Source organism: Oreochromis niloticus, linkage group LG18 (genome assembly GCF_001858045.2).
Source record: "Oreochromis niloticus isolate F11D_XX linkage group LG18, O_niloticus_UMD_NMBU, whole genome shotgun sequence".
NCBI lineage: Eukaryota > Metazoa > Chordata > Actinopteri > Cichliformes > Cichlidae > Oreochromis > Oreochromis niloticus.
In genome coordinates, this window is record NC_031982.2 from 31,896,554 (window position 1) to 31,957,501 (window position 60,948).

The 60,948-nt window shown below is 40.0% G+C and overlaps 2 protein-coding genes, 1 long non-coding RNA gene and 1 pseudogene across 3 annotated transcripts; 2 read left to right on the forward strand and 2 right to left on the reverse strand.

Annotated features, from left to right (window-relative positions):
- Positions 1–2,887: 2,887 nt before the first annotated feature.
- Positions 2,888–3,486, reverse strand: LOC109195620 (uncharacterized). Its single transcript, XR_002057174.2, has 2 exons — positions 3,325–3,486; positions 2,888–2,963 (listed from the first exon to the last, which is right to left on the reverse strand). It is a non-coding gene; the product is annotated as an uncharacterized LOC109195620 (long non-coding RNA).
- Positions 3,487–5,464: 1,978 nt separating this feature from the next.
- Positions 5,465–11,156, reverse strand: LOC100703636 (protein NLRC3). Its single transcript, XM_025900322.1, has 7 exons — positions 11,087–11,156; positions 9,813–9,842; positions 9,415–9,540; positions 9,020–9,130; positions 7,753–7,819; positions 7,361–7,580; positions 5,465–7,263 (listed from the first exon to the last, which is right to left on the reverse strand). The coding sequence occupies exons 2-7, from the start codon at positions 9,824–9,826 to the stop codon at positions 5,465–5,467; spliced, it is 2,337 nt and encodes a 778-aa protein (XP_025756107.1). The 5' UTR covers positions 9,827–9,842; positions 11,087–11,156.
- Positions 11,157–22,366: 11,210 nt separating this feature from the next.
- Positions 22,367–24,725, forward strand: LOC106098663 (piggyBac transposable element-derived protein 4-like; annotated as a pseudogene).
- Positions 24,726–31,015: 6,290 nt separating this feature from the next.
- LOC100703091 (NACHT, LRR and PYD domains-containing protein 3) lies at positions 31,016–54,171 on the forward strand. The gene is made up of 11 exons (XM_013274930.3): positions 31,016–31,245; positions 39,624–39,650; positions 39,854–39,961; positions 40,295–40,420; positions 44,667–44,730; positions 46,193–46,412; positions 46,510–48,304; positions 48,395–48,568; positions 48,904–49,077; positions 52,774–52,820; positions 53,124–54,171. The coding sequence occupies exons 2-11, from the start codon at positions 39,643–39,645 to the stop codon at positions 53,666–53,668; spliced, it is 3,261 nt and encodes a 1,086-aa protein (XP_013130384.2). The 5' UTR covers positions 31,016–31,245; positions 39,624–39,642; the 3' UTR covers positions 53,669–54,171.
- The last annotated feature ends 6,777 nt before the right edge of the window (positions 54,172–60,948 follow it).

Here is a 60,948-nt window from a genome sequence, read left to right on the forward strand (position 1 = left end):
CAATGTCAACACCATGTTGAGTATGAAAAGTTCCAGCTAGATGCATCTCCATTATTGAGGATGGAGAACCGTGCTGTTCCTGTAAAATGCCAAGTCCCTAATGGAGTGGTTGGTTTTCCTAACTAGTCTACATCAGATTCTACCAGGGCTTTCCTCTTCATTAAATCTATTCATTAAAATAGAGTCGATGAAATCCATGGCAATAAGGTTTGTGGATTATGTCTCATTTAATGTATGATGTGGTCATGTGATAAATTCCAGTTTGTAAACAGTCAGTTTGCAGTCAAGTGTGAAGATGACTGAAGTGAGGATGTGTGAACCTCCAAGTCTGAGGCCGTGGCTCTAAGCTGCAAATTATTTACACACTTTCAGTGCCAAATGAAAAATTTTAAGTATCTCTGGAACTTGTTGGGGAAGATTGGAGGAGACTGTTAGTCAGTTGTCTGTGTATCTTCACCAGGGATGCAGACACTCTACTGGCCCTGGATTTTATATCACTTCATGAAGAACAACATCCAGCCAAATCTTTATGGAACTGATTGTTTGTATACCTTTGCTGTGGTTATATTTTTTTTAAACGTGTTTTTTCAAATATACATACATAAAGAGGATAAATAAAGTGCAGCGTTATACTGCACAATAAAAAGCTTTTAAATGCAAGCTGTCAGTGATTTAATGCCTGGCTTTAAAAACACACTTACATTTCCTTAAACCTGGTTTCAACCATTGTACTCCACAAGGCTCCATCCTGAAATTCAAAAAAGATTCAAAATAAATAAGGACAGTGTCAGACTAGCTCATTCTTATTCAGCAATCAAAAGCAAATATTTCATGTTTCCATCCCTCGCTTGAACAAGGTATCATACTTTTGTTTTATTCTGTACTGTTATTACTTTTGTTCTCTTGCCTACTATCAAACACTATCATGTGGACTTACAGAATGACAGAGGAAGGTTTGTAGCCCTACCTCAACTTCTCCTTACCTGAGGGTTTCCAGTTTCCACTGTGGATCCTGCAGTCGAGTCAACAGCAGCTTCATTCCTGAGCCCCCTAGATGATTGTAGCTCAGGTCCAGCTGTCTCAGATGGGAGGGGTTAGAGCTCAGAGCTGAATTGAGGAAAGCACAGCCTTTCTCTGTGATCAGACAGCCTGAAAGCCTGCAAATATAACACACAGTGTTGGGGGGTAACGGAATACATGTCCCACCGTTACGTATTTAAAATACAAAATATGAGTAACTGTATTCCGTTACAGTTACCGTTCAAAAAGGTGATATTCAGAATACAGTTACTTTGTTGAAATAAATGGATTACACGGCGGTCTTTTCCTGTTTCATATGTTAGGCTATGCCCTCTCTATTTTTGGTAATTCCACGCCGCTGGAAACCCAAACAAAACATGCATTAAGAGGCTCTAATGCCTGTGTCTCAATCTTAGGGCCCGTGTCACCCTTTAATTGCAAAATGACATGAAGAAATATTTTTTAATATTATTGTTCAAAAATTATTTAATATGAGGGCAATAGGCCAAGTGTTACAGGCATCACCCTAAAGAATGTAGCCTCATGGGCAATGTAGTCCATGCTGCAGGGAGAACTGACTGCCATACCTGTTATGTGTCTGTGAGGGAGAAAAAGGAGAGTCGAAAAGTACGAGTTGTCATCGAACAGAAACGGGAGCTGGAAGCATGTAAATATAATAATAACCACTGTAGCCAAAAAAAAGTGTCTGACAAGCCCAGCTGTAAGTAAGCTATTAAGACTCGACTGTACACTGTGTTCGTGTTTTCCTCTGAAACAATAAGTTCCGTTGGAGCAGCCTTTCAACGCCTCTCTCTGTCTCTTGCTAGCAAAGTTGAAACAGACAACAAAGTAAAGCTAGTTTTCGTCTACGAGCCCGACACGAACCCGACGTATTAGCCACAGGTCCCTTTACTACGGTTCGGAGCCTCGGACCTGTTTTATATACGCGCGGAATAGTTTTCTATACGAAATCCCTGCAAAAAGTGCAGCCTTACCTAATGCCCACCCTACTGTTACTCATTTTATATTAAAATTCAAAAATCTAGTTGGTATTGGTATGGCGAGTAACCTTCAGTAATAGTAATAAATCACACAGCAATAGTACATTTATGTACTTGTAAAAAAGCATGATAATATATTGAGTAATCCAAAGTATTCAGAATATATGAGGGGCCGTACAAGCCAAAATTCATTCTTTCACTCTCACACACATACATTCTTCTTTCACATACATATATTTTCACTCTCACATACACATATTCTTCTGTCAGACACACGTATTGTCACTCTCACATACATATATTCTTCTTTCACATACATATACTTTCACTCTCATATAGTTTTATTTTAATTTTTATATTTAGATATTTTTATTCTCATGTTTACACATATTTAATACACACATTACAATATTGTGCTCTCTTATACATGTATTTTAATGTACATATTTGCCAATTTTCACTCTAACATACATGATTTTCATTTATGCATTCCTACATTTTGCTCTCATTTACATGCATTCAATATGCATTTAATCTCACAAATAATATATGTATGTAAGAAGAGAATGTATACATGTCTGAAGAAAATATATGTATGCAAGAGAATAATGTATGTGAATGAAAGAGTATAGTGGAAACGGAAGGAGTTTAATGGAAACGGAAGGCTGGGTGTCTGTACCGCTGTGATTGGCTGAGAAGCACGCGCGGGTCACTTTCAAGTGTCTGACAGCATGGAGGGGGGAGAAGAGACTCGAGTTCTTCAGCAAGCTATCGGGGTGTTAAGAAATATTTTATCATCTCCTGAAACGGTCACATGTTGTCCTCGTCACTTGATCGAGATGGGACGGGCTCAACTTTTTTTTTTACGTGCGCTCAGAATAGTGGCACAAAAATAACGCCATAGTGACCCACCAGCTGACCGGGTGGTCACTCGGGTTAACCCTAGAACACTATCGCTGGGCGATTTACACCCGAGCAAATACATTTACATGATTTCTCTCTCCTGCAGCTGTTTGCGTGTCGGGGAGCCTGTGCCTTCACCAGGGAAGTCTCAAATTTCCCAGGAATGGGTGGACCAAAGACCAGCTTTCCAGGGTCATTATTTTGTTTTAGGAGGGTTTTTTTTTTTCATTTTGTTAGACATGGCACAGTTGAAAGTAAAAGAAGACCACTGTAATTTGTCATGTGTTGTCATATTTTGATATATTTGATTACTTTTTATTGGTTATATTATATCGGGTAAAAATCACCCGGCTTTAGTGATTGTGTTACTATTTATAGCGATAGTGTTCTAGGGTTAAACATAATATATAAAGCTCAACTGACAAAAAATCACCGACTACACCACCAGGTATTATAGGAAAAACCATAAAGCCTTTGAACTAAAACAAACGCTGTTGTGACAGTGATGTACACTGTCTTGTTGGTATATATGCATGATTTGTATCACCTTCATGTTTCCAAACCGATACCATGACCAGCAGCTTTTACAGCTGTGGCTCCAGCAAACCTCAGCTGATACTAGAAAGTAATATTAAATAAATTCTAACAACAGCTGATCAAGCTTAAACGTGCTGCTGTTGTTTAGCGCAACATCCGCTGGTTTCCTCTTTCTGGCGCAAAGTGGGAGATAAACAAACAAGAGAGACGATCAGCTGATCATTGATCGGTTTCATGATTGAAGTAGCAACAGGAGAGGGAGGGAGGGAGAGAGAATGAGAGGAGAAGAGGCAGCTGTGCAACGTAAAGACAGAATAACTCCAGCTTTGTCTTTTTTTCATTCTAGCTGAAGTACGGGACTAATCGCGTTCTTTTTCCTCTCAATACGGATGTATTGTAATTGGTCCAGCCCAGAGTTGATCATGACCAATTAGCTAATCCACCACCTTTAATTGTTTATACCATTACAAAAACAAACAAACATAAAAATGAAAAATCACCATCGGCCGATGGCCAGTCCAGCTATGCGGTCAGCTGGTGGGTAACAGGCATCTCGGAAAACATTAGAGCACTTATGGAAATATGTGATGTCTTGATGAATCAAGCAGATATTTGAAGTTTACACAGCACCATTCTCGCATGAAAAAATCTTAAAAGTTTATTTTGTGACCTATGGTGTTATTTTTGTGCCACAAAACCAGCCAATCACAGACTTGGATGCAAAAATATCTCATTGGCTGTTTTGGTCTCCAATCAGCTCAAAATGACGAAATGCAATATCCCAGAATCCATTTCGTCCAAAACTCAAACGAGGCAGTGGCGGAGGAGCACAGAGTGGCGGAGTTTGAAATATTACTCTTTCTGGGTCACTATGGCGTTATTTTTGTGCCACTATTCTGAGCGCACGTAAAAAAAAAGTTGAGCCCGTCCCATCTCGATCAAGTGACGAGGACAACATGTGACCGTTTCAGGAGATGATAAAATATTTCTTAACACCCCGATAGCTTGCTGAAGAACTCGAGTCTCTTCTCCCCCCTCCATGCTGTCAGACACTTGAAAGTGACCCGCGCGTGCTTCTCAGCCAATCACAGCGGTACAGACACCCAGCCTTCCGTTTCCATTAAACTCCTTCCGTTTCCACTATACTCTTTCATTCACATACATTATTCTCTTGCATACATATATTTTCTTCAGACATGTATACATTCTCTCCTTACATACATGTATTATTTGTGAGATTAAATACATACTGAATGCATGTAAATGAGAGCAAAATGTAGGAATGCATAAATGAAAATGCATGTATGTTAGAGTGAAAATTTGTAAATATGTGCATTAAAATACATGTATAAGAGAGCACAATATTGCAATGTGTGTGTTAAATATGTGTAAACATGAGAATAAAAATATCTAAATATAAAAATTAAAATAAAACTATATGAGAGTGAAAGTATATGTATGTGAAAGAAGAATGTATGTATGTGAGAGTGAAAGAATGAATTTTGGCTTGTACGGCCCCTCATACATTACAAAATACATTGTGGGGCATGCATTCTATAATCTGTAGTGGAATACATTTTAAAAGTAACCTTCCAAACACTGATAATAGAACACATGGCACACAGTCTGAGTGAACTACATTTAATTTGTTTCTTTGTCATTTAAAACAAAGATCATTTTCATTATTGGAATGTAAAAATCTTAAACAAAGAGTAAGTTGATCTAACCTGAGGGTTTGAAGTGTGCAGTGTGGACTTTGAAGGCCAACACACAACAACTCCACTCCTGAGTCCTGAATGTTGTTGTTACTCATGTCCAGCTCTCTCAGTCTAGAGGACTGGGATCTGAGAACTGATGATAGAGCTTCACAGCTTTTCTTTGTGAGGTTACATCCGCTAAGCCTGAAAATATATCAGTGAAAAATTTAGAAAACATCTGTGATTTTCCTACAGAGGAGCACAGATGTGAAACATGCTCCAACCTGTTTCACACTGGTTACACACTTACAGAACTTTTTTGGAGTCTTTGATCACTGGCAACAGCCTCAAAAAAGCCTCCTCTGAAGCTGAGTATTCCTTCAGATCAAATTCCTCCAGCTCTTCTTCTGATGACAGCAGGACAAAGACCAGAGCTGACCACTGGGCAGGAGAAAGATCAACTATGGACAGGCTACCTGAACTCAGATGACGTTGGATCTCCTTCACTAGAGAGTCATCCTTCAGTTCATTCAGACAGTGGAACAGATTGATGCTTTTTTCAGGAGAGAGATTCTCATTCAGTTTATTTTTTATGTACTGGACTGTTTCATGATTGGTCTGTGAGATGTTTCTTTTTGGTATCAACAGGCCTTGTAAAAGAGTCTGATTGGTCTGCAGTGAAAGACCCAGGAGGAAGCGAAGAAACAAGTCCAAGTGTCCATTTGGACTCTGTAAGGCCTTGTCCACAGCACTCTGGTAGAACTGTCTTACTGAAGACTCGTCAGTCTGCGCTGAGGCTGTTTCTTCTTCTTTCAGCAGGTTGATACCAGAGTTGGTGAAGGTCAGATGGACATGAAGAGCTGCCAGAAACTCCTGAACACTCAGATGGACAAAACAGAACACCCTATCCTGGTACAGTCCTCTCTCTTCTTTAAAGATCTGTGTGAACACTCCTGAGTACACTGAGGCATCTCTGTGATTAATGCCACACTCTGTCAGGTCTGATTCATAGAAGATCAGGTTTCCTTTCTGCAGCTGCTCAAAAGCCAGTTTCCCCACTGCTTTAATCATCTTCCTGCTCTCTGGACTCCAGAGAGGATCTGTCTCAGCTCTTCCATCATATTTGATGTTCTTCACTTTGGTCTGAACCACCAGGAAGTGAATGTACATCTCAGTCAGTGTCTTGGGCAGCTTTCCTCCAGCCTGTTTGGTTTTTAACAGACTGTCTAGAACTGTAGCAGTGATCCAGCAGAAGATTGGGATGTGACACATGATGTGGAGGCTTCGTGATGTCTTGATGTGAGAGATTATGCTGTTGGCCTCTTCCTTGTCTCTGAGTCTCTTCCTGAAATACTCTTCCTTCTTTGGGTCAGTGAACCCTCTGACCTCTGTAACCATGTCTATATACTCAGCAGGGATCTGATTGGCTGCTGCAGGTCGTGTGGTTATCCAGATGTGAGCAGAAGGAAGCAACTTTCCCCTGATGAGGTTTGTCAGCAGCACATCCACTGATGTGGACTCTGTAACATCAGTGAGGATCTCAGTGATGTGGAAGTTCAGAGGAAGTCGACACTCATCCAGACCATCAAAGATGAACACAACTTTGAACTTTTTAAAGTTACAGATTCCTGCTTCTTTGATTTCAGTAAAGAAGTGATGAATAAATCCCACTAAGCTGAACTTTTTATCCTTCAGTAAATTCAGCTCTCTGAATGTGAATGGAAAAATGAACTGGATGTCCTGGTTGGTCTTGTCTTCAGCCCAGTCCAGAGTGAACTTTTGTGTCAGGAGTGTTTTCCCGATGCCAGCCACTCCTTTGGTCAGAACTGTTCTGATTGGTTTGTCTCTTTCAGTCGAAGCTTTAAAGATGTCTTCACACCTGATTGTTGTTTCTGGTCTGTTTGGTTTCCAAGAAAACATTTCAATCTGTCTGACCTCATGTTCAGTGTTGACCTCTCCGGTCCCTCCCTCTGTGATGCAGAGCTCTGTGTAGATCTCATTTAGAGTGATTCGGGTTCCTGGTTTAGCGATCCCCTCAAACACACACTGGAACTTCTTCTTTAGGTTACATTTAAATGTATTCTCACAAAGTGGATCAGGACTTTCTACAGGAAAGCACCAGAAACATGAGTGTTATGATTATAGAAAATATGACAATTTCATTGCTGTAAAGACTGAATTTATGAAGAGAAATCCTCTCACTGCTCTGCAGACAGTCAGCCAGCTCCTCCTGTTTCATTATTCTCAGGAAGTTAACTGCAAGTTTCAGAAATGCCTCTCTGCTGCTCCTTCTCTGCTTCTCTTCCTCACTGTCCAACACCTCCTCTTCATCCCTCTGACACTCTGAATAATCTGGATTCAGATCATTCTGCAGCTTCTTTAGTTCATTCTTCACAAACATGATAATGTTTTCCTCCAGCATCTGGAAAATAAATGACACAATCTAAATTCATGAGCACTTTGAAACTTTGATTTGAAAAGTTCTTTATAAATAAAAATATAGTGAAACATGAAAGTACTGCTTTTGCCGGCAGACATTTAAATATTTTGATATGAAAATAATTACAAACAGAGTTTTGTGTACATGTACAAACCTTAAATACTGAGTCCAGATCAGTTTGATGCTGAAGACTTGAAACATCTGAACTCTCCAGATCAGCTCTGTGGAGACATCATGAAGAAACTGTAACCATTTTGTACATAAATACAAGATGGTTTTTTTTCTTTGAATATTTTATTACTAAATTCATTTAGATTGATTCCTTTAAATTCATTACATTGATTAGGCTACTAAATTAAGAGCCTTGGTGTACGAGACCACGGCAGTATTATTAAATAAGGAAAGATGAAAGAAAAGTTGGCACAGCCTATAATTTATTCTTAAGGAGTAAATAAAGAAACTGTTGCCAAAATAATTAATTTTGTACTTTCATGCTGTCAGTGAACAGTAAGTAATACCAAAGCAGTTGCTGCAGAAAGTAAAACATACTGGTTGAATGAATGAACAAAATGTCCAACTTTGTCCAAGAGTCAAATCTCTGGACTCAACATCCAACTACATATTGAGTACCCCGTTAATTGAATGGTGTGTAGCGGTCAAAGCAGCCAATGTGCCCAAAATCCCTGCTTTTCTTAATGTTTTTATTTTTATTTTTTATATACTTTCAGGTCACTTCACCTTCCTAAGCAAACCTGACACCCACAGCATCGGACTCTCATTTATCAGGGCAAAGGGAACTACTCGTCAAACTGACTAGCTGCTGACTGCATTGCTGTTGATTAAATAAATTATAATCAGTGTGGCACCCAGTGTAAGGAAGGCATGGGCTGTGTGAGATTATTATATTATCTTATGCCACGTCATACCCTTAATTAAAGATTGTGAAATCATTATGTAGTATTAGTTTGCATTATTCTCCTGACTTAGAAAAAGGTGATAACTATTAGATTTATTAGACTGATTTGTATTACATTAGACTGCTGAGTTATAAGAAATACTGTTTTCAGAGAGTCATGGCCTTATTTGTCTGATTAGAAAAGAACAGAACATACTGCACAGGAAGCCAAGGTCATAACTTAGGCTCACTGAGAGAGAGAAAGAATGTGGATGCTTAGGTATTATGACTTTGGAGGGGGCTGAAGCTATAAGAATGTGAGAAACACTCAGACACGTCGAGATCAGGCGGACACCCTCCCGCGCTCATCTCCCCTCCAGGTGGTTTATGCTCTGATAATACACTGATTGCTGTCCTTCCTTCAGCCCAAAGATCAAAGAACTGAGAACTTAACAGCTGTTATGATAGACCTACCTCATGGAGCTCTTAAACTTCAGGACTATAAGGAACATTTGAAATATCTTACGTCTCAGCAGCAGCAGACTTTGGTTCTTTAAAGTTGATGCTGCAATTCTTTGACCGATCACTCTTCAAAGACACACAGCATGGTCCAGGTTTAGAAGCATCTGGTGTCTCTCTGATCCCGGTGAACAAAGAAAAAGATCACGAGAGAGAAAAATTGAGTTTTTAGCTATCAGATACAAAAATTGCTGCATAGACTAAGGAATAAAGAATAACATCACAGTAAGTCTATAACCGCTAAAGCTCTTCTCTCATTAGGCTGTTTATTCAGCTGCCTTTTGTTCTTTTTATTCCCACATGAATTGAAATAATAATAATATTAGGTCAATGAATGCAGTAAATCATGTCTTCTCACTAATTACTCATGGAAGGAACCTTTTGATATTCAGCAACTCTTACTTCTCATCAGGAGACAGTTTCCTGTTTTTAAAGTCAGGGCGGTCTCCCTGTGGACTGGATCTCTCCCTCATAGTCACAGAGCTGAGTCCAGGCTCAGGCTCAGGCTCAGGTTTGGGAGAGTCGTGTCTGCGGAATGAGGAAAAACATCACTGTAGTCACTGTAGTACAACAATTTATCATTACAGCTGCAGTTTTCTTAATTATGTTTGTGTTAAATGAAATAAACAAAAAGTGTTCAGTGTTTGTTAACAGTGCTGCGTTAAAATAAATTGTTAACATAAAAAAGAACAGATGATTATCTGGTAGACAGATGTGTTGTATAGTTACTGCATGTATGAAATATTTTAAGTATTTGTTCTTGTAGCAGTGAATCTAATGTGAGGTGTTAAGTGTGATACCTTTCAATGTTCATCAAAACCTGCAGTCACCTGATAAAAGAGAAAAGTGAGAATAATTTAGCTTTATTTCTGTTTATTGAGATTTTTGATTGATATGAAGGTAGTGACCTGTTAAATTTTCTTGCATGATATGATATGATATGATATGATATGATATGATATGATATGATATACAGTGTTGGGAAGGTTACTTTTAAAATGTATTCCACTACAGATTACAGAATACATGCCCCAAAATGATGTATTTTGTTTGAGGAAAACACGAACACAGTGTACAGTCGAGTCTTAATAGCTTACTTACAACTGGGCTCGTCAGGCACTCTTTTTGGCTGCAGTGGTTATTATTATATTTACATGCTTCATACATGCTATGCCAGTAACAGACTGCCTATTTCCTTCATAACATAATATAATATATCTGGAATAATGCGTTCAAAAACCTGAACAGATCCAAAGGGCCTTTTTCCCAGGACACTGAACTGAACCTGTTCAAATTATCATTATTTCCTGTTGGGTAACACCCACAGAATCAGAGACTCCGACCTTTTCAACTGAGCTGTGGTCCAGACTTCCTGTATTGGGGTAAAGCTCCTGAACACCATCACTGTGCAGCTCTGTGCTGTCTGCACCAGGATATGACCTGTTCCTGCCTTCTTGTTGTTTTTCTATTAAGGTCTCTCTTTTTTCCACTCAATGTTTGAAGAGTTTAAGACTATGTTTAAAATGTTTTTCTTTCATTCATTTATTATTCATCATTTCACTTTGATCTCATTATCACACTAACATTAGGAATCATCCACTACTTTAACTATTTCATCTTTTCTTTCAAATCTTTAATTTACACAACAGGATTTAAACAAACAACTTCAAATAATAATTTAATGAAAAACTTGTCCTACTCAAAAAAAAAAATAAGAAATCCGTTTCATCTGCACATTCTTAGCAGAAACATTAAGCTTAAATAACTCATGTCTCAATATACAAAAGACCAAATTCATGGTTCAGTCCAACCGACAGACACAGAGACAGTCCACAGGATGTGGTCTCCCTCAGTCTTCTCTGTCCAGAGCAAAGGTTCTCAAATGTTCTGTGTCAGGGCCCCGTTACAGAGGAGAACATTATCCTGTATAATCAATCGGTTTGGTCTTAATAATATGTAGTAACTCAAAAATTGAACTAATTTCAACAGGACGCAAGCTGACCCATCACCCACATTGCAAAATGAAAGAAGACACAGAATTAAAATAAAATCAATGAAAAGAGTAAATACATACGTCTGCTGTATCTTCTTCTTTCACTCAGTACCTGTCTGTTTCATCAGTACCTGCAGTTCACTGGCACAAGTGTAGTTTCACTATAAATGCAGGCACAGCTGCCACACCTGGCTTCCTGGGGTCAGTTTGTTCCTCTTTCTGTGTTCACTTCAACTTCAGTTCATTTCTCTTTTTGTTTTTGTTTTCAGTACGTTTGTAGAAACACAAAGTTATTCGTTTGGGGCAGTTTTATGAGTGATGTTTGAAGGCAGCAGTAAAAATACTTCTCATTACATGTTTAAGGCACCTTTGCATCAGTGGAGATTGGTGAAGCATTTGTGACACATAGAGGACAAACTTATAGCAAAAGTGCTTCTGTGTGTATTTTGATCTGAAAGCAGAAAATGTGGTTCTCTGTAACACTGTAGCTAAGATGATTTCATTTTTTATTTCAGCTGCTAGTTTCAGGTCTAAAGCATAACATCATCATTTTGTGTAGAAGCACAGTAGAGACAGGCATTTCATAAAGGTGGTATGTTCAGTGTGTGCTATATAAATGTATGGTTTAGTTCAATATACACAAAATACAAGCAAAAAACCCCAAAAAACTTTTTCACATATTTTTTCATTCGTGGCTAATGGACGTCTCTTGATTCCAAAATGTAGGTATTAGTCTTGAAAGTGTGATGTAGGACAACATATGAGGGTGTTTTTTTAAAGCAGGACAGTCTGCCTTTAACACTTCATTTTTTAAGTGCAATTAAAAGTTCCTTCAAAAAGCTTGGTACACTTTATAAAAAGTCACATAATAGAAAGTGACTTTTACAGAAAATAAAAACTGTGCAACTTCCTCCAGGCTCTAATTCCATTTACCTGTTTACTTCCTTTCAGAGGCTACGTTATATTAACCAGTTAAAGCTTCATTAACATTTACAACCTTTTCCCAGAACGACAACTTCGTAGTACAAAACAAATAAAACACAACAAATATCACACAGCAATCTCACTTATAGATTAAGCCCCTTTTTTAGTTTTAGAAAGAATTTTTCCCTGCATACAATCATTTGTTATTGATGTCAAAACTGATAAAACAGAAAGTGGAACAGAAAGTTTTAATTAAAAACAATGCAAAAAGCAAGTGAAATGTGAGGGGAAGCATAGAGTCCTGCAGTATTAAAGAAGAAATTATGCTAATAACTGGCTAAGTTACATCTCAGAGCCCTGCTCTCAAAAACTGACATAGATGTAACTCAGTCTGTGAAACTAGATTTAAGAAATACATGTTTAAAGTTTTAAAAATGTGTTTAGTACCATCTTCTGTCAGTACAGAGTGTGATGTAAGTGGGTTGGTTGGTAATAATCAGTTTAAGGGCAGAGGGAGAGAGGCAGTAAAGTTCATCAGTCTGTCACAGGGCTAACAGAGAGATAAACAACCATTCACACTCACATTCACACCTTTGGACAATTTAGAATCACCAATTAATCTAACTCCACATGTAAAGCTTCGGACTGTGGGAGGAAGCTGGGGAGAACCCAACCACCATTTAGCTAGCCATTTATTTATTTTTTATTATTATTATCTTAGTGTTGCAGTAGATTCATGTCAGACTGAAAATAAACAACCAAATTAAACACATGGTTTGTCACCTTCCTTTGGAAAATAAAGGAAGCAGAGTGATGACTTCATGGGCTCAGCTGCTAGTTTCAGGTCTAAAGCATAACATTATTATTTTGTGTAAAGGCACAGTAGAGACAGTCATTTCATAAAGCTGGGATGCTCAGTGTGTGCTATATATTATGTATGGTTTAGTGCAATATACACAAAACCTTATTCATAGGTTCTTCAAGTGGAGGTCTCTTGATTTCAAAATGTAGGTATTAGTCTTAAAAGTGTGATGCAGACAGTCTGCCTTTAACACTTTATATTTAAGTGCAATTAAAACACAGAAACACACAATGGGTGAAAAACTCTGCAGCTTCCTCCAGGCTCTAAGTCCCTTACTTCCTTTCAGAGGCTACGTTATATTAACCAGTTAAAGCTTTGTAACATTCTGTGCATAAAAACACTTTTATTGATGTCTAAATTGATAAAACAGAAAGTGGAACAGAAAGTTTTAACTGAAAAAAAAATCCAAAAAGGAAGTGAAATGTGAGGGGAAGCATAGAGTCCTGTGGTATTAAAGAAGAAATTGTGCTAATGACTGACTAATTTACACATCAGAGCCCTGCTCTAAGAAACTGACATAGATGTAACTCAGTCTGTGAAACTAGATTTAAGAAATAAGTGTTTAAAGTTTTTAAAACATGTTTAGAACCATCTTCTGTTGGTTGGTAATAATCAGTTTAAAGGTATATCCTCGGTTTTAACATAAAACTTACTGGCTGCAACAATAAGTTTGGCTAGCTGCACTGAAACAAGAAAATCAACCTGTTAGCTATAAAGTTCAAGCTTTTAAAGCACTTTATAAAAAGGACTGTGTGGAGGGGATTGTTTGTTTTTGTTTGTTTGTTTGTTTTTTGTTTTTTTTGTCTTTCTATAAAAGTGTCCTGGCCAAGAATGACCATCAATAAAGTTGCATAAAATAGTAGTACACACATACACACTCACACACACACACACACACACACACACACACACACACACACACACACACACACACACACACATGCATGTAGAAAGAAGACAATGGAGCAATTAAGCAGTTTATTTAGAGACAGAATGAGTAGAAATACAGTAAGTACAGATAGGCAGAGACATAAAATGTAAAAGTCATATAAAGTAATGATTAACTGAATATTTGAAAAATGAAAACTTAAAGACTGAATGAACGGAATAAAATGAATATTCAATATTCATATACAGGCAGCATTTCCTCACAGTTAGATCCTGTTTGCTGGTCTTCTTCCTCTATGAGGAGAGCCTGATTTTTTTGCTCACACTAATCATCATAAAGCACACTCAGAGTAAAGCTTTCCAACCTCACACTTTGATGATTTTAGACACTGAAATGAGAACTATATGTAACGGGCAGCAGCGACAGATGGGTTGAAGAGAGGGAGAAGGAAGGTCCTTGACACTGCATCACTTGTGGATGTTGTGCAGCACTGGATCCACATGATGCACTGATTTCAGCACTGAGTCCACAAGGCAGATGATACTAAGTTCCTCTTCTGTAAAGTTGACAGCAGCTCAGGCCTGGTGACAGAATTTCAGGGTGGACTGCAGCGAACATGAAACATAAATGAGAAATGTGGTTTACCTACTGAACAAAGTGGAAAGTGTGGTGTTCACCTTTTCTTTTGCAAAAGGTAGTGATGCATACCGACAGAGGTGGCGGTCTTACAGTCAGGTTCACAACAGCCTCATGACAGTCTTTACCGTTGATGTAACAAAAGTAAAATCCCTGATCTTCAATCTTAGCCTGCTGCAGATTCAAGGAGAAGCTTCCGCTTGAGCATCTGTCAGGTGATACAGAGAGTCGGCCATCAGGGATCTCGTTGCTGTCGTCAGTGCAGGATTTCTGCTCAAGCACAACCTTCCCATTTTTCTCCCACCGTACAGATACAGACGTGTTGATGTCAGATGGACGAGATGATGGATAGCAGCAGGGGAGCGTCGCAGGCCCCCCCTCATCAAAAGTTACATTAAATTGCCTTCCTGAAACTAATGGCACACATTTTCCAGCACAGAGACTGAAAACACCCAAAACAGAGGTCACAATCAAGAGCAGCTGAAGACGTGCCATACTGACCCTCTGTGTCACGCTGAGTCCAGTGTAGAGGAACGTCTGTATTAATATAACCTCAAGAAGATGAAAACCACACCCTCCAAGCAGTTTCCTATCCTTGATGATGCCTGATTGGCCAAAACATTTGACATCAGATTCTGTTTGTAGGAAAATTAAAGGATGTGCATTATTTTTAATAGGAATGAAAACACTGAACCAGGGGTCGGCATGCTTATTGCGGCTCCCTGTGGCTTTGGAATATAAGTAAATTTAAGTGTATTATATTTTTATTATTTGCTGTTTTTTTGTAGTTCAAAATTTGAAGATTATTGTGATCTTGTAATATTAAATTTTTGTTGCTCAAAATACACATCACAAACGCCAGTATATGCCCGACAAACCGCGGCACATTTATCAAGCTTTACGACCCCAGGTAGGCTAAACATGGATAAATATAAGAAAAAAAAATATCTGAAGAAAATAGAAGGAGAAATATAATGATGCCTGGGTGGACTCATTTGCTTTTATCTCTGACGGGAGTGGCTGTAAGTGGTTGTAAGACATTTCCAGAACAAACAGCAACCTTTGCTGAAAAATATTTGGAGGGAGGTGAGAGGAGGGGGAACCAGTTTCAGAACTGATGCCGAAGGCTGATCTAAAATCAGTGCTCAAAGAGGATGAGGTCTGCAAATTCAACTACATATGCTAGTTTTGTGACCGCTCAAGAAATAGTCAGACAAGAGAAACAAATATGTATTTTACATTTGTCTTTGAAACAGCGTTTCCTGGGAGTTCACATCACAAAGGATCTATCCTGGGGTCTGAACACAGCGTAGCTGTCAAAGAAAGCTCAGCAGTGACTTTACTTCCTAAGAATCCTCAGGAAAAATAACATTCCTCGAAAGCTGCTGCTGTCCTATCGATGTTCTGCTGCCTCTGTGTGTGGTTTTCCAGCTGCACAGCAGCACAGAGGAAAACACTTCAGGGGATTGTAAAGCCCAGGACATCATCTTACCCTCTCTGGATGAACTGCACAGCTCTCGCTTCCCAGGGAAGCAGGAAATATCATAAAAGACTCCTCACAGCCCTCATAATCAGTTCCAACTGCTGCCATCAGGCAAAAGATACAGGAGCATCAGACAAAGACTATTAGACTAAATATCAGTTTCTACCCTGTAGCGGTTAGGACCTTGAATTACAAGTAATCACCCACAATTCAACCTGATAAATACTGAGCAATGGATGATATTCTGCACAATAGTGTTTATGTGCAATAAGGTTCTATTTATTATTACTGAATGACTGTGTTCTACCTCTTTTTTATACTTTTTGAATTATAGTTAAACTTTCTTCTCTTGACACCGCAGGGACTGCTCTTAATTTCACTGTACTTGTTTCAGTGACAATAAAGATATTCTGATTCTATGCTAACGCCTCTCATGACCCATTAGGAACGTGAATGTCATCCTTTTTACACCTCATCCACAGAGCTTACGCTAAGTGAGGTTATATAACAGACAGAGCTCTTGGGTCAGAAGTATCTCTCAACCAAATGTGCCAGCATGAAATCCACCCTTAAAACAAGAAAAACAGACAAATATGACCAACCTCCGTTGGCCATGATGTGTCTGAGTGTGCCGTTTATAGGTATGCACATCAAACTTTAAACACAAATATCTTTGGGCTGTTTTTTGGCTGTCCTTTGTGACTCATTACTGTGTAGCACTTTTGCATGCAAAGGTTTTTTAACCTCGTGGTTTGTGGTTTGCGTTCAGTTGGGCATGTACCTGTTTGTTTAAGAGTAGACACCCGAAGGAGAAGTTAGACAGACTGTCTAGCACTTAGACAGAAGGGCTCAGTGTGTTGTATGTGTGTGGGTTAAAGAAATTTTACTGTTAGTGAGGAATTTATGAGACGGACAGAAAAAAAAGTTTTGTCTGCACCATAAGATGTGCTACAGTAAATGGACTTGTAACTGAGTAGGCAATGTGTGTGTGTGTTCTTTTTTACCACAGTCCTCTTTAACAGATCAACGCCAACACAGGTCATGGATGCAGGATCTTACCCAAAGATAACTCAAAGTGGAGACTGGAGGGGTCAGGAAAAAATGATCACCAATTTTTGGACCCGCAGATGACCCACTCTCTGCTTCTTGAACCACAGTGTTAGAAAAACTCCCTTATGAAGTGAGACATTCATAAGAGCAAGTTTTAACATGTTTATATTCATGCAAGGAAGCCAAAGCATACACAGTATTTCCCTTCAAGCCTCTTTTATGCATTTCTCCCGACCCTGTCCTGGGAGCAGACGTCTGTGTCACGTTCTTTCAAGAAAAACAATTCAGCAACGTGATGTGTCACTACATCATGCTAATAGTGCTTGGATAACAGATAGCAGAGGAGCTACAACAAGGCCTGGGAGAAACAGACAGATAGACAAAGAGAGAGAGACAGATTCCGTCAGCTTACTGAAAAGAGTGTTGGATAGTTTTAATTTTAGAGCGTTGCACAACTTTATTAGATTTTTCTATCACACAGCCACTTCAAGATTTAGATGATGCATGAGAAGATGACCTCATGTTTAGTATGGTCGCTGAATAAACAGCCCCAACTAACACACAGTATATTAACAAAATAAATAAAATAAAACATGGGTTTATCTGGGAGTTGAACTAGGAATTCTCATACCCAAAGCAAGAAAAACCTGACACTAAATATAAACTCCAGATTATTGTTTACCAGAGCCTTATCCAGCTCCTTCCAGTTCTCCACCTAAAATACACTGTCCTTTTAGATCAATCATTTTGAGAATGATTTTCTGTATTGAGGGGGGTTGTTTGTTTTCTCCAGGTTCGTATCTGACCGTAATGCACACAGCAGGAAAACTTCATCCTCAAACATTCGTCCACAGCTGGCAGAGACGCAGCAGAAAGACACAGATTCATCATAAAAATCAACAAAGCACCAGAGAAACATGAAAAACAGTCCATCATTCAAAAATAAACCAAAACATAAGGAACTCAAAATGCTGGGTCAAAATGACCCAGAACTGTGACAGTGTGGGGAAATCACACACTAGTTTGGAGTCAACTCAAAGATTAATGCAAGACACAGTCTGAATTTTATTTTTTGTTAAGATGTGATTAGGATCCTTCTGTCTTTCAGCCTGAACTTTGTGAGTTTCCAAATAAAAAATGTGACTTTTGGTGAACATTTGGTGGGCATTAAGGCGTCTGGGAAGGGATCTCAAAACTGGATTATAGATGGCAGACAGTTGGTGTCGTAAGCTACCGCAACTGTTCAAACAGAGCCTTAACGCCCACTCACACCCTGGGCCATCTGACCTCAGGAAATCACATGATAGGGTGGGGCCAGGTTTCACAATGAGCTCACTCGAAACCCTGGCTGATTGTGACCCACACCCGTTTTCACACCTTGGCTCATGTGATTAGGTAGAGGATCATCAGGGGGTCCTTTGTCCCTCTTTGGGGGGAAACTCCCACTGGGTTTAAATCTGGGACTCACCGCCATTTGACCCTAGAACTGAAGAAGCTTCTCGGATGAGAGGTGAAACGTCTTTAAGCAACTTAAAGAAGTCCAGACGCTTTTCTTTCCAACCTCCTTAGACTACGATGACCTGGATGACTGAGAACCTTCACAGACACTGAATTGTTGCCACACCATCCTTTTCTCTCAGCCTCAGTGATGCCAGGCCTTTATTGTGAGCCCTTTTGTAAAACTGACCTCAGAGTCCTCCCATCTTACCATGTGAGCGTTATCCTCCTGGCTGTCCTCATGGACACTGAGCAGGTGGTGTTTCCATTTATTCGTCCTTCAGTGTTTCTGTATCCAGTTTATAATCTCTCTTGGAAACAGTTTGCAGCAGAAGCAGTGTAAGCTGTTCTCATAAGAACATTAAGTACATAAACCAGATTCTCATTTTTTAAGAGTCTGTTAAAATACTCATGTTGGCTCCTTCATCCATCTTTTTGTGCTGACTCTCTTTGTACCTTATCACTCAGATGAGTCAGCAGGGTCTGTTGGTGCTGCATCACTGGGCTCTTCTGAGGTGGAGGTGGCCCAGGAATTGGATTTAAATATCTGAAGAGAGGAGGATGAGTCCTAGAATATAAATGTAAAACCTAAGAGATACATGATGTTTGTTATATTTTACTGAACATGTATAATGTGCATGCAATTTTTCCGATATTCAAATTAGATTCAATGGTAACTTTATTGTCCCCAATGGGAAATAGATTTGCAGTATGTCCATACAGAGATATAAAAACAAACAAACACAACACATACCCACAAATATAAGCCCAGAGGAAACAGCCTAAATTTTATCATCAAAAAAGTGCAGTGTGCAGTGGCAAAACACTTATGGTTTAGTGTTATTAACCATGATAATAGCACTAGGTACAAAAGACAATCTATATCTCTTTGTCTTCGCAGCATTAGATTAGATTTATTTTATTTTTGGTCCAGTCAAGTACTGATGCAAAGAATCAGTAAACTACAGTATAATACAGAATATGATGCACTTTAGCACTGATTTAATGTTTACAACAACAACTAGGCTCACAACTATAACATGTATTCAGTTATAATTACAGGAAGTGATGCTTTGCTTTCACTTGACATGAACTTCGAGTGTGAAGGACACAAAGATGAGCTGCTGTCTGGTTACCTGCTGGACTTTATTCTGCTTCCAGAACAGGATCATCACAGGAACCTCAGCTCTTCTACATGGAGACCAAACAAGGTCCCAGTGGACTGAAAACATTCACTGAGTGACTGATTCCATCATTCAAACATTCACATGTTGGATTCATGGAATGAAAGATCTATATAAACCAAACAGCAGCATCTGGAACACATCTGGAAAACACAATCCCTCCATGCTCCAACAGTCAGGACAAACTCTGATTTTCTGCATGTAAATAAAGATTTATTCAAGTTTAACACTGTAGGAAATAATAGAGTCACATTTGTGTTTACAGAGTTAGAAAGTGTTTTATTGAGTTTAGTTTGAATCATTTTCTATCACAAAAAAGTTCATAGAAAATATAAATCATTTGATAACAGCTTCTCATCACAGGAATCATCTGTGTGAACAGATGCTGCTCATCTACAATCACAATGAACACCGGGGTACCACAAGGCTGTGTGATGAGCCCTTTCCTCTACTCCCTCTTCACCCACGACTGCAGACCTGCTGATGGTTCTAACACCATCATTAAGTTTGCAGATGACACCACGGTGATTGGCCTCATCAGCGACAACGATGAGACCGTCTACAGGGAGGAGGTGGATCATCTGGCTGAGTGGTGCGACACAAACAACCTGCTGCTTAACACCGAGAAGACCAAGGAGCTCATCGTGGACTACAGGAGGAATGCTGACCCACATCCACCCATCCACATTAAGGGGACGGCTGTGGAGCGTGTGAGCAGCTTCAAGTTCCTGGGAGTCCACATCTCCGAGGATCTCACCTGGACAACCAACTGCTCCAAGCTGGTCAAGAAGGCTCACCAGCGCCTCTTCTTCTTGAGGACTCTGAGGAAGAACCACCTGTCCTCAGACATCCTGGTGAACTTCTATCGCTGCACCATCGAGAGCATCCTGACCAACTGTATAACAGTCTGGTACGGGAACTGCTCCGCCTCGGACCGGAAGGCGTTGCAGAGGGTCGTGAAAACTGCCCAGCGCATCGCCGGAGCACCACTTCCTGCCATAAAGGACATCTACAGGAAGCGGTGTCTGAAAAGGGCTGGGAAAATCATCAGAGACCCCAGTCACCCATCACACAGACTCTTCACCCTCCTGCCCTCTGGGAGGCGCTACAGGAGCCTCCGGACTAAGACCACCAGGTACCGGAACAGCTTCTTCCCCACAGCTGTCAGACTCCTGAACTCTGCCTCCTGACATCTGACCCACGTTAAACTCATGGACTGAACACACACACACCCACAACCACCTACACACACACAATGGACAACTGTACCCTCATACACACAGTAATAACATGGACTGAACCACCACTCACAACCACTAGCACTTTATACAGCCTCTGTAGAAATTATCCACATATCTCACTTATCTTAACTGCACTACTGTATAGTTCTGTGTAAATAATCATTCTGTACATACGATAATTTTTAATCCTACAACTGTTTATAACTTGCATAGTTCACATTTCTGTATAACTGTATATCTCAGATTTCTGTAAAGTTATTTATTTCATATTCTGTATAGTTTTTCATATTTATATCCTGTACATAGCTTGTACTCACTACAGCCTGTACATACTTATAGTTATAGAATATTCATAACATACCTTCACACCGTGTACATTATAACATACCATAATAGACCCATTTCTGTAATATACTTACACATCTCTATTATTGCTAATATATATTGTAATATATCTATATCGCGGCTAAAGCACTTTCTGGATGGATGCAAACTGCATTTCGTTGCCCTGTACCTGTGACATGACAATAAAGTTGAATTGTATTCTATTCTAAATATTCACTGTGTTATGGAACTGAAACTAAATGAAATCATCGACCTCAGAGCAACGTGAAGCTGATTTGAGATGTTTAGTTTTATTTCATTTCCTGTGATTCAGTTTTTTACTGAATGGCTGTTTGTAATGAAGTATTCACATTGATTTTATAATGATGATTATGTATGATAAGCTCTGATTAAGCTGTAGCGTAGAACAGGAAGTGATGCTTTTCTTTTCTTACAGAATCAGTGGTGTTTGTGTTCTTCGATCGATGTAGCTGTGAGTTCAGACCCTCAGGATTCATTTAGAGACTTAAACTTTGTACTTGATGCTTTAATGTTTTTATTGATAAGTTTAAATTGTGTTATGAAAAAATAATATTTTTATCTTTTTATCTTTTTTTTATAAAAATTGTTAATTAACCCTCATGCATTCCTCATAAAAAAAAGTTACCCTTTTGGGTAACTTTGGATTTTTGATTTTCAATATATGAGTCATTTTAAAGACTAGTTGCATGAAACTTGGCCAGGATGTGTATTTTAGGATTATTTTTAAAATTCAATGATCCCCTCTATGGTGTGGTGTATAGTAAAGGAGATTCACATATGTACTACCTTTCATATCCCTCGTACCATTTTGGGCCCCATTGACTCCCATTATAATCACATATTTTCAACATACTGTAATCCTGACATGTGATAATGCTTTTCTCGTGAATACCTAATGGATCTAAGCATCTGCCTTCAAAATAAAGGAAAAATAGGTTTTGGATCAAATGACCACAATATTAGGCATAGCACCACCATAGACATTTTCAGTGGTTTTGAATGCAGGACATGGTTATCTTACCTTGCAAAATGCATGACAATAAAACAGCTGACCACCATAAAATGGTATTGTGTATGTGTATGTGGGTGTGTGTGTGTGTGTGTGTGTGTGTGAGAGAGAGAGAGAGAGAGAGAGAGAGGGAGGGAGAGAGCTCAAAGGCCAAAGGTGGTGCGTTTATGTTTTTTTTTTTTATCAGGGAGAGCCTCCTCTCTCTTATTGGATGCATGGTATAGCATGTTTATTCAGGTGCACCTTTGAAGTCTATGAGAATACTTTGCAGCCTGGTCTTAGTGGTCATTTCTGCACAGACACAATGAAGCGTACACTCAGTGTAGAGGAGGCTGTTGCTGCAGTTTTGCACTCTTCAGAAAGTGAAAAAGATACCACAAGCAGTGGAGATACTTCTGACAGCGAAGAAGAATTTTTGCCAGGCACCGAGGAGCTTTGCAGCTCGTCGGAGGAGGAGGAGGAGGAGGAGGAGGAGGAGGAAGAAGAGCAGGAGGAAGAGACAAGACTGGAGGATGACCAGTGGAGATCTAAAAATGGAGAAATCATGTGGCAACCCACACATGAAGAGGTCCTGCCATTTTTTCCTCCTCCCATTTTAACCCCAGGACCAACCCATTATGCAATTCGTAGGATCAGCAGCCCTGTGAGCACTTTCAATCTTTTTTTTGCTGAGGACATTATGCAGCTAATCCTGCATTTCACCAACCTGCAAGGCAACAGGTTAGTAAAAGACTGGAAGGACATAGATGAGGAGGAGCTGCGCGCCTACATGGGGCTTTTGATCCTGGCTGGCCTGTACAGGTCTCAACATGAAACAACGACAAGCCTGTGGGATGTGGGATGGGGATGGGCGTCTTCTGTTTCCTGCCACCATGTCAAAAAAAAGATTTGAGCAAATTAACCGGGCAGTAAGATTTGATGATCGTCTCTCCCGTCCAGGTCGCTACAGGGGGGACAAGCTGACTCCAATAAAAGATTTATGGAGCAAATGGAGCGACCGCCTGCCCAAATTTTTCAACCCAGGGAGGGATATCTGTGTAGATGAACAGCTGGTCCCTTTTAAGGGCCGCTGTTCATTCAAGCAGTACATGCCCTCCAAACCGGCTAAATATGGGCTGAAGATCTGGGCCCTATGCGACGTGCAGACCTCCTATGCCTGGAGGCTTCAAGTGTATACAGGAAAGTCTGCATCAGCAAATAGAGAGGTCAACCAAGGCATGCGGGTGGTGCTGGAGTTAACAGAGGGGCTGCAGGGCCACACAGTCACAACCGACAATTTTTTTGCATCATTTCCTCTTGCAGAGGAATTAAGGAAGAGGAGGATGGCCCTGGTGGGCACTCTGCGGTTGAATAAACCTGAGCTGCCCCCACAGCTGCTAAACATTCGAGACAGAGAAGTTCTGTCCTCCATCTTTGCCTTTAGCCACAACAGGGCTGTGGTTTCCTACATCCCCAAGCAAAGAAAAAATGTTGTCGTATTGAGCACCAGGCACCGGGAGCCAAAAGTCCAGGACTCTGGCAAAAGAAAGCCCCACATCATCCTGGATTATAACAAATGCAAAGGGGCAGTGGATCATCTGGACCAGGTAAGCACAATTATAAGTCATTTATTTGCCAAATTGTTTACTGTTTCTCATTGTTATAACTGATAAAGTCAGATAATGTGACTATGATAGTTTTGATATGAGATGATAGTTTTAGACTACGATAGTTTTGATAGTTACAGAAAGGAGAGGGGGGGGGGGTCTAGTTTGACGCCCACAGGCAGGAAGAATCTCTTGCTTATGGCTGTATAAATCTATTCATGTCATCTGATCATTTCTTTTTGTTTTGCAGGTTTGTGGCACCTACTCATGCCGTCGGAAGACACGTAGGTGGCCCATGTGTCTGTTCTACCACATGATCGATGTAAGCTGCTACAATGCTTTCATCCTATTCACCGCTGTGGACCCAGAGTGGAACAGGGGAAAGTATCACTTGCGGCGTCTGTTCATAGAGCAGGTTGGCAGAGCCCTTATAAAACCCACCATGATGAAGAGAACCTGCCTGCCCAGAACACCATTTGCTGCCAGCCTGGTCTTACAGGCCCAGGGCAGAGAGCAGGAGCAGCAGGAGCAGCAGGAGCAGGAGCAGGAGGAGGAGGAGGAGGAGCAGGAGCAGGAGCAGGAGCAGCGGTCCACGATGAGGAACCAGTGCGCATCATGTAAACGGCGCAGAAGAATCCGAATGAGCTGCTGCAAATGTGGTGCCCCGGTCTGCAAAGTCCATTGCAAAATACTTTGTAGTTCATGTTATAAGATGTAAATTACATCTTTGTTCAGTTTGTTGTTTTGTTTGTTCAGCTCAGTTCAGTTTGTTTTTGCAATAAATTTTCATTGTTCCAAAAATAATAATGCATCCAAATCAATGCTGTTATGAATTATTTACCCATTCAAGGCTGTAATAACCTCATGCCAAATATTTCCATTTGCAACTAATTTTTTGAAAATATTGCATAATATGGATTTTTCCCCTCCAAAAAACAGGGGTTTTTATGACAATAAAGCCATAAAAACCTAAAAAATATTTAAAAAATAATGAAAAACTGTCATGATCCTGGGTCCTTTTGACCCAGCGTTTTGTGTTTTCTATTAGTGTCATTTTGGTTCTGTTCTTCCTCCTGTTTAGTGTTATTCCGTTCTGCCGTCTACTCCTGTGTTAAGTCTGCGTCTCCTAGTCTGTGTCTTTGTGTGTATGTGTTTCCTGTTTTATTGTGAAGGTCTGCGTCTGATGTGAGTGTTTTCAGTTTGCCTCCCTTGTCTCGTCATGTTAATCTCTCCCAGCTGTGTCCCCCACCTGTGTGTAATCTCCCTGTGTTCTCTGAGTGTATTTTAGTCGTGTCTTTTGTCTTAGTGATTGCTGGTTCGTCTGTGTCTTTTCCCCTCAGTCCTCCTGTGCAGTCTCTCGCGTTGATCTCCCTGCAAGGTACCCTCGCTCGTGTTCTGGTTTTGTGTTTAGTTTTAGTTTTCCCAGTTTAGAGTATTTTCTGTTCTGTTCCTCGCCCCCCCTCCTTCCTGTTGTGTTGTATTTCACCTTTTGTTAATAAAGCTCGCTCACTACTTAGCAGTCCGCATCTTGGGTCCTTATCTACATTCCACACGTCTGCTACGCGCGGCGTGACAAAAACTTTATATCTATGGTTAGGTCTGAAGTTGTTTAAAAGATCTGATGTGAAAAAAAATGAAAAATTAATTCATATATGATATTGCTAGAGCACCTTTTGGATGGGGACCCTTTTGGGTCCCGAGGGACATGAAAGGGTGTAAATTGTAAAAACTCTTATTGCTCCAAAAATAATAATGCATCCAAATCAATGTTGTTATGAATTATTTACCCATTCAAGGCTCTAATAACCTCATGCCAAGTAGTTCCATTTGCAACTAATTTTTTGAAAATATTGCATATTATGGATTTTTCCCCTCCAAAAAACAGGGGTTTTTATGACAATAAAGCCATAAAAACCTCAAAAATATTTAAAAAATAATGAAAAACTTTATATCTGTGGATAGGTCTGAAGTTGTTTAAAAGATCTGATGTGAAAAAAAATGAAAAATTAATTCATATATGATATTGCTATATCACCTTTTGGATGGGGACCATTTTGGGTCCCGAGGGACATGAAAGGGTGTAAATTTTGAGGGACGCATGAGGGTAATACTACATGTAAAGATATTTTATGGATTTATAAATGTACATTTTAAAAGCAGAACACAGCAGTGTTCGAGGTTTTTTTTGAAAAATGAAACACAGCACTGACTCACACACTTGTAAACATAACTCTTATTAATGTGTCATACATTTTTCCTGTGGGCACTGCAGTGTCTTTTGTTTCATAGTTTCTACATTATTGCTGCTCCAGATCATGACACAGTGAGTTTACAGCTGAGATTAAACAACTCTGAATGACAGGAGGCAACATGAAGGTTAGAGGATACTGGTGAATTATGAAAGTAGACTGGTAATAATCATTTTCTAATATTTGATACTGACTCTGCTGACTCTCAATCTGTGTAGATCAGCAGAAATGTGTCACATAAATCTGAATTTTCAGAGTAAAACAGACCAAAGAAAACAGTCTGACACTTTCTGTTAGTTTTTTAGGACATTTTAGTTTGATGTTTGAATTCAAATGATCAGGTTTTAACAAAGCTGTCGTTCTCTGATCCTGATACTAACACACATACACACACTTTCACTGATAGGATGTTTCCAATCATTTGCACTGTATAGGACAAGTGAACATGTTGCTGTTGAAAGTGTCAATTTCAATCAGATTAGTTCAGGATGACAATAATTCAAATGTTGTTTACCCTCTGTGAACTGAACAGGTTAAGCTGTAGCTGTCCTGCTTTCTCATTGTTCGTTGTTGCCTCTGCCATGACTTCACTGTTATGTATTCAAATGATTACTTGCTTCAGTTTGTGTGACAATGCATTCAGGCTGTGGATATGTGAACCTTATGCTATTTCACAAATAGCATAATGTGTGAAGATTTGTGTGTGTATGTCTATGTTATGCATGTTTATGTTTTAAATAATTTCCATTGCTAAACTGTAACTGATACTCTCTTTTATTAAATACATTTTATGAAAAAAAATAATAATTTAAGTGACATATCATATCTAAATAGGTCTTTTTGAAGTTTTTAAAAAAAAATCTGTGTCAAAGTAGTCAACTTTCCTAGAAATCTAAGAGCGATTTTAATTTTTCCAGATGCCAGCAAACTTATCATTCTCCATTTTGGATCTGCACCTTTCCTCCATGAACACCTCCCTCCCTTTATACATGTACTGCGTCATCTCTAAACTAAGCTCACTCATCTATCATCCATTTAGCATCATTATCATCTTCCTCGTCTTCCCTATCTGCATTGTCATTTCCTAATTTCATTGTCCAAGCAACTGTACATCAACAACAAAGGCTATAAGTTGTAAGTCATCCTCCAACATGGTCTCCAAGAATAGAGGAAAAAAGGCTCCACCTTCATGAAACTAAGACTGAGTCACCCTGACTGCTTCACCTACCTACAACATTGTCATCTTGGACCTGTTTGCTGTCTTATCATGTATCTTCACCTGTTGCTGTATTGTCATGATTAATTTAAAAGTATTGTGGCATGCAGAGGAATCTTAGCAAAGAATCTCTACCCCAAGCTGTTTGACCCCAAGCTGGTAGGAGCTCTTTATTAAACACACAGCTTATGCTACACTGTGCTTTGAGGGTCAATAAAAGCATAACAGAACTCACTTATGGTACTGCATTCAGTCCATAAAACAATAACTGTCAGTGACTTTGAACCGCAGTACAAACACAACATTCAAGATAACAGTTAAAAGTAGTGTAACCATAAACAATAAAACAAGAGCATCTAAACAGCAGCACATGTCCCAAGGCATGATGGGAGAGAACTAGCTGCTCCCCAACACGCCACAATATTATCCCTGCCAATCATTTTTTACTTTTTCTCCTGCTTTGGACAGATTTTCTTTCACATGCTGACTTGTGTGGGGCCATCGGCGGAGCGGGGGGGTGACTTACTGGGCTTAAGCATGGGTCACTTTTTCAGAAGCCCGGGGTCTTTTGGAGTGTAATTTGTTTCATAGTTAGATGACTGACTGGCAACTGTATAAAACAAAAACTACACACAATATTCGAAGCACATGGCGCACAGTCCTAAATTCCCCTTAATTTTGGTATGATCCGAGCTCAGGCACTGGGCGACTGAGCACAGCACTTACGCCTGTGAGCGAGGGGGGAGAAGCTGCTGCCTGCGAGTTTGCTGCAGACAGAGGAGAGCTTAAGTTTGACCAGGTACCAAAGCAAATCATTCGTACCGTACAAATATTGTAAATATGACGGTGTATCACAAAAGACTGATATCAAACTGATCACTTGACCCATATTACGTTACTTGCTCTTCAAGTGAATCAACAAATGGCAAAATGAAAAGTCGAACAACAACAAAGCTGTTTCTTTAGAGAGTCTTAGCTTACATGTGTGTTTATTTCATATTTTCAGTTATTACCCTCCACGGCTAAACAAACTCTCTAAATCAGTTTCAGTTATGTACTGATATACAAGAATGGACATAAGGAGCTTCTTTCAAAGAAAAAACTCAGGTAGATGTTATTTTATATATTATGCTTTGTATGTTGTTCAGTATATTCCTATGCAAAACAAGAGGAATTTCAATACACAGCAGTATATTCACAGCTTAAACCAGATATTTACATACACTTTAGGGAAAAAACATAAAAACATTTTTTTTAGTGTTAAATATCAAATTAGAGTAAAGTTTTTTGTTTTAGATAAATAAATATTGAAATATCATTTGAATTAGTTAAATGTCAGAATAAAAAGAGGCAGCTGTCTATTTTTATCACTTTCATCAAATTTAGGAGTACATATACACTAAGTTTATTGTTAATTAATAAGAAAACTCCAGACGATTCCATTCTGAGCTGAAGAAGCTTCTGATAGGTTCGTAGAGTCCATGTGAGTAAATTGGTGGCACAGCTGTGGATGCATATAAGGCAAAACACAGAGCCTGTTTCTGTGACATGGGAAAATCAAGAGATGTCAACAAAACACCAGGAAAAGAATTGTGGAGCTCCATAAGTGTGGCTCAGTTTTGAATACAATTTGGTGCCATTTGCAATTAAGAAATAGACAATTTCTCTCTTTACTCTTAAAGTTAACAAATATATTTTTTATATTTATCAATCTAAAAAAATAAACATTTAGTCTGATTTGATGTTACAATTAAAAAAGTGTTTGTGTTTTGAGATGAAGAGTATGTAAATATCTGGTTTCAACTGTATATTTGATGATGATGTTGGTGTTTGGCTTGATTGTCAGCACAAAGAGGGAGAGAGAGGGAGAGCGAACAAGAGCAGGTGAGACAGACATGTTAGTCAAATGGTTGTTTACCAAAACTCATCAGAACATGTATCTAGTACCTAGTGTAACTTTTTAGGTTTGTTATTTTTCAAATTCTATATTTATTAAGTTATGCAGGCTTGTTTGCACAACAAGGTTAAATAATTATATAAACTTTTCTGAATCTAAATAGTGGACTTTGGTAGAATTAAAACATAACTGTAGTGCAGGTCTATGATGATTTTCAGTGTTTTGATTCTAGTTCTGTCTTGGTTAAGTCCTAAGTAGTCCTGATTTTAGACTGTTGTAGTCCTGTTTTAATTCCGGATCAGTTCTGTGTCTGGTTTAATTGGGGTTTAGTCCCTGTGTCTTGATACAGCCCCGACTTTGTTCTGCCTTGCTGCTTAATTAAAAAACTAGTTTAAGGTGTCCTGCATATGTCATATATATTTTTTCCTGTATGAAGTCATTCTTTTTTGAACAAAACTCAAAACACAGCCTAATAAATCTTTCAGTCATTTCTAATCCTTTTATTGCTTTGCAATAAAAGGTTTTATAACGATAGAAGATGTCAGCATTGCCATTATGAAGTCTTGACTTTTGTGGCAGGTCTCAGATGCTGCTCAGGTGCGTCCTGCAGGGGAGGAGGACGCACCTCCAGAGACGACCACAGAACTCAGTAGTTATTTCACAAAACCTTTATTCATCTTCAGTTACAGATGCACCTTCCAGAAGGGGAGATGTACAGGGCCGGTGTCTCAACTTCTTTGTCTGTTACAACCAGTCTTATAGAAGCGACCTGCCCATCGTAAAAACCACATGATGTGTTATAAACCCAAAACACTGTGTTTGTGTATGTATGTGCGAGCATGTGAGTGCCTGGGTGTGTGAGTACCTGTGTGTGTGTGTGCACGTGAGTAAGTGTGTGTGTGTGTGTGTCGTAGCAGTTAAAGCACTGGGTGTGTGTCTCTGTATATGTGACTTCCTGCCAGTCATAAAAGTCCATCTCCCCTCCAGACCATAATGATCAGGTTACAAACACTGAGACCCCCACTCTACTTCCATTTGGCAGTTTCCAATGGGACACTAGCCTCTTGTTGTCTTACTTTTACAGCTAAGCATGTGGAGAGTCTCCTGCAAACCTACTTCTACGTTGTGACAGTTATGAGCCTTTATTACATTCAGGGACGAGGGTAACAGACTTCTCCTCTCTTTCCTTTCTGTTCCATACAGTCCTAGCATCCCCCAACTGTAGCTTCCTGCCTCCTTTTATGACAGGCAGACCCCCAGTGTCAATAAATTCCTCTCCCTCTACACAATTACACACACTCTCAGGCCTATAGCTAAACCAAACTAAAACACACAGACATTCACAAATCCTTCCCTGTTCCTCTGATCTAGAGCTGGACCCTCTCATCTAAGCAAATTTAAGCACATTATATTCTAATAATTGTTTTCTTCTACTCACAAATGGAGTTGAAGTTTGTTTGGGATCTGTATTGGTCTGTAGAGTATATCACAGGAGCACATCTTGGATGTGTTTTAATGTCATCAGGAGGCTGGTTTAATCTTCCCAGCAGCCTCTTGTACACAGAAAGGGTAAATTTGTGTGTTGCAAGAACAACACACGTAGATTACACACAGCATTTTTTCCTCCTGTATATCATTCCTGTTTTACTGCTGTCTTCAAACATTACTCATGAAACCACCCCAGAATAACAACAGCTCCTTTCTTGGAAGTTACTGAAAGCTGAACTGAAGCTGAAGTGAAAACAAACAGAGGAACAAACTGGCTGATGTAACCTGATCCCAGGCAGCCGGGCGTGACAGCTGTGTTTGCATATGAAAATGCACTTGGTTCCGTGTCCTGTAAGGACTGAAACAGGTACAGAGTGACAGAAGGACACACAGCAAACATGCGTATTTTATCTTTTATTTATTTTTACTGTTATTCTGTGTCTTCTTTCCTGCTACTAATGAATTATTAGCCAGCTATCTGGTGAACGATGTTAAATATTTCAGTCAGTACACATCATGTGAAGCTGAGGTTGATTATATGAGATAATGTTGTACTCTGAAAGGGGCTCGTGACCACAAAACGTTTGAGAACCTCTTTTCTGGACTGAGGAGACTGAAGGTTTCCCACTGCAGGCAGAACAGACTCTGTTGGAAGGAGTAAAGGTGAGATATGAACCATTAATTTGTTTTGTTTTGTTTCTTGTTCTGTTTTGTTTTCAGACATTTGTTATTTAAGCTCATGATGGCTGACATAACTGTTAATGCCTCTGGTTGATGAGCTCTCTGTGTAGTTTATCATATTTGATTGGGGTTGGTTGGGTCATTTCTGGTAGCAGGGCTCTAGACTGCAACCAATTTGGTTGCAAATGCAACTAAATTTTTCAATGGTGCCACAAAAAAAAAAAAAAAAAAAAAAAATCCTATGTGGCAGGTCTCTGCAACTCTGAAAGTCTCCGTGTGATCAACAACAAATACACATTATGCTCATATTGTGGTCTAAACTAATCAGAGGTAGTCAGGAGCAGGACCTCTCTGATTGGCCGTGGTCCAGGTGGATAGAGAGAGGTGAGTAGCTTGAATAAAGCGATAGCAGGTGAGAGCAGGTAAACGGACTCCACACAAAGACGTAAACACAGAGCGCGGACCTGACGCATCAGAATCAGCTTTCTCTTTTTCGGCTTTCTCACTCGACGGCCGGACACGGACACGCTGTCAGGGCTGAAAGCCTACAGCTCACTGATTCTGATGCGTCACTGATTCTGGGTAGTGAAATGTGTTATTCAAAATTTTGTCGGGACACAGAGTCCTACAGTTCTTAAGAAAATTAATATTCAATTAAAATGTTAAACACTGTTTAGTAAGTGAATAATTTATGTTTTGCTGTTTAAAACTTTCACTTGATAGATGAAATTCAGTAGCCAGGGGCAGGAAATTCAGCAAAACATCAGAACAAAGCAGTGAGACTAAAAACTTGTTTAGTCTTGCAGTGTAGGTATGTCAGCCAAAGATAATCATCAGTACAGTGAGCACCCGTATTCAAATCAATACCATCTAAGAGAAAAAAAAAGGAAGTGAGCTACAGAATAAAACACACTGATGGTGGACATTTGGTGAGCTTTGAATTATTTTCATTTAGTTTCTTTCAAAAATGATTTTTTTTTTTCATTTTTTGTTGTTTATAAAATTATTTTTAATGTATTATTTTAAGATGTGTCTTTAAATCCTGCAGTGGTTACACACAGTCTGGCGGGGAAAATATACAAGTGAAAGATAGCTGAAGTAGAGGATGCTTTCTAGAATGTGTGTTATGTGCCAGGAAAATACTTTTACATAAATACATACAAATCAAGGGCATAGATTTGGTTTTGGCGTTGGTGGGGACGGATGATTCAACCACTGAACCCTTCCCTGTTTCTTTTTTTTTCCTTTTTGTCTTTGCTTCTTGATAAAAAAAGAGAAATATACTTGCCTACATGTGCTATTCTGCATGCTTTTAAACCATTTAAAATTACAATTCATAGTTTTATATGTGAATTATATAATGTTAAATTACTATTAAACAAATAGTACTAAGTATTTTAGACTTTAGTTTACTTCAGCCATATTCCATATAAATCAGGTATCATACAAAAATAAAAACAGTCATGACAATAAAAGAATATGACTTTAAGGACTTAATAACATTACTTCAGTTATAGTACACCAACATCTCTGATACATTAGCACTAAGGGAACACTGAATGACCTGGTGGTTTTTGTCCATAAAACTACTCATCTAAGATGACCACAAAGTAAAAGATCTCTCAGCAAAATGATGCAACATTTAGGCACTATTGCCCCGATCAAATCAGTGAGCTGGGATTTTTTATTCTAAACATGAACTACTGTTACAGCAACAGACATGGCCTACTGGTGCCCCACACAACAACTCAATGTCCACTATGTGAAGGAGCCAAACACATGCCTTCTCCTCTCGCTAACTGAGATAAACTGCTGGCATATTTGTTTTACATCCATACTGTCCAGTCTCTCCTGGTGGACATGGCACACAGCAGCATTGTTTAATCTCATTTGAGTCATTGTTGACCTGAGCCATGTTTTTAGTCTTCTGAGAGCACTGAAGCTTCTTTCAGCCTCAGTACATGCATTTTATCCTCAGGTTAAAATTATTATTATGTGCTTGATGTGCCTCATGTTTGGCCCTGGCTCTTCCCCTCTGACTGCACTAGGACATATTGCCACCTGATAAAAAAACACATTGATTCGTGCCATATAAAAAGTGAGACGTGTCAATTCACATTCTTTGTCAAATATACACTAATGAATCAATTTACATCAGCAGCCTAACAATTGTCATGATAATAAATACTAGTTAATCTATAGCACCAAAACATCAGTCAGTCACCTGTGACCTCGCCTCTTCACCTCTGTCCGAGCTACAACATGGCAGAGCTGCCTCTGTCACCTGATAAATAACAGTGAGACACTCCAAATACATGCAGTCACACATGTGCTTCAAATACAGTCATGAACCAACAAGTCATCATCACATTTCACCTGTGACCTTGTGTCACCGTTACTCTCTGAGCTTTGTGTTGGTTCTTCTGTCACCTGACAAATAGGACATACATGACAATAAGAATAAAATGTGTAGCTGCTTCAGGGTTTCTGTCACTTTGTGCAGATCTTGACTCATCAGTAATGTTTGTAGGGTGAGTGCATTTTTAAAACAATTTGTGCAAACTGCACTACAAGGTGGAATATTTGCAAAATCATGACTACTGTTGTATTGTTTATGATGTTTGCACTCCGTGCTTATTGTCCTTTATGATTTGCCGTAGTGGCAACGGGGAGTGTTTTGTTTACGGAAGTGGGTGTGTGTTATGTCCAAAGTAACTCACTTCTGTGGCGCCGATGACACATTTCTCTGGATTGAGATGCACTCCTCGCTCCCTTGTGCGCTCCAGCATGGCACGGAGGTTCTCGTCATGTTCCTCCTTTGTCCTGCCAAACACGAGGATGTCATCCACAATGGCTGCCACTCCCTTGAGCCCTTCATATGTCTCATCGATTTTCCTTTGGAAAATGTCCTGTGCTGATATTATCCCAAAAGGAAGGCGCAGAAAGCGGTATCTGCCAAAGGTCGTGTTGAAGGTGGTGAGGAGCGATGACTTGGTGGTTAATTGGATGGCCCAATAGCCTGAGCGAGCATCCATGACACTAAAGTACTGTGCTCCTGCCAGCTTTGGTGTGATGTCATCCAGTGTTGGAAGCGGGTAATGGGGTCTTTTGATGGCTTTGTTTAGATCGCGAGGATCAAGGCACACTCTGAGCTTCCCATTACGTTTCTCTGCGACCACCAGTCCGTTTACCCATTCTGTGGGTTCTTTTACTTTGACGATTATGCCGTTTTTCTCCATGTCATCCAACTCCTGTTTCAGTCGTTCCCGCAGTGTGAAAGGGATCCTCCGTGGGGGGCACACGACGGGCATGGCGTCTGGGTCAATGTGTAAGTCGCATTCTCCAGGGAATTTCCCTATGCCTTTAAACACGTCAGCGAACTCCTCCATGACGTTTGTGATCTGTACTGACATGACCAGCTTGACTAGTTTTAGATCCAGGCATGCTCTCAGCCCTAGAATGGGGGGTGCTGCAGTTTCTACTATGTCAAAGGTCAGCATCTTGTGAATATCTTTCCACCTGCACTTCAACTGGCATGTGCCTTTGATGTTGAGTTTTTCTCCTCCATAGCCAGATAGTGTGCGTGTGGGCGGTGCCAAGCTGACCTGTTTGAAACACTTCTTAAACAATCGGACAGGGATGACATTAGCAGTGGCTCCTGTGTCAAGCTTGAAACTCACGATGTGGTGAAGTGAGCCTACTTCTACGTCTGCGTAAGCCTGTTCATCAGCCTCCCCTTCATTGCACTTTGTTATAGAATCTATGAATAGCTCCGCTTCGTCGCTTGGAGTGTCAGGGTTTATAGAGTACACTGGGTTGGGTTGGTGTGGTGCATCTGAACGGCATGCTTTGGCAAAGTGGTTCATTTTATTGCACTTTTTGCACCTCTTCCCTTTTGCAGGGCACTCCTCCCTCTGGCTGTGTGCTCGTGCACATCTTCCACACAATTTGCCCATCTTATCGTGATGAGGTGGCCTCCTATGTTTTTGCTGCGTACTCTGGCGCTTAGCGGATACTGCATGAGCAGGCGCTGCTCCCTGCAGGCTTGTGTGTGGGTCGACCATGGCTTTCAATTGGTTTTGTGCGATCTCATAGGAGCGTGCAATGTCTATGGCTTTTTCTAGAGTTAAATCTGACCCCTGGCTCAGCAGCTTTTCTCTGACTTGTGGGAAACTGGTTGCAAAGACAATCCTGTCTCGGACCATTTCATCACTGTTAACATAGCCACATTGCTTGACGAGTAACTTTAACTCTGTCACAAAGTGTTCAAATGACTCCCCTTCACCTTGGAGTCTTTCATTAAACTTGTATCTGGCAAAAATGGTGTTCGTTTTCGGCATGAGGTACTGTTCAAACCTGTCGAGATAGGTGGTCAGCTTTTTAGCTTCTTCATCAGATAGCTGCCATGTGTTATAAATGTCTCTGCCTCTTTCTCCTACCCACAGAAGAAGATAGCTGCACTGGGTCTCCTCGGGCTTGCCGCTTAGCGGGCCGCTAAACATTAGCTGCACATGTTGCACGAACCTCCGCCAGGCATCGGGAAGATTAGCTGAATCCCAGTCCATTCGTGGTGCAGGAACTCCCGACGAATCCATTTCGCGCTGTCAGTGGGCGTTTAGTTCGATTAACTCTGACACCATGTAATGTTCCGTTCTAAACTTATGAATAAGTATTCTTAATCTGCTTCGTGAGCCACCATTTTCTTTATTGCCGCTCGTGCAGTCCAGCATAACACACACCCTCACCCGCGAGGGCATCCAGCCAGACCCAAAGAAACTGCAGGCCATAAAGGACATGCCACCTCCTGAGAATAAGAACGAGCTCGAGACAATTCTTGGAATGGCGAACTACCTGTCCAGATTCGCACCACGACTATCAGAAGTAAATGCACCGCTGCGTCAGCTGCTCAAGCAGGACTCGGAGTTCATCTGGGATCAGAATCACGACAGAGTCTTCCAGCAAATGAAAGATCTCATAACCAGAGAACCAGGCCCCATACTGGCATACTACGACACGACCAAGGAGCTACGGCTACAAGTAGATGCATCGAAGTATGGTTTGGGAGCTGTGTTGATGCAGGACGGACACCCAATAGCATATGCTTCAAAGACACTGACCCCAACAGAGGTTAACTATGCACAGATCGAAAAAGAGCTCTTTGCAGTGCTGTTTGGATGCAAGCGTTTCCACACCTACATATACGGCAGAAGAGTCATCGTCGAGTCAGACCACAAGCCGTTGGAGCACATACTGAAGAAGCCGATCTCTGTAGCCCCCGCTCGTCTGCAGCGCATGCTGTTACAGCTGCAGAGATACGACATAGAGATCGTGCACCGGCCCGGAAAAGACATACCTGTGGCCGACACACTGTCCAGGAAGCCATTGCTCGACCAAGACAGCGCGCTGAGTGAAGGCATGGAGGACCAGATCCACTCAGTGATAAACAGCCTCCCAGTAAGTGACAAAAAGCTCTCAGAGATACAGGCTGCAACAAGATGCGACCCGCAGCTCACCCTGCTGAGGCAAACCGTGCATGATGGCTGGCCCGAGGACAGGAAAAAATGCCCCAAAACCCTTTTGGACTTCTGGAATTTCAGAGATGAAATTTCACACTTCCAGGGCATCATCTTCAAAGGTGACAAAATCATAGTGCCAACAGCCCTAAGACACAACATGCTGGAGAGAATCCATACAGGGCACATGGGGATTGAGAGGAGTAAGCAGAGAGCGAGGGACGCCCTCTTCTGGCCAGGCATGGGCAAGGACATAACGGCCACAGTAGAAAACTGTTCCATATGTCAGGAGAGGCGTGCAGCGAATCCCAAAGAACCTCTCATTCCACACCAGATCCCTGAGAGACCATGGCAGGCCGTGGCCTCAGATCTCTTCACATGGCGTGGACAGGACTACTTAGTAGTTGTGGACTATTACAGCCGCTATTTTGAGGTTGAAAGGCTGTTCTCTACCACTGCAGGGTCCGTCATCAAAAAGCTAAAGGCCATATTCGCCAGACATGGTATACCGGAGAAACTTATCTCAGATAACGGCCCACAGTACAGCTCTCGAGAGTTCAAGGATTTTGCAGTCATATGGGACTTTGTCCACACGACCTCAAGCCCTTTGTACCCACAAAGCAACGGCCTTGCTGAACGAACAGTCAATACGGCCAAATCAGTTCTGGATAAAGCTCATGCTCAGGGAGTAGATCCCTACCTGTCCCTATTGGAGCAAAGGAACACGCCAGTCGACGGCTTCAGGTCACCCGCGCAGCTCCTCATGAGTCGGCGTCTGCGCTCAGTGATTCCCATCACTGGATACCAGCTGTCACCTCGCATCATAAGCCAGACGGCCGTGCAAAAAACACGGATGGAAAGACAAGAGCATCAGAGGCAATACTACAATCGCAGCGCCACACCACTACCGAGGCTACAGCAGGGGGACCACATTCGCTTTCAGCACGAGTCCGGCAGCTGGAAACCGGCTGTCATCGTCCGACCTGCAGAGACTGCCCGCTCTTTCCTGATCCGCACTGGCGAGGGACAGATTATACGGCGTAACCGACGGCACCTGAGAGGCGCCAAGGCGTCACCGGCACCTTCAGCACCAACATCCGATCTGGTGACCCAGCCAGATAGCGCAGCTCGACAACAAGCAGAGCCCCCATCGCCATCTAGAGACACTACAACACCAACCATGGACACTAGCCCTGCACTGACCACCAGATCAGGACGAGTGGTCAAACCAAGGGTCATTCTTGACCTGTGATTGTAAAGGGTGTAGGCGGATCGCTGCCCTAAAGAAGAAAAAAATAAATGCACATGTCAAATATTGATGTACTAATGAGTGCATATCCCATGTTGTTTTGTTGTTGTTAGTCTTATGCCACAGTAATTTCGCACATGACAGTGTTGAACAAACTGTTCCTTACCCTCATGTTCAGGATGTCCTATTTTGAAATGCATACCAGCTGTGTCACTGGCGGACATTTTAAAAAAAAAAGGGAGATGTTGTATTGTTTATGATGTTTGCACTCCGTGCTTATTGTCCTTTATGATTTGCCGTAGTGGCAACGGGGAGTGTTTTGTTTACGGAAGTGGGTGTGTGTTATGCTGGACTGCACGAGCGGCAATAAAGAAAATGGTGGCTCACGAAGCAGATTAAGAATACTTATTCATAAGTTTAGAACGGAACATTACAACTACCTCATGATATTTTGTCTCAAAAATTAACCCTATGAATATGTCAGTACGATGAGGATGAAATTATTGTGTCACCAACATTTTAACGTTAGACAAATAATTTTAACAGCCTCTTTAAACTAATATCCTGACTTGCTCGAGGCTGCCGTTTTCTCTGACAGTTTCAATCAAAATAAGAAATGTTACTCTGAGACTGAGATAACTAATAGTGCTGCCTGTCGTGCAGTTAGTTTCCAAAACACGTTATTCATGGTTACATACAATTTTAGACTGATGTGGGCCAAAGCCTAGCATAGCATGTAACGTTATTGTGCTGGTGTTCTGGGAATCCATCCTACCTGACAAAGTGAACTTGACTTTAACTGACTTACAGGTTTCCTGGAAAAATACTTTCTTATATCCAGGTTCTTCCTTTTTGCTGCCATCCTCCTCTCCTCCTCGCAGGTCCTCACAGTGCAGGCTTGGTGCTGCTAAAACTAAACAGAGCTCCCTGAAAGGCACAGCCAATCACATTGGCCATATTTGTCACATGATATAGGAGAGAACGTAATTTAACTCTTTCTGCACCGCTGGTTGAATGAGACGTTGACAGATCGTTTTTTTCTTTCTTGGGTTTGTTTTTCTTTACTCGCAGAGATCAAATTATTGGTGGGGATTTTTCAATAATTGCTGGATATTGGTGGGGACATGTCCCTTCCGTCCAAGCCAAATCGACGCCCTTGATACAAATACAGACTCAAACTCCTGAAGCATAAAGTGATGAAGGGAAGTAAGACAAGGCCTTCATAGAAAAAGAACAGAATCAAAACTTATCCCAGTGCAGACAGCAAAGAGCTGCAGACAGACGGTGTTCAGGAAGATGATGAATAAATTAATCTTTGATCTGATTTATATTATATGTTTTTTTGTATTTTTGTTCTATTTAATCTTCTGTTTGAAAAGTTTAATCATCACAATGATTGTTTGTTGACTCTTTGATGGTCAAATAGATTTTTTCTGATTTTCTTGACAAACAATGAAACCTTAATTATAAAGTAATATAATATAAAAGTATAATTATGATTAAACAGGTCACCACCTTGTAGTTATCAAATATCTCAATAAACAGAAATAAAGCCAAATTATAATCTGTGTTTTATTCTCACTTTTCTCGTCCATCAGGTGACCGCAGGTTACAAACATGGAAAGGTATCACACTCTAAACCTCGCATTACCTTCACTGCTAAAAGAACAAATACAGAAATGTTTTCATACTACATGCAGTAACTTCATCAGCTCTCTCTTTTGTTAATTCATTTTAACCCTGCAAAGTTTTTCAAGTATCTGTTTCTCCTGGAGAGTGAAAAATGGTAGATATATAACCTTTCCTGATTCCTTTCCTCACTCCTCAGACCAGACTCTCCTGAGCCCAGTCTCAGCTCTGTAACAATGAGGAAGAGAACCACTCAACAGGAAGACCGTCCTGACTTTAAAAGCAGGAAATTGTCTCATGATGCAAAGTAAGAGTTAACTGAAGGGATCTATGAGTAATCAGTGAGAAGTTTTAGTTTAATCATTTATTATTATTATTATTATTATTATTATTATTATTATTATTATTGTTGTTGTTGTTGTTGTTGTTGTTATTTTATTGCTGTGTTCATAAAAAGAAGAAAACACAGCAAGAAACAGACTAAAAAGAACAAAAGTCATTTGTTGTGAAGAGCATCAAACTTTTTAGCCTTATTGTAATATTATCACTGTGACTAGCTCCAAGTTTATCTGGTACTTTTTGTGTCAGAAGGCTAAAAATGTAATTTCTCTGCCTGATGGTCTTTTTCTCTGTTCACCAGGATCACTGAGGCACCAGATGCCCCTGAACCTGAACCTGAACCTGGACCCAGCTGTGTGTCTTTGAAGAGTGATCGATCAATGGATTTTATCTTCCACTTTAAAGGACCAAAATCTGCTGCTGAGGAGTAAGAAAGTTTACACCTACCTTAAAGCTATGTAGTGCACCTCAGTCCTGAAATTTAGGACCTCCATGAGTAAGACTGACAGACTGCTTTTTTTTTTAAATCTATCATGACAGCCCTGCATTCCCTGCTTTGGCCATCATGCTGATTATAATTTATGTGGCAATCAGCAGCAATCTGTCAGCAGTTAGTCAGTTTGACTCTGATACTGTGGGTGCTCGTTTTGCTTAGGAAGGTGAAATGATCCACAACTGTCTGTGTGGTGCTGGAAGCCACGACACAAGTTCCTGGAATTCTTTAAATATTAAATAAAAGTGCTTCAATGCTTCCTTTATATTCCATCTTAAGGATGGACCACCCTTGATACATGTTATCATAATCTCATAATTCATAGTGACACACCATCCCAGCATTCATGAAAATCCGTCTAGGGGTACCGGAACGTAACATAAGGGTTAGGAAAGACGTGACCCCACCCTGGTCCCCAAAACCATACCCAGAAGCCAGATCTTTGAAGTGAACGGTGGTTTATTTGTAGCTACACTGAAAACTTAACTCCGGGGTGAACAGAGGCCAAAATAACAAACAGAACAAGCTAAGCCAGGAAAGGAGGTGCTATCTAAAACCCTAGGTGAATCAAAAACCAAACAAAAGACAAGTGCTACACCTACCTCCCTAACTGAATTAAACAGGAGAAAATAATACAAGAAATAATAAGGCAGCTCACCCCTTCTGTTTCAGTGTCTATTTACAAGTGAAAACTAATTTACACACTATATACAAACTCTGTGAATCTCAGGAATAACACACAAATCACAGGGTTTGGAAGCCAGGTTCAGGTCTGCCACATGATGAGGGGACTCCAACTCTATCAAGACAATCTTCCATTTCAGGAAGAGGAGAAGAGTCAGGTTTGGTCACACTGTTTACTTTTCGAAAATCGTGGGGTTTTGTAAACCTTTGGTACAAGAAGACATGGGGAACTCCACGCACTGGAACTCAGGACAGCTAGATTATTTTCCAGCAAGTAGGAAACTTCTTGCTAAAAAAGTGCACGTTTGGTAGGGGTCACACGATAAGCATGTTGTTTGATCGGAGGAATGTCACCTACATCTGTGTCATGTTTAAGGACCGTAGTGCGAGATGAAGTGTCTGCAAACAGGAACAGATCGTCTTTTATGAGACAGCACATATCGTCCTGGGCAGCGTCATCCAAATGTTTTAGGTGGGATTTTAAATTGTCTAATATTTCAGAGTTTCTGAGTCGGGAGCAACCCTCAGCACAAATGAAAACTAAGCCATCACTTTCTGGATTATACTGAGACAAAGACACTGGCACCACTACGGGCAGGGACGACGGCACAGCAGGGGATGAAGAGGAGTTTACACCGGCATTGTACACTAAATAAGGCTTCATCAGGTTGACGTGACACAAACGTTTTCTCCTACGGTCTGGGGTACCTATAACATAATCTGTGTCACTCAGTTTCTCTTGGACAGTGTAGGGCCCACAGAACTTTGCAAGGAGAGAAGATCCAGGAACGGGTAGGAGAGTCAACACTTGGTCACCCACTTCAAAACTTCTCTGCACGGATCTCTTGTCAAATTTTCTTTTCATTTTCTTGTGAGATACGGAAAGAGCGTCACGTGCAATTTTGTATGCTTTATTCCCTTAACTCTTTAAAGCCGTTTTGCGTAACTATTTTTAAATTCCGGTAGAACTGCAACCACGTAAGCTAGCGCAATAATTTTTTTTGCATATGAAACCGGAGCCATTACCTGCCCTAAACTGGAAGTTACGTCATTTTCGCGAAAATGTCGTGTTTTTTTTACCTTCAGGGCCTTATAAGCCTGTACTGGTGTTTTTAAAAGTCATGTTTGACTTCATTACTTTCGGTATCATTTCTGGGATGCTTAGAACTCAAATTACACTGCTGGAAATAGTTTATTTTATTGCATATGCTGTTTTTTGTAAATTTGCATTATAATATTTATATTCTTTTTCCTGCAGTATATAAAAATTGGTGTATTTCAAAAATAAAACTATGAAGACACTCAAAATAAATTTCCTGTGGTGGGAAACTATTCTGTGCAACTTTTTTGTATTTACAGTTTTGAGGGATAAGCCTCTTAAATTTCTCTAACTAGAAATATATGTTAAAAAAACAAAAATGATTTTAAATTTTTTTCTAGTTTATTGCACTTTTTTGCAATTTATGTAATTACTATGCACTTAATGCATACATATTATTAAAATTTGGGCTATAATGGTTGCATTGATGTATAGCAACTTGAAATGCTCCCAAAAATGTCACTACAGCATGTAAAAATATAATATAAGCTCTGGCGGACTTGGTTCTATGGTAGGTCTTAAAGGGTTAAAGAACATACGTAATCTAACACGTTTTGATCTGGGATAACTGTCTGAGCGATATCTCTTTGAGCAGCCTCAAATGACCACGCACTGTGTCCAAACACCAGCTCTGCCGGACTGAAAATGGTGGACTCCTACACACTCTCTCTCACTGCTAGAAGGAGAAGTGGCAGACCCTCATCCCACTCTCTTCTTGACTGGAGGCAGAACTTCCCCATCATGGCTTTTAATGTTTGGTGGAAACCCTCAAGCTCACCCTGTGATTTGGGATGATACGCACTGGATTTTTAATGCGTTACGCCAAGAAATTTCAAGACCTGAGCAAATATTTTGGACATAAAATTTGACCCTTGGTCTGTTTGAACAGATTTTGGCAAACCGAAAGTGGAGAAAAAGTTTACTAGTGCTCTGACAACAGCTTTGACTTTGAGAGTGCGTAACAGAATAGCCTCGGGGAAGCGTGTAGGGGCACACATCAAAGTCAAAATATACTGATGTCCTAACTTTGTTTTGGGAAGCGGACCTACACAGTCAATGTGCTCAAATGGTTCCCCTAAAGCTGGGATTGGATGTAACGAAGCAGGTGGAATAACTTGGTTTGGTTTACCACTAACCTGACAAATGTGGCAGGAGTGGCAGTAAATTTTTCTAATTCCTAAATGTCTGGAGAAACTGTCATGTGCAAGACTGAGTACCTGGGGTCGGACCTTTTGCGGTACAACTGCCTGTTGAAAAACATTCCAGTCAAATGAGGGAGGGTGTCATTTACGCATTAACATGTCATTTTCAATGCTGTAAACTGAGGGATTTTGATCGCTGGAATTCACAGCAAGTAGAAATTTGGCCAGAGTTGGATCATTTTGTTCCGCAAGGACAAAATCTGCTTTATTTACCTCAAAAGTCAGGTCGGGTGTAGCAGGTAGCAGGCTATCAGACACACATTTTTCTGTTTTTTCCACTGACGGTTCAGCTTTCTCAGGATCATCTTCACAGCACAGAAAAGAGTCAGACAAGTCAACAGTGTGACAACACTCGCAAGCAAGACCTGAACGGTAACAGGAGTGGTGATGAGGGGACCAATCAGCCGCTGTTAGCTCTCCAATCAGGAAGGACCTGTAGATTCTTAAAGACATAGCACAGAAGAAAACTCTAGCCGACCAGGGCTGTAACACTGATAAAGGACCACAGCAAATCTTTTTTTTTTTTTTTTTTTAAACCTTAATATTGACATGATATTTTTCACCAGTAGTTCGTGTTTTATATGACCTGCATGAAATAACATTGCAAAGTGCATTGGAATGTAATAAGATGATAATATTAATAATATCATCATTATTATTATTATTATTAATAATAATAATAATAATAGATTGCATTTATATAGCTCACTGTCTGGACACTGAACACCACAGATGCAGATGTAGTGTAGGCAGATTCAAGGTGTCATCATGTGGTTTTGTTTTTTTGTTTTTTAGGTGTATTCTTAGTTTTCTCCTCAGAAAATATTCAGCTGCTCCTCGAAGATGCTCTTCCTTGCTGCTGATATTGTAAACAGACAAAGGCCAAATTTTTTAATAAAACTCTTCAACATAACAATATAAATCTGACTTTTTTTTCTTTTTGCAATGTACAGAGCATATCTATAATATGGTCAGTACAAGAACACACTTTGGTACAGAACCATCACTGACCTGTTAGTTGGACTAGTGGAGTCCAATAAATGAATAAATAAATATGTGTATAAATTGAGACAATAGATTTGTTACAGCACAGTAGCGCATGTTTTAATCAGGGTGATCATCAAACAGCAGAAGAAGAAATCTTTAGCTTGTATTTATGTGCAAAATGCATAATTTCTTCATGATGTCTCCACAGAGCTGATCAGGAGAGTCTTCATCATACCCAGCAGCATCAAACCAATCTGGACTCGGTGTTTAAGGTTTGTATATGTACACATACCTCTTTTTTTTTAAATTGTTTTCATGTTGCACAGTCCAATATTCATCATAACTTAATGGCAAAATAACAAACATACTCCAACAGTGAATTAGTTTCGCTTTATTATTATTTATAAAGCACTTTTCAAAACAAAGTTTTGGTAACATAACATGATCCGCAAATAAGGTGCAAGTACACTGCACAGCCACGTGATTATCAGCGGTTACCACGCCTACCTAGCTGCATCAGAGCATCAGCAACCTCCATTTTAGACCCACCTATAGACACGTGACTGGACAGACGTCACATGCAGTAAATTTGGGCCAACGTGGGTTTTGGCCTTGCAACATCTGATTGGTTGAAGTGACGTGAATGTGGCATCGTTGCTGTGATCCTATTGGCTCAAACGATTAAAAAGAGGTGTCGATCATGCAAATTGACCAAAAGAGACCAAAGTTACAGCCCCTCAGAGTTTAAAGGGCCAGAGGCCAATTAAACACTCCATGCACAGCAGAAAAGGGCCATTACCATGTAAATGTGTGGTTATTTCTTCAAAAATATATTTTTTAAAAAAGCATTTTCAGGCCTGTTTATAACATGAATTAATTTCTGCTCTTAAATACCTAAAAAATTCAACTGACATTCATGTCTGGATATTCATGTATTGACAGGGCTGTAATTTTTCACTGTTTCACTTTAAAAACATAAATCTTTGCACAGATGATGTTTATATGTTGGTTATTGAATTTCTGTAATGAAATGTGAACTGAGGCATATTTTTAAAAGGGTTATTTGCTAAAAAAAAAAAAAAAAAATTAAATTAGGCGAGGATAAAATCAACTTACTTTTTCTGTGTTCCAGTCTCAGTAACTTTGACACAGTAATATCTGCTTCAATATTTACACCTCTGATGAAATTTCACAAGTGTTAGCTGTATTTTGATACCAAGATTGTAAGCACAGAGTTTGTAATTGCAGAGAAATAATCAATTAAATTTGGGAATTGCATTTTCGAGCAGGAAGCTCAGAAACCCCCTTGGGGCTTAAGAAGTTAAAAAACTCTACTATAGTACTATAGATTACTTAATTTAATTTATGTTAATATTTTATTGTTAGTCACTCTATGACACGACCGGCACCCCAGAAAGTACTGGGTACTTACGGTGTACTTGTTTATCACATTTTTTTCAGAAATGTAAATTTCTGAAAATGTCCTTACATCAATAAGAACCAAAATGACACAGTTATCCAAAAAAGTATCCTTATCTTATAACAATGACATTTTGGAATTATATTTTTTTTTCTCTGACAGAAGTTTTATTTTAATTGGTTACCTGCATATCTTTTAACGCTGCATTTCTGTTAAATTGAAAACACACAAAAAACAAATCTGTAAAAAAAGTATTTTTTGCTATGAAGATCTTATTTTTTTAATGAATTCAGATTGTGTCATTTATTTTCCAGATGCTGGAGGAAAACATTATCACGTTTGTGAAGAACGAGCTAAAGAAGCTGCAGAATGATCTGAATCCAGATTATTCAGAGTGTCAGAGGGATGAAGAGGAGGTGTTGGACAGTGAGGAAGAGAAGCAGAGAAGGAGCAGCAGAGAGGCATTTCTGAAACTTGCAGTTAACTTCCTGAGAATAATGAAACAGGAGGAGCTGGCTGACTGTCTGCAGAGCAGTGAGAGGATTTCTCTTCATAAATTCAGTCTTTACAGCAATGAAATTGTCATATTTTGTATAATCATAACACTCATGTTTCTGGTGCTTTCCTGTAGAAAATCCTGATCCACTTTGTGAGAATACATTTAAATGTAACCTAAAGAAGAAGTTCCAGTGTGTGTTTGAGGGGATTGCTAAACCAGGAACCCGAATCACTCTAAATGAGATCTACACAGAGCTCTGCATCACAGAGGGAGGGACCGGAGAGGTCAACACTGAACATGAGGTCAGACAGATTGAAAAGTTTTCCTGGAAACCAAACAGACCAGAACCAACAATCAGGTGTGAAGACATCTTTAAAGCTTCGACTGGAAGAGACAAACCAATCAGAACAGTCCTGACCAAAGGCGTGGCTGGCATCGGGAAAACACTCCTGACACAAAAGTTCACTTTGGACTGGGCTGAAGACAAGACCAACCAGGACATCCAGTTCATTTTTCCATTCCCATTCAGAGAGCTGAATTTACTGAAGGATAAAAAGTTCAGCTTAGTGGGATTTATTCATCACTTCTTCACTGAAATCAAAGAAGCAGGAATCTGTAACTTTAAAAAGTTCAAAGTTGTGTTCATCTTTGATGGTCTGGATGAGTGTCGACTTCCTCTGAACTTCCACATCACTGAGATCCTCACTGATGTTACAGAGTCCACATCAGTGGATGTGCTGCTGACAAACCTCATCAGGGGAAAGTTGCTTCCTTCTGCTCACATCTGGATAACCACACGACCTGCAGCAGCCAATCAGATCCCTGCTGAGTATATAGACATGGTTACAGAGGTCAGAGGGTTCACTGACCCACAGAAAAAAGAGTACTTCAGGAAGAGACTCAGAGACAAGGAAGAGGCCAACACCATAATCTCTCACATCAAGACATCACGAAGCCTCCACATCATGTGTCACATTCCAATCTTCTGCTGGATCACTGCTACAGTTTTAGAGAGTTTGTTAAAAACCAAACAGGATGGAGGAAAGCTGCCCAAGACCCTGACTGAGATGTACATTCACTTCCTGGTGGTTCAGACCAAACTGAAGAACATCAAGTATGATGGAGGAGCTGAGACAGATCCTCCCTGGAGTCCAGAGAGCAGGAAGATGATTGAAGCACTGGGGAAACTGGCGTTTGAGCAGCTGCAGAAAGGAAACCTGATCTTCTATGAATCAGACCTGACAGAGTGTGGCATTAATGTCAGAGAAGCCTCAGTGTACTCAGGAGTGTTAACGCAGGTCTTTAAAGAGGAGAGTGGGCTGTACGAAAAGAAGGTGTACTGTTTTGTCCATTTGAGCATTCAGGAGTTTTTAGCTGCTCTTCATGCCCATCTAACATTCACCAACTCTGGTATCAACCTGCTGGAAGAAGAAGAAACAACCTCAGTGCAGACTGGAGAATCTTCAGTAAGACAGTTCTACCAGAGTGCTGTGGACAAGGCCTTACAGAGTCCAAATGGACATCTGGAATTGTTTCTCCGGTTCCTCCTTGGTCTTTCACTGCAGACCAATCAGAATCTCTTACAAGGCCTGTTGACACAAACAGGAAACAGTTTACAGATAAATCAGGAAACAGTTCAGTATGTTAAAAAAAAGATGAACAGCGCTCTCTCTCCAGAGAAAAGCATCAATCTGCTCCACTGTTTGAATGAACTGAATGATGATTCTATAGTGAAGGAGGTCCAGCATCACCTGAGTTTAGGACAACTGTCCAAAGTTAATCTCTCTCCTGCTCAGTGGTCAGCTCTGGTCATTATCTTACTGTCATCAGAAGCAGATCTGGAAGAGTTTGACTTGAGGAAATACTCAGCTTCAGAAGAGGCTCTTCTGCAACTGCTGCCAGTGGTCAAAGCCTGTAAGAAAGCCCAGTAAGTATCCAGTTTAATCCTGGCAAGAGATTGCTTTAAAGTATTTATTTAAAGATTTTGGAAAGTTCACTGATATCCATGTCTTTCTAGGTTGAGTGGCTGTAACCTCACAGAGAGAAGCTGTGCAGCTCTTTCCTCAATTCTAAGTTCTCAGTCCTCCACACTGAGAGAGCTGGACATGAGTAACAACAACCTCCAGGACTCTGGAGTGAAGCTGCTTTGTGCTGGACTTGGGAGTCCACAGTGTATGCTGGAAACTCTCAGGTTAGCTGATGCTTTGTATCAGGAGATTTGGATATTTCACAACAACTGTCATTATTTTATAGATTTAAGATGTTGTTTCTGTTCTGGTGTAAGCTCTGAAAGAGCACAGTGGGAAAGACACACACGCACAAAAACATAACTTTCTTTATGTCTGTCCATCATAGTACAAAAGAAAATGTAATAATATTTTTTCCATGTTTTTAAACAGAGTCCTTAAAACCCTTTTTTTTTAAACAACTTTAACTGAAATCAGAATCAGTTAATTCGACTGCATGTGCGTCATCAAATTCAGAGCAGTTCCTTACAATGATGTAACATGTTGTATGTGTTTGCAGGCTGTCAGGCTGTCAGGTCACAGGAACCGGCTTCACGTCTCTGGCCACAGCTCTGTGCTCCAATCCCTCCTATTTGAAAGAGTTGGACTTGAGCTTTAATCACCCAGGAGACTCAGAAATGAAGCTTTTGTCTGCTCTAAAGGAGGATCCACATTTTAAACTGGACATACTCTGGTAGGAAAACAGGAAATAAAGCTGAAAATATATTTTTTCTCCAACATTTTGTAAGGAATACCAGATATTTACTTGAAGTCATTTAAGGGTTTATTGTAACCACTGACCTGATGTCCCGTAATATAGTCTGTATGTCCTGTCAAATGGGCAACTGTGTGGGTGAATGACTCAGAACCAATCACAGTTAAAAGCTCACCTGTGAGTCAAAATCACAAAATCAATCATCTCTAACATTTTCTTGTCTTGCTGGTCAAAGGGGGTGCTCAAGCATATTCCAGCTGTCACAGTCTTTGCCAAGCAGTTGCATACTGTGATATCATTCACAATAAGTGGTCATCTTGTTGATCTGCTTTAGCTCAGTGGGTGAACAGGCGACCATATGCCGTATGGCCGGAGAGCAGTAGGCCTGGGTTCAAGCAGCCTTTTGCTGCATGTCTTTTCCTCTTTCTCTCACCACTTTCCTGCCTATCTACAATATATCTATCCAATTATGGACAAAAAAGTAAAGTAAGTGATAACCTTAACTCTAAGTTTACCTTAACCTTTAATTCAAGAGAGAGGCAAAACTGACTTTTTTCAAATTAGTTTTTGCTCTGTATCAGATCTATTATTTTCTTTGTTTCCAGACTGCCAAGATTTGAGAGAATAATTGACTAAAAACAAATAAACAAAGCTGGGATCATGATGAGTTAGGCCTCAAAAAGTGTTTAAAGTCAAATGAAATAGGCACCCACAACCTTATGACTGCATGACCTTGCAACCTCATTAAGGTTGACAATTGAGATTGTGCATTTCAATAAAAGATTGAGGTATTTACCCCAATCACACCCCATCAGGATTCATCATCATTGCCCACGAGGTTTGCCTCTCTCATTGTGTGTAAAGGTTGGCTGTGTGGCAAGATTAGTTAGACCCAAAATGCAGGACATGGGAAACAAGGTGATTAAAAGGCAGCTTTATTGCTGAGCTTAACAAAATACAAATTAAAGTTGCTCAGGAAATACAGAAATACACAAGGAGGAATACACAGCTTGAGGGAGAATGTGGCAAACAGCTTGGGACCCTTGATACTGTTGTTTGAAACTGTGTTGATCGTCTGAAGTTCAGTTGTTTCACTACACCGCTTTAAAGTGTGGCTCAAAACCCCAACATCACATACCAACATCACCATAGTGTTATAGGCCTTCTATGGGGTCTATTTTATTCAGAAAAGTAGAGACTGGAGACATAAGTTGCACAGGCTCTTCCTTGTCTCTTTATTACACAGAATTTTATATCATTCTTTTCTGTTCATTTATACACATGATCCTCTTTCCTTCAATCGTTCCTCTTGTGACAAAAAACATCACATTCAATCAGGTTCACATGTTAAACCCACTTGGTCGCATTGTTTTTTCCACAAGTATAAATCTACAAATTATGATCTTATATCAGTCTCCTTATTTACAATAAATCTGTAACTAAATCCTGCTGCTGTCCTGCTTCAACAATATGTCTGTGCAGTAATATTAACACTGCGAATAACCTGCTTATTATTGCTGTTATAAACTCTTTATACCTTAAAAGATTAAACAATATATTTGCAAACAATAAACAAACATATTCTGTAGTTGCCCAAAAGTCAATATAAACCAGTCTATTTACACTGAGCAATATATGAGTAAGAACGAGGTTATGTTGAAATCATCAACTGTAACACTTCTAGTAACATCAGGTTAAAAGTATGTCTCCGAGCTACATGTGCTACAAAATAAAACATATGTAGTAAGACCCACCACCTCTTTACACTGCCAGTGGAATTGTGGCTCCCATTACAACTGGCGGGAAAGTTTGCTTTCTCCATGAAAACATACTTTCTTACAACAGTTGTGGCCTTTAAACCAAGACAGAAAAAGGTTTCTTGCTCTTATATGTGCATCACAGTTAGTTAACTCAAACTACTAACCTGTTTTCATACAGAAAAGTAGAGACAGGAGACATGAGTTGTGTTCATTCTGCAGGCTCTTCCTCAACTGAGGTAAGGGAGCGTTGCAATGGCCTATCGCACTTACAGCTACTCGCCTTTTGTGGCGATGCCACGCAATTACATCTTCATAACCTCAACTGAAAAGTGCAATGCCGCAATGAAACAAAGGCTTTTACATCAGTAAATGTTTCCAGCAGATTACAACTGTGACCATACACTTGTAGGTGTCACAATAGCTAAGTGAGGTTTTGATATGTTTAACCCTGACAAGTTCTGATAAGTGCCTTTGTCATAGTTCTTGGTCTGCGATGCAGGGTTTTGAGTTTATTTTGGGATTGTTGACGCTTTGCTTTATTAAGATGATTTAGGTTTGGGTTTTAGTTTTCCCAATGTCTTTGAGTTTATTCATGTGTCCCCCAGTCATGTCTTTGTGTTTCATCTCGCTTTTCTTTTCCCGTTTTCCCCTCCGTGTGTTTCTTTCCATGTCTCCTCTGTCTGTCATGTCCACCAATGTGTCTTTTCCTCAGCCATTATGTCTCTTTGCCTGCTCTGTGTCCCTCCCTCTTCCCCTCTCTGTCTCTCACTCTCTCCCTCTCCCTCCAGGCCTTGTCTCCCTTAGTTGTTCCCATGTTTCTCTCCTTGTGTTCCATCCTTTCTACCCAGTCTGTCATGTCCATCCTGTCTGTTTTCTCCCCCGGCCCCTTTGTCAAACCTATGTCTCTCAGTCTGTGTCTCAGTGTGTTTCCTGTTTTATTTTGACAATCTCAAGTCCTGTGTTCAGTGTGTGCAGTTCTGCTTCCTCCTGTCAGATCACACCTAATTCGTTCCTGCTGTGTTCCCCATGTTTTTCCACTAGAACAAGTGGGCTGGTTTCTGTTATTGTGCAAATGTACTGTTTATAAGGTTGGTGAAACCTGCAGTCAGCTGAGACTTGGGTGACAAAACGTTTCTCCCACTGAAAATGCAACGTCCAGATAAACAGAATCAAATTTTTGATATTATGTAACCCTTTTGTTTCATTTTCCCTTTATTACCAGATGTATTGCCTTGCACGCCAATGTTTTGGGTCAGATTGTCTTCCCAGACTTACTCTCAGTCTGGAGCCCCAAAAGGTTGTTTCTGTTTACCTGGATGTAGCGTTTTCAGTGGGAGAAACGTTTTGTCACTCATCCAAGTGACTTCTTTAATCTGAGCTGCATGCATGCATCAAGACATCTCACTCTGGAGCTTACATGTACCATTACACCAATAAATGCAGAACCACTGTAATCTTTGGAACAGGATTTTGACTTTCCTAGTGTAAAGAAAAAAAAGTGAAGCAAGTAGTTCTTATTTATGCAGAGCAGATATAGTCATATGAGAAAATTAAGAATTCTTCTTAAAAGTATTCCTCTTAAGTTATTCAATTCCTACTCATTGCTAAGCGGATGCTACACGTGTGAACTGTTTTACACAGTGTCATTTATAGAGGATTTTGGCTTTTTATTTACATCTCTAAATACTTTCAATTTCCTCAGGTTGTATTTAGGTAATTTAAGAACCTTGTACAGACCAGATGTTTTGGGGTTTTTTTTAAGTTTCCTTTGATATATAAAACCATAGAACTGAAAGTGCATTATCGTTTTCATTTTATTATGGGATGAAATGAAACAAGATTATTTCTCTAGAAAAGATTAATCAGACAATATAAAGGCATGTTTTCACACTAAAAGATAAAGTTCTCATTTCAGTGTGGAGCCTCGAGGAGTACAGTGGATGAGACCAGGTCTAAGGAAATGTAAGTATTTTTGATGTATGAGTTTCCCTACAAAATTTACACCATGTTGTACTGTATTCACATTTTTTTGCACTTTAGTTGTACCTCTGCCAAATATATTTTATCATGAATTTTACAAAAAAAGTTCCATAGCTTCTTACTTAATTACTAACTAAAAACCAATCTGTGATTGTAACACACTCTTAAAAAATCAAAAACTTTTGTAGACCAAATCTTCTTCATAAATTAACATGAAAACCATGCAAATTAAGTTAAAAGTGTTTATGAGAGACCTTTTGCACTGTGTCTCAATGTCCCCTTTAGATTTCCGTGACCTGACGCTGGATCCAAACACAGCACACAGGAACCTCAAACTGTCTGACAACAACAGGAAGGTCACACACGTGAAAGAAGACCAGCTGTATCCTGATCACCATCTTAGGTTTGATCACTGGCCTCAGCTGCTGTGTACCAACAGTCTGACTGGTCGCTGTTACTGGGAGGTCGAGTGGAGAGGAGAAGTTCATATCAGTGTAGCCAGTGTAGGAATTGGACGGAAAGGAGACGGCGATGACAGCAGGCTTGGAAGGACTGATCAGTCCTGGAGTCTCTACTGCAGTGATGATGATGGTTACTTTGGAAATTCCAATTACACATCAATAGTGATCGCTGTCCCCTCCTCGATTGTCTCTCGCAAATTAGCAGTGTATGTGGACTACCCTGCAGGCACTGTGTCCTTTTACAGTGTCCTCTCTGACACACTGATCCACCTGCACACCTTCAACACCAAATTCACTGAAGCACTATATGCTGGGTTTCAGTTAAGATCACCTGGCTCCAGTGTCTCTCTCTGTGACGACTCAGAGTAGTGAACTTACTGCGACAAGACACATTCTCACATTGGTGTGGAGCACCCATAATTTAGTAATACATGTACAATGACAATAAAGAGCTATTCTATTCTATTGAGCTTCATTTGTGTACCAAAAATGCTTCTAGATAAATGATGACTTTGTGTTTTGTTTAGGGTTTTTTTTAACTTTCATCTACTGAAACTACTTGACCTGTTAAAGGTTAAGTTTATTTTTGGGATGGCGAGTGAAATGCATCTCTGGATCCTGCAGTATGGTGATGCTAGAGCAACCAGGAGTTTTTTTGTTTAGTTTTGTTTTTTTAATAATAGGCAGTGAAATCTCAGAGCATTCTCATTCCCAACACACAACATACCAATGATTTGTCATATAGCATTGGCATGTTACGTGTTGGGATTACTACGTGTTGGGAATCTCTAGTATAAATGCACACTTCATGTGTTAATTTGTATTTTATACTATTTTTTACCGCAAGAATAAAATCTGTGACACAAACAGTTTGTGTTTGTGTGTTTTATCTGTGAACATGCAAACTGATATTTAAAAAAAAGAAATGAAGAAAATCGAACTATTCCTTATTTATTTTTTACGGTTCAGTTGGGAGCAGCCTTCAGCCTGGAAATGCTTGTTATTATACTTAATACCTTTAGAGTACATTTTTTAACCTTTAACCAAAAAGTAAAATTATGGAGGATATTTTCACATGATGGCCTTGATTTACCAACAATAAACTTTTCATTTCTGTGTTTCTTCTCTTGGAACCCACTGTTAGTTAGTTTCTCTTTTCTTTCTTTTGGACTTGTAAGGGCAGGGGTGCACACCAGCAGTTTTCTTTGTGTCTTTATTTTTTCTTTCTTTTATACAGGTTTAAGTATATGTTGCAAAATCAATAAAAAAAACTTAAATGTCAAAACAATAATTTTTTAATTTATCTAAATAAAGCAAACCCTCACATATTCATGGAAATGAAAAACTGGGAAACAGCTGTCAGTTTAGACAAAAAGAGAGAAGCTACTTGTTCCTCTGTTGCCAGAAGAGGTCACTACAGTGGGACAGTGGGTGGTTCAACATGTTTGATTTTGCTGAGTTTTACACAGATGCCCTCCCGGAACTAAAATCAAAACCAGTTATGCACTAATGGTAAATGGACTGATTCTTACATAGCGCTTTTCTACTACCCCAAAGCACTTTAAACATCATGTCCCATTCAACCAAACACTTTCTTCTATGCTTTTATCAAACACGCACACAGAAGCATTGGAGAGCAACTTGGGGTTAGTATCTTGCCCAAGGATATTTGGCATGCAGACTGGTGTAACCAGGGATCAAACCACCAACCTTCCTGTCAGTAGACTGGCTCTACCTCCTGAGTTACAGCCACCACTGAAGCCTAGCCTAGTAACCTATTTTAGAAGAAGCTGGTCAGGATAGTATGGATTTGTTGGCATCTTCACTTAAAAAAAGGTTGGTTTTATAAATGTAAATGTAGAGGAGTGGAGGCTGATGTAAAAGTACACTGTGATACAGCTCTGAGGAATTTTAAAAGCAACTCATGTATAACAGTAGCAGCAATCTGTAATGTGCACCTACTTTCTTTATGTACATAACTGGCCTATTATTTACAAAACAGATTGAGTGAAAGTGCTATAACTAGCGCTATAAACAAACCCAAAAGAGCTAGTATTGTTATCTTATCTGTAACCTTGAGGTCACATGATTTGACCTATGACCTATTTTTTCTGTTAAGGATAACGATGCACTGATATGTGCCTGTGTCGTTGAGTCTCAGATGACTTAAGAAGACACTCAAGCCATCTGTTCCAGGTGAACTGAATGATACTGTCATCCTCTGTAGTGCTCATCTGGATACGCCTCAGTGTCAGTCTCTATGTTATAGAATAAACATGTGTTTTCCTTTTCACATTCATTAGGTCTTTTTGCAGGAAGTCAGGAGACCTGTTGGTAGGGATGGGTACCGGTATCGGTTCTGACATAAACGGTAGTAACCAGACCGAAAAGCAGCGCACATTTTGGTGCTTTATTTTTCTGAAATGTCATACACTTTGGATTCTAGCCAATCATTTTACCTTTCCAAGGATAGTAGGCGGGCCCAGGTACGTATGTTCTTTTAGAGCAGAGCTACAGATTAAAAATGCCCAAGGCAAAGCGGTCAAAAGTCTGGCTGTACTTCACAGCAAAAGATGCAAACTCAGCAGCCTGCAACAAGTGCTTTAAGCTGATACTGTGCAAAGGAGGTAACACCTCGAATCTGATGAAACACCTGGTGATGTATAGCGTTTTGTTAAAAGCCGAGAAACGCACCGTATTTGATAGCTTGCTGCGAGACCTCACACCGGCACATCTACTGCGGGTGGGTTGCCTGTTATCGGACCCGGAGTTAGCAACATCCCCCAAGAACCCGAAGAGTAGAGTCCTGGCCCCTAGCCCTGCCAGTGTAGCAGAAATGATGACGGATGATGATGGCAGCAGCAGCCGTTCTTCTCTGCGTGAGTAGCTTAATGTTGTTCGTGTGTAATTTACGTTGGGTAGGCTAACCACGTTATTACATTAATGCATGTAAGGTGAACTAGCAAGCACCGTCGTAGTTACATGCGGCTGTCTTCTTGTTTGATGGCAGATACTCCCTTCACCCTGGCCAAAAAGGTTAAAATGACCAAAGAAAAAGTGGAAAAAAGCTAAACATGAGAGGTTTTTGGACAAAGTTTGTGTTTTTTCCATTGATTAAGCACTGCTTCCAGCCAAGAGTGATACCATATATGCCCTATAGCTGCAGAAAAGGCTAACATTGTTATCTTTTTACAAAAAAACAGCTGAACGTGAGAGGTTTTTGGACAAAGTTTGTGTTCTCCATTCTTTAAGCACCGGTTTGAGCACCGTTTAAGCACCGGCACCGTTTCAAAAGTACCGGTTTGGTACTGGTATCGGATAAAACCTAAACGATACCCATCCCAACCTGTTGGTGTTGAAATTTTGCAGCCATGTTATTGTGATGTTGCTCTTTTGCTCGGCTTTGTAGACCTATTGTGCACTCAGTGAAATTAGCCTGATCTGCAGAGGTTAAACGGAAATATATAAACAGAGTAAAATGATAATTATGATAAAAGGCAGACAGAACTTATAAATAAACAAGAAATAATGAACAGTTGAAGCCTTTAAAGCAGGGGTCCCCAATCCCAGTCCACGAGGGCCAGTGTCCCTGCAGGTTTTAGATCACCCTGGGTCAACACACCTGAATCACATGATTAGTTCATCACCAGGCCTCTGGAGAACTTCAAGACATGTTGAGAAGGTAATTTATCCATATAAAACAGCTGTGATGGATCAAGGACACATCTAAAACCTGCAGGGACACCGGCCCTGGTGGACTGGGATTGGGGACCCCTGCACTAAGGTTTTTTGTGGTTCAGCCTGGAGTTCAGCCTCCACAATCATTTCTTCTCTCCTTTGCAGTTGTCTGTGCATCAGAAAACTCAGTGTTTCTGTAGAAGTTGAGGGAATCTCTGGTTTTCTTCAGCAAGCTGACGGCTGCATCTAGCTGCATGGAGGATGGTTGCATCAGTTTACATACATCCTGGATCTTGCTGGAAATGTAACAGCAACCAAATCCAACCTCCTCAGCTAAAGACCACAGGCTGAGGAGGCTTTAATAGAAATCATGAGCTGGTTTGTTATTCAGATAAAAGTGCCCCTGCTTGTTTGTTTTTATAGTAATTACTTTTTCCATTTACCCCGCTTTAGTTGTATAATGCCTTATCTAACAGTTTTCTGCAGGTAGATATGCACTGCAGTCATTTCCCTAACCCTCCAGAACAGCTTCTCTTACTTGTCCAGTCTGACAATTTACTACCTTACTGCATTTTAATCAGAATCAGAATACTTTATTAATCCCTAAGGAAATGATGTAAAGAGAAAAAGCAGCAGCAACTGAAACATGCTCCATGCTGGCTGACTTTTGATCAGCTCTAAAACAGCCTGTTTCAGTTTAAGCGTTGTTTTCAATAAATTGCACGTTTAAAAAAAAAATGTTTTGTCTGACTCCCATGTCTTTTTGTTGTATGTTGAAGCTCTGCTTTGAACTTTGATAAGATTCAACAATTTAAAACGTGATTTTTTTGACATTTTTCAAGTGATCTTAAACTTTTGATTGGGACTGTATTCATAATCTGTACATTTTTAAGACATTTTATAGATAATTCTTCATCGTTTTGTGATCTTTAGAAGAATTTTATTATAGTTTAATGAGTAGTTAGACATAGAGGATTTCAGCCTCAGTTGGGTACTATGTACTATGTAATGGCCGTTAATGTCACGGTTCACGCGAGGACTCACACGCTGGACTCAGAGGCTTAGAAGCACACAGTGGGTTCTTGTTAAAGTTCCACCGGGTGTATATAGGGCTTTGGAATTGACATAATGGCGCCATATTTCTGGCCCACGAATCAAAATAAACACCTGTGTTGGAAGAATGGTTGCTAGAAACACATGTACTTGTACTTATAAATCAAATGCGTATTTGTGAACTGAGTTTTATAACCTTGTAAATCAAAATATGTGAAAATTTTACGTTTGTGCATCTACCGATGAGAATTTGTGTGTGTGTGTAGCCCTGTCTAAAGTTATTCAGGCTTGCATTATAAAGAAATAAAAAAAAGTTCATGGTTATAAAAGTGATTAAAATGTCACGGACCTGGTCTCGGGGTCTGTGAGTCTTCCCTGCAAACAGTGCGTTTATTTAAAGTGCGATTAAAGACAATAAATCCCCGTACTCTCCCTTTACTCCCGTGTTGTGTCTTCTTCCCCAAAAGTCCCTGTTTAGTGCTCTCTGCTCCTGTGTTTCTGCACTCCTCGTGCTCACTGCTCTCGTCTCACGCTCCTCCTGACGGAAACAATATAGGCAGCCGTCAATACACCTTAATTCCATACCAGTATGGAGAACACAAGAACAGCAGCAGTGCAGAAGACACACATCAAATAATAACAATAACAATAATAATAATAGTCCACACTGTTCACGGACCCCGAGTCCCCGGAGCCGGGTCCGTGACATAAACTATAAATAGTTGTTACAAGGTTTAAAAATCAAGAGCAATATGTTGGGGTGTAACCGAAGTTGTTTACCCATCTAATGTCAGTTACCTTAATGTTGTATTGTCATGGGTTGTTGTACTGATGAGCAAGTCAATGTCAATCTTCTCTGTTATGGAGGCGGAACGAGTGGTAATTTTTGTGTGAATCTGTGGGAGCGGACACAGAAGGTAAGGGCCTGTCTCAATATGCGTACTTATGCCTACTTGCGTTCTCGTGTACTTGTGATACGTCATCAGTCGGAGACCAAGTACTGTTCCAATTTGCAGTATGCATCAAGCCGAGAACGCGAAAAATTCCCGGATGTGTTCTCGCTCCGCTTGTTTTATTGAGCAGTTCAAGCAACTTAAAGAAGTCCAGACACTTTTCTTTCCAAGCTCCTTAGACTATTTGTTCAGTTCTCTTCAAAACCCCAGCAGCTGTCTATTGTAATTTTTGAGTGTCCACTAAAATAAAAATAAAGGCATTCTAACATCTCACCTGTTTGTTTTTATTAAGACATACATGTACACTATTTTTATTAATTGAGATTTCGCTACTGAGGTTAAACATGATATATAAGTCACTTAGATCACTTCTAAATGTTAATGTTTGGTTTATTTCAGTGTTTTATTTGTTCCTGAGTAAATTGGTTTGGCTGAGATTAAAGTTAAGCTTCATAACATATTAATCACAGTTAAATTAGGAGGGGGTGGCAGTAAAAACTCTGGACCTGTGACATCATCAAGTATGCTGGTGTTCCAATTGTACAAAGAGTCCGTGCTCGAGTTCTCGGCAAGTCCATACTTGCGACTCACGTACTTGAGAATTGAGAAAGGGCCACTGTCAACAGGTTAGCACCTCATACCACAGTGCAGCAAATGCAGTCTAATGAGCACTGTGAAGGACAAGCTCAGAGCCCCAAACAGACAGTGAAGGAGATGGCAAAGTTAGTAATTGTATGGTGAAAATGATACTTTTAGTTATCTTGACTGGCAAAAAAAAGGTATATAAAAAATCTGCATTTTAAAAAGTTATTTCTGCTTCTCACATATAGGTCATTTCCAAGATTTTTTTTTTTTTTTTTTTAACTTCCCTTTATTTCATTACAGCTGTCCTGTGCCAGATGTTCTGTTGACCCACAGTGAGAGACATCAAATCAGAAACAACAGGAAGACTGAAACTCATCGCAGGGATCAAGCAGGGCTCGTGATCTTCACCAGCAGCTCCCTCACATTGAAGTCTTCGGAGCTCCACTGTAGGCCCGCCCCAGAAGATGGATAAACCCAGCACTTCATGAACACTGTGATGGAGACCTTTGCTTTGTGCAATGTTAGAAGTACTCAGATAATCCTCAGAGGGTCAGGACCTGTAAACAGTTAAATAAATATTGTGCTCTCTGCTATGAATGACTCTGAATTACTTTATGATAAATAACACACTATTGACAAAAAACAGTGAAAGAATTCCAGATCACAAGTTTTTAGTTCAACATACAAGTGACAACCTTTGACTTTCATCAGGTTTTATTTAATTGTGTCAGAGAAAACATCGTGTGCTCTTCATGTAGCTGAGTACATTCAGTATTTAACTTTATCACTGAAACAGCTGCAGCTTTCACTGACAGCATATGTGGTACTTTAACCTTTGTACAGTTGTCATCACTTAATTTTGGAGTTACTACAAAGAGTGAAGATATAGCATTATAGGACAAAAACAGTTCAAAAGCTGGTTATGAAAAGAGGGAAGGATGATTATTTCTTCAGTCCTTTTGCATCACAGCAGATTTTGAAAGGCCCTGTTGAACAGCATTTGTTATAATTTTTGTTAAAGTATGAAAAAAATAAAAGTTTAATTTGTAAATTTTTAAAACAGAACAAATCAGAACTTTGTCTAAGTCATCAAGAAGTGAAATGCAAAGTTTTGAAGAGGTGTAAAGCACAGTTTGTCAGGGTCCTGGGTCTGAGCGACCCTGGATCCCTGAGTTGTGGACTTAGATTATTATTGTACCTTTTCTGCATTGTGCTGCTGCCCTGTTTTCCATGCTTGTGTGTGTGTGTGTGTGTGTGTGTGAGTGTGTGCATCAGTGACACTCCCAGGCCTGGTGGGTGTGGCCCTGCCAGCTGGCTGGTCACGCCTAGGACCTCAAACACCTGTTGCTGATCGGACACTGCAGCTATAAAACTGTCATA

Bases quoted from the DNA above. Each gene is read 5' to 3' on its own strand.
- LOC100703636 (XM_025900322.1), bottom strand. The intron at 7,820-9,019 runs GTAAGATATTTC...ATGTCTCCACAG, and splicing joins AAGTCTGCTGCTGCTGAGAC to AGCTGATCTGGAGAGTTCAG. The intron at 7,264-7,360 runs GTGAGAGGATTT...GCTTTCCTGTAG, and splicing joins GGCTGACTGTCTGCAGAGCA to AAAGTCCTGATCCACTTTGT.
- LOC100703091 (XM_013274930.3), top strand. The intron at 40,421-44,666 runs GTAAGAAAGTTT...ATGTCTCCACAG, and splicing joins CCAAAATCTGCTGCTGAGGA to AGCTGATCAGGAGAGTCTTC. The intron at 44,731-46,192 runs GTTTGTATATGT...TTTATTTTCCAG, and splicing joins ATCTGGACTCGGTGTTTAAG to ATGCTGGAGGAAAACATTAT.